Below are 60,948 nucleotides of genomic sequence, written 5' to 3'. Positions count from 1 at the left end.
GAAGAGGAGGAGGAGGAGGAGGAGGAGGAGGAGGAGGAGGAGGAAGAGGAGGAGGAGGAGGAGGAGGAGGAAGAGGAGGAGGAAGGAGGAAGAAGAAGAAGAAGAGGAGGAGGAGGAGGAGGAGGAGGAGGAGGAGGAGGAGGAGGAGGAGGAGGAGGAGGAGGAGGAGGAGGAGGAGGAGGAGGAGGAGGAGAAGAAGGAGAAGAAGAAGAAGAAGAAGAAGAAGAAGAAGAAGAAGAAGAAGAAGAAGAAGAAGAAGAAGAAGAAGAAGAAGAAGAAGAAGAAGAAGAAGAAGAAGAAGAAGAAGAGCCGTCGCCAGATGCTGGTGGGTTACACCTGTAATCCTAGCTACTCAGGATGTAGAGATCTGAGGATCGCAGTTCAATGCCAACCCAAGCAGGAAAGTCTGTGAGATTATTATCTCCAATAATACTCAGAAAAAGCTGGAAATGGCACTATGGCTCAAGTGATAGAGTGCTAGTCTTGAGCAGAAGAAGCTCAAGAACAGAGTCTAGGACCTAAGTTCAAGTTCAAGTCCCAGTTGGCCAAGATTCACACCAAACACCACTGCAAATTATAAATAGAATAATACTTACTGTAGATACTTGATAAAGTATCTATGCATTTTATTTATATTGAGTGTCTAGTTCCAAAAACCTCTTTTAATAAGTGATATAGATAATAATATTGGTTACCATTAATCGTGTACTTACTATGTTATGGGTATTTTTCTAATCCTCAGAGGGTGTTAACTCATCTAATGCTCAAAATAAGCCCATGAGGTCAGTAGCTTTGGTAATCTCACTTTACTCTGGCCAAAGTTCACCCACCCAGAACAGGTAAGGCTGGACTCAAATCTCTGATCTGACTGATTCCAACAGACTATTCCTGTTGTTAATGACCCTAAGAAAACAAATTCATACAGTCCATGGTGGTCCATACAACTGATGTGAAGAGCCTTTGATAACCAACTCTTTACATGTTTTTCTAATTGCCAAAACTTTGCCTGTCCTCAAGTGAATGAGTGTAGTCATGAGGATTAGTAGGTGAACAATAAATTGGAAATAGTAGATGCCAAACAGATTTGACTCAATCCAAGGGGGAAAAAACTAGAGTATATCTTGTAAATTGCCCTTGTTTTGGAAAATACTTTGGCAAATCTGCTGACACCTTCTTCAATTAGATTTTGTGTGTGTGTGTGTGCCAGTCCTGGGGGCTGGGCACTGTCCCTGAGTTTCTTTTGCTCAAGGCTAACACTCTACTACTTAAGCCACAGCACCATTTTCGGATTTTTCTGTGTATATGGTATTGGGTTATCGAACCCAGGGCCTCATGAATGCTAGGCAAGCACTCTATCACTAAACCACATTCCCAGCCCACCCCCCCCCCCACACACCTTTTTAAGTGCCAGTCCTAGGGCATGAATTATGGGTTTGGGCACTATCCATGAGATTTTTTTGCTCAAGGCTAGTGCTGAGCCACAGCTCAGTTTCTGGCTTTTTGGTAGTTAATTGGAGATAAGAGTCTCATGGACTTTCCTGCCCAGGCTGGCTTCAAACCACAATCCTCAGATCTCAGCCTCCCTGAGTAGCTAGGATTACAAGTGTGAGCCACCAGCACCTGGCTCCAGTTAGACTGTCTAAAAGTCACAGCTACTCTGTACCTGTGTTCCTATATTCCTTCCCAGAAGGCTTTCCTTCTAGAAAGGACAGATATTACCCTTTTCACAAAGGCAGGATCAACTACGTGAACTGGTAATGTTGGTAATTTGGTAATGTTGGCAAAATACCTCATGGAAAAAAATAATGTAAGTCAAGTCTTTTATTTATAGTTGAGAGGTCAAGTTGTGTTTTATCTAATCCTGTCATTCGGTCATTTCTCTTGTGACATTTTCTGAAGTTTCCTGAGTCATTTAACCTTAACTTTCTGAATATGATGTAACCCTTTAGACCTTGGTGACCTGAGACTAATCCAGATCATCTGAGATCAGGTGATGTGACCTGATGGCATAAATTCTGGGCTTCCATCCAGCAGCATTTGAATGGCATGCTCTTTCAAGTTAGCCTTTCCTCATCCAGAATCTACACTCTAAATCTTTAAATCTGTGACACGCCACATTCTCCAACAAAGGTTGGCATGCTTGATACCAACCCACAGATATTATGTCTACATTCCTTATGTCCAGCTGCTTCTATTGGCCAGAAAATTTGCCAAGAAAGTATGATATATATGATATGTCATATATATATATATATATATATATTTTTTCAAATCATCATCCTAGGGCTTGAACTCAGACCTGGGTTTTGTGCTCAAGGCTAGCAATCTACAACTTGAACTACAGCTCCTCTTCTGGCTTTTTTGGTAGGTCATTGGAGATAAAAATCTCATACTTTCCTGCCTGCACTGGCTTCAAATTGCAATCCTCAGATCTCAGCCTCTTGAGTAGTTAGGATTATAGGTATGAGCCACCAGTGCCCAACTGCTTCTGCTATATTTAAGTATGGTTTACCAACAGCACTAATGAGCAGATTTTCACCATTTAGGGTTATCTAACTTTCTTTCTTTTTTTTCTTTTTTCTTTTTGTCAGTGGTGGGGCTTGAACTCTGAGCCTGGGTACTGTCCCTAAGCTCTTCAGCTCAAGGCTAGTGCTCTGCCACTTGAGTCACAGGGCCTCTTCCAGTTTTCTGAGTGGTTTATTGGAGATAAGAGTCTCACGGCCTTTCCTGTCTGGGCTGGCTTTGAACTGTGACCTTCAGATCTCAGCCTCCTGAGTAGCTAGGATTACAGGCGTGAGCCACCAGTGCCCGGCTAGGGTTATCTTTCTATAGAAGAGCAATGCATCTTTCCCTTCTGAATATAGTCTCTTTCCCTCCGAACATATCCCCCTTACCTCATTCTCCTGAAAATACCTTCATGCATTTGAAACGGAGCCCGAACTAATTAGGCTAACATACTAATTCATTCTACTAATGTGTTAGAAGTGTAAAAGTGAAAAACACCAACCTAGATCCTAAGCAGGAAGAATAGGAGCAGCCTGAATCAGAGATTCCTAACACATGCAACAATCTCTCTCCTGAAGCAGTGGACACTGAAGAATGCTCAAGGTGACAATGGCCACAGGGTTCAGAAAAGAGCCAAGGTCTTAGGCCAGAATCACACCATTGACAGTGTAGTGATGCTATCAACTTCTGACCCGTAGGATCGGACCTCTGTGCAAATAAGGACACCGGGCACTTTGGATTTCAGTGTCTCCCTCAGCTCATTTTCTAATACAACCTAGTGAGAAGTCACTTTCCAGAACCAGGGCTGGCAAGGATTTTGGTGCTGGAAGCCTCTGAATAAGGTATCAGTAGAAGGATGGTGAATAAAGGAGAAATGGATAAAGGAGTGGCAGAAAGGGCCGAGTGCTTTCATGCTGTGAACAGGGTCAGGGACCTGCCAGATGAATGTTTCCTTGGAATCTTATTTCCTCTTTCTGGCCCAGTCTGATCTCGTCACTAGTTTGAGGTTATTTTCAATGCCAGAGTATTTCTGGCTGTCATGGGAAGGTAGCATTACCTGCAAACCACGCCCCCCCCAAACCATATGTCATATTATTAGGCCTGATTTATTCTATCATGTCACATGAGACAAGGAGGCTTGCCCAGTGCAAGACATAACAACCTATGAATTCTAAAGCCCACTCTTGTGGCCCCTTGCATGTGTCTAGCTTGGTCCAGCTGGAAAACTAGAGACCTCAGGGTTATCTGGTGAGTAAGCAGTTTCCTGAAGAAACAGGACAGGTCAGCCAAAAGCAACAAGCCAGGATTGCCACAGAAGATGTCCTAAGAGTTCTTCTGCCTACTGATGGTGGAATTACTGAAGGAGAAGCTAGGTTTGTTTTTCTTTTTTTCAAAAAGCACATGTAGGGCTGGGAAGGTGGCTCAGTGGTAGAGTGCTTGCCTTGCATGCATGAGGCCCTGGGTTCAATTCCTCAGAATGATATACACAGAAAAAGCTGGAAGTGGGGCTGTGGCTCAAGTGGTAGAGCGCTAGCCTTGAGCTGAAGAGCTGAGGGACAGTGCCCAGGCCCAGAGTTCAAGCCTCACAACTGACAAAAAAAAGCACATGTAGTCTTCCTCCCCCTCCTCTTCTCCTCCTCCTTCTCTTCTTCTTCCTCTTCCTCCTCTTCCTCTCCTTGACAATCTTGGATGAAACTACAACAGGGTACTTTTGATGTCATTCTCTGTATCTCCATCCCAATTCCAGGATTATTTTTATTTTTATTTGTAGGTCATGAGGCTTTAACTCAGAGCCTGGGCACTGTCCCTGAGCTCTTTAGTTCAAGGCTAGCACTCCACCACTTTGAGCCACAGTGCCACTTCTGGAATTCTGATGGTTAATTGGAGTTAAGAGTCTCACACACTTTCCTGCCTGGGCTGGCTTTGAACCATGATCCTCAGATCTTAGCCTCTTGAGTAGCTAGGATTACAGGCATGAGCCACCAGCGCCCGGCTTTGTGGATTTTATGTTGGTACTTTTCTTTTTCCTCTCCCAATATTTATCTAATAGTCCCTTCTACTTCCAGGCCTGATAATACATTGCCTCTGTAGTTTGGCAGGGAGTTAGAACTTGCTAGAATTATCGTCAAGAAGTCTTTGGTTTCACAGTAAATAGATGGAAGTCCTGTTCTGTTTTGGGGTCTTTGATAGTCCGCCTCTGTCATATATCAAGCTGAGCTACTTTGTGAAGCAGCGATGACTGCAATTCTTTCAGATTCTCTTACTGTGTTTCAGGTCTTTTTCAGTCTCCCAGATGTCAAGTTCACAGAGCAGAAGCCAAGGAGTTCTTCTTAACCTCATTTCTAGAGAGTAGGCAGGTACTCTGTTGTAAGAAACTGTCATGGGTTGGGAATGTGGCTTAGTGGTAGAGTGCATGCCTAGCATGCATGAAGCCCTGGGTTCCAGTCCTCAGTACCACATAAACAGAAAAAGCCAGAAGTGGTGCTGTGGCTCAAGTGGTAGAGTGCTAGCCTTGAATAAAAGAGCTAGGGAGAGTACCCGGGCTCTGAGTTCAAGCTCCAGGACTGGCAAACAACAACAACAATCTGTTATGTAAGCCAGGCACCAGTGGCTCATTCCTGTAATTCTATCTACTCAGGACGCTGAGGTCTGAAGATCATTCTTCCAACACAGAGTAAGTAGGAAAATCCTTGAAACTCTTATCTCCAATTAAGCACCAAATAAAGCAAGTAGAACTCTAGCTCTATTAGTAGAGTGCTAGCCTTGAACAACAACAAAAACAAAAGTACTTAGGGACAGTGCCCAGGCTGGAGTTTAAGCCCCAGGACCCACACCAACCAACAAACAAACAGAACAAAACCACCAACAACCAAAAAAAAAAAACAAACATGTAGATAGATATCTATGCATTTAGATGAATAGCAACTAGAAAACAAATCCCCCACATGTTAGAAAGGTAAGTTGTAGGTGATTTTCTATTAGTCTAATATTTTATTCTGTTTGTAGTGCTTTGTGTGTGTGTGTGTGTGTGTGTGTGTGTGTGTTATTCGGTTGTGGGAGCTTGAATTCTGGGCCTGGGCGCTGTCCCTCAGCTCTTCAGCTCAAGGCTAGTGCTCTACCTTGAGCCACAGTGCTACTTCCGGTATTTTCTGCTTACGTGGTGCTGAGGAACTCAAGGAGCAGGAACTTTTTTCGAGAGAAGTTATCACCACATAGTTTTTGCTGTGTAGTTGCTTCTGATCTTCCCTCAGAAGCTGGTAATCATGTCTTGTTCAGGCAAACCTTGGTGATATCTTAAAGTTAGTAAGAGTTATACAGGTGAAGCTTTTTTTTTTTTTTTTTTAAATAAATTCCTGGTTCCAAAAGTCAAAACTACTAATGTAGTTAAGTTTTTGCTGCTTCAGAATGGAAGTTCCAGGAAGAAGAGAGGCTTGAGGAGCTATGGATGAGTCACTGACTTGAAAACAAAAAAAATCTAGATAACTAATTTGTTTACAAAGGCTTTTTTTAAAATGCAGGTTTAACAGGAAAAAAAAAAAACCCAGTGAGTTGAAGGAGACTTTTCAAGTCAGATTCTATAGCATTTCTAAATAAAGAGAAAGTGTCAGAGATGGAATGTTTTCACTAGCATTAAAAAAAAAAAAAAATGACCTTAAAGGAAAGCTTAAGATTTGGAACGAAGACATCATTCATAATGAAGACATCCTAAGAAATCTTACAAGTTTCATTTCCTGTTTTTAACTGACCTGCCCTGGCCATAAAAAATGAATGTCATGACTAAGTTTATATCTGATTCTCAAAGTCCACTTACGCAATAAATTCATTCCTTCTTAGCTATTACCTAAGTTAGATTATTCACAGGACACTTTATTGAGACTGGTTTTCATTGTAGTGGATCTTACCATCCGCTGATGATTAAGTTATGATATCATCTCTTCTAATTTTATGTTATTCTCATGTATTTTATATTTTCATAGAAGTTAGGGAGTTTTCCCTAATTTGAATCCACCAACCTCTTCCATCTCTGGGTGAATCTAAGTCAGCTATAAAGGTAAAATCAGTCATTCATTCAACAAATATTGTTGAGTGACACTGTTTTCAAGGTAGACCATACTCTGAGAGAGGAAATCATTACATTATTAAATTAAATTATTACAATAACTAGACATAGCCCACAACAAATTTAAGGCAGGATGTGACACAAAAGATGAGGAATTGTAAGGAGAAATGCTTTTCATCCAGGAAATAGAGGAAGTAGTTTTCAACCTGGAAAGGGCATCCTAAGTAAAAATCACCCTGTGAGGAAAGATGCCAAAGAGATGCATGAAGCCATCACTGAAGTGGCTTTGTTTTGTTTTGTTGTTTTGGGAGTTCTGGGGTTTGAACTCAGGCAGGTGTTCTACCACTTGAGTCAGTAACAGTCTTGGCTATTTTCCAGCTAGAGTCTTGCTTTATATGCAGGCTGGCCTGGGTGGCGATCTTCCTATTTGTGCATCCTCAGTGTTGTTTGGGATAATAGGTGTCCATTGTACTTCCCCTGTAGCTGGGAGAACAGGTATTAGTTGAGATAGCATCTCACCAATTTTATTTTTCTTCTTTATGCCCAGACTGATGTTGAACTACAATCCCCTGATCTAGGATTACAGGTTGGAACCACCTCACCAGTCACCATCATTGAAGTTTTTAAAATGATTCAGATGCATGCTTAGAGACTCAACAATAAATGTATACTGGTTACATGCCAGGCAATAGAATACCCACAGCAGACAAAGCAAGCAAGCAAAAATCCCTGTCCTCATAGAGCTTACATTCACCTGGAAATTGATAGTCAGTAAACAACACAAACTGTATCACATTTGTCGCAGTAGTGAGTGTTAACAGAGGAAAGGCTGGAAAGGGACTACATACATATCCATCCGCTGTAGTAAAGAGCATCCTGCCAATAAGAGCAACAAGGCCAAGGTCACCTAGAAAGGAGTGTGCTTCCAATAGGAGATAGACAGGAGGCCAGAGTGGCAACAACCACTCAGAGTGAGAGAGAGAAGAGAAAGAAGTAAGGTCAGAGGTTCAGTTTGTTTAGTGTTCTATCACTTGAGTCACAGCTCCACTTCTGGCTTTTTTGGTTGGTTAATTGGAGATAAGAATTTCAAAGATGGGGGCTGGGAAGGTGGCTCAGTGGAAGAGCACTTGTCTTGCAAGCCTGAGGCCCTGGGTTTGATTCCTCAGCACCACATAAGCAAAAAGAAAAAAGCCAGATGTGGTGTTGTGGCTCAAGTGGTAGAGCGCTAGCCTTGAGCTGAAGAGCTGAGGGACAGAGCCCAGACCTAGAGTTCAGGCCACACAACCAGACCCCCCCCCAAAAAAAAAAAAAAAAAAGAATTTCAAAGACTTTCCTGCCCAGGCTAGCTTTCAACTGGGATCTCAGATCTCATTGTCCTGAGTAGCTAGGATTACAGGAGAGAATCACCAGCAGCCAGCTGTAAAGCTTATTTTAAGGACAATATTGTCCACAACTTTTAAGTAGCCAAGCCTAGTGGCTCAGGCCTGTATCCTGGCTACTTGGGAGGCTGCAACTAGAAGAACATAGTTTGAGGACAGCATAGGTCTCATATCTACCAATAAAAAGCTGGGCAGTGTGGTTCACATTTTTTATCCTGTTTTTTTGTGCCAGTACAGGGCTTGAATCCAAGGGCTTGCATTCTTGCTTAGCTTTTACCTTTCATGGCTGGCACTCTACCACGTGAGCCACACCTCCACTTCTGGCTTTTTGTTGGTTAATTGGATATTAGAGTCTCAAGGATGTTTTGCACAGGCTGGCTTTGAACTAAGATCTTTAGATCTTTAGATTTCAGTAGCGAGGATTACAGGTGTGATCCTCTCTTGAAACAGCTTTCCTACTTCTTTTTTTTTTTGGGGGGGGGTCCGGTCATGGGGCCTGAGCTCTGGGCCTGGGCGCTGTCCCTCAGCTCTTCAGCTCAAGGCTAGCGCTCTACCACTTGAGCCACAGCACCACTTCCGGCTTTTTTCTTTTTGCTTATGTGGTGCTAGGGAATCGAACCCAGGGCCTCAAGCATGCAAGGCAAGCGCTCTACCACTGAGCCACCTTCCCAGCCCCCTTCCTACTTCTTTTCACCATGGTTCCCAGCACATTAAATACTGATTACTAAATGAAATCATTTAAATGTATTTGTATCATCTGTAATATATATGATATATTATAATATTATAATTATAGTATATATAATATGTTTTATATATTTGTATATATTTTATTTATAATATATAATTATAATATATAATATGTATTACAGATGATATATATTACAGATGATACAAATACATGTGATATATATATATATATATCTTCGTTTTTGGCATAGATTTTCAGGGTTTTATTTCCTAATAGCTAGTGTTATGGTTTTTAGGATTACCAAGAAAAGCACAGTGACATTTTTGTTCCTATAATTCTTATAATTTCTATGATTCTGTTTTTCTTTTTTTTTGGTCGGTTGTGGGGCTTGAACTCTGGGCCTGGGCGCTGTCCCTCAGCTCTTCAGCTCAAGGCGAGCGCTCTACCACTTGAGCTACAGCGCCACTTCCTGATTCAGTTTTTCTGATTTACATAAATATCTCATACATGGAATGTTTTCAAAGGGAACAATTTTAGTCACAAAAGTCCCATCAGTGTGAAAGGTCCTTGGAAAGACCATATTCTCAGAAGAAAAAAACAAACCCTGGGGCTCATGTAGACTGCATTATGTTTTTTTTTTAAATCCAGACAGTCTGAAAACTTAAGAGTTTATATTCTTTTTTTTTTTTCTCAGTCACGGGGCTTGAACTCTGGGCCTGGGCCCTGTCCATCAGCTCTTCAACTAAGGTGAGTGCTCTACCACTTGAGATACAGCACCACTTCCGGTTTTCTGGTGGTTTATTGTAGATAAGAGTTTCACTGACTTTCGTGTCCAGACTGGCTTTGAACCGCGATCTTCAGATCTCAGCTTCCTGAGTAGCTAGGATTACAAGTGTGAGCCACCGGTACCCTGCTAGAGTTTATATTCTTTTTCAGTTGTGAAAGAAAGATGATCAACTGTTAGTTTACATAACCACACCATATAAATAGCTTTTTTTTTTTGGTCATGGGGCTGAACTCTGGGCCCAGGCACTTTTCCTCAGCTCTTCAGCTCAAGGATAGCACCATACCACTTGAGCCACAGCTCCACTTTTGGCTTTTTTTCTGCTTATGTGGTGCTGAGGAATCGAACCCAGGGCCTCATGCATGTAAGGCAAACACTCTACCACTGAGCCAACTTCCCAGCCCCCAATAGCTTGATTTTTTAAAAGCAATCCTAAATATATTCAGCATTCATTGTACCTTATAATATAATAGATACCCAAGATATAAGATTACATTAAGTGTACGTGTTTACAACATCCATAACTAGGTATGTAATTGAAACAGTGCATATATAGTGCACAGTGCATATATAGAACAAGCTACATAAGTGAGAAATAGCCATGTACAACCATTCATGGCTCTCCTTACAAAATTGTTTCTATAGCCAGCCTTGATATAATTCTTGCTGATACAATATAGCTTCTTTTAGTAGCAGCTGACATTATAGACCAGCCTCATCTTGGAGTCTTCTTGGAGTCTTATTTAAATAAAACCAGGTAAATAAAAATAATTAAACCCTACAAACATCTTGGAGGTGTGTGTTTTTCTTTTCTTTTTCTGCCAGTCATGAACTCAGGGCACTGTACGTGAGCTTCTTTGGTGCCAGATACTCTGCCAATTGAACCGCAGTGCCACTTCCGACCTTTTCTGTTTATATGGTACTGAGGAATCAAACCCAGGGCTTCATGAATGTAGGTAAGCACTCTACCACTGAACCACATTCCCAGCCTGATAGAAGCTTGTAAATGTTTTTTTGTTTTGTTTTTTCTGTTGATGGTTGTGGGGTTTGCACTCAGAGCGGTCTCTAAGCATTTTTTGCTCAAGGCTAGTGCTCTATCTCTTTGAGCCATAGCTCTACTTCCCTGCAGTCTTTAAATAAAACCAGTTTAAAAAACAAAACACAATGTAGGCTATCCCAAAGGGGAGATCCAGTCTTTGAAGCAAAACAAAGCAAATTTCTTAAAAATTGCTTTCACTCTTCCAGAACTGGATCTCATCACTGTCCCAAACAATAGCCATTTCCATGTTCTTTCTTCACCTCAGTATAACTTAGCTTATTTAGTTTAGATTTCTTTCTCACCCTAGAGTTGTCCATCAAAGCAAGAACTCTTTAGGGGAGGTTGTGTGTGTTGGAGGCTGTGCCTAATTTCCCAGAAAGACTTTTTGCCATGTTAACATTAGTGTCCAGTTTCAAAACATTCTATCTTCAAGGAGGTAAAGATGTGACAATTAGAAGGAATAATAAATAATCAGAGTGGATGAAATGGCATACTAGAGTATATAATTATATGTTGGGTAGTGTTAAACAGATTCTAGGTACAACTAGGGTTTTGTGATGGACTGGACATGGAACTTAGAGGTGGGCCTGGAAAATACATTAATCAATATGTATTTGTGGACCTTTCTTTTCTTTCTTTTTGCCAGTCCTGGGCTTGAATTTAGGGCCTGGGCACTGTCCCTGAACTTCTTTTGCTCAAGGCTAGCACTCTACCACCTGAGCCACAGCCCCACTTCTGGCTTTTTCCATGTATGTGGTACTGAGGAATTGAACCCAGGGCTTCATGCCTGCTAGACAAACACGCTAACCACTGAGCCACCTTCCCAGCCCCAAATTTGTGGGCCTCTCTAAGTGGACTTTTTTTTCTTTCTTTTGCTGATGCTTACTCTTTGTGTGCAATTTTATTTATGCATATTTGTTTTTCTGGGTCAAGATCCCATAGGTGACTTTCTTTAAAGTCAAGGCTCCCTACAGGGAGGTAACATGAGCAAGGACACACACACACACACACACACACACACACACACATAACATGAGCAAGGACACACACACACACACACACACACACACACACACACACGCGGCAGCTAAAAGCCCTCCTAATGGCAGTAAGAGGCGCCCTAGGATGCTGAAGAGGTTTCTAAGGTCCCTGAAGACCCGGGATGTGGTTGCAGGCCCGCTTTCCCCCCCCTCCCCCCCCACCCCAAGCCAGAACCTCTAGGACCTCAGCCTGCGCAGGCCACCCCTGGGTTCCCGCCGCCGGGCCATGTAGGTCGCTCCGCCCCCTGCCGCCGTTGCCCCGCCCCCTTGCCCTTCTGCGCGCGGCTCCATTTCCGGCTTCGCTTCCCCGCCCTTTCGAGCCTCGTCGGCTTCCGTCCCAGATGATCCCTCCCCAGGGCCGCTGCCGCCCCGCCGCCGCCGCCGCCGCCGCCGCCGCCGCCGCCTCCTTCCCCCCTCCCGGCTCCGGAACCGCCTCCTCAGGCAGTGGCGTCACCGGCTCGGTGTCGCGGCTTCTGCAGAGAGTGGCGGAGGTCTGTCCTGGAGCCCAACCCTGGAGGCGAGCGGGGGGCCATGGAGAAAGCGGCCCGAGGCGCCCCTCAGACCGACTAGAGCGGGCCCGTCGCGCCTGTGGCGCCATGGACCGACCCCCGGCGGACCAGGTACTCGGGGCCTGGCGGGCGTCGGTGGGGGGGGGCGCCCGGGTCCGGCCGGGGTGCGGGGTGGGAGCGGGTGGGGGGGTCACCGTGCTTTGCAGGCCCGGCCCGGGTCTCCGAGCGTGGGGTCCCCCCCCGCTTCCCCTCCTCTTCCTCCTCCTCCTCGGGGAAACCCGGCCGGCGGCACCCGGTTCCCCGGCATTGTTCCAGCCGCTGCCTCGGGCCGTCGCGAGGGCCGGGGCGGGGTGGGGGGGGAACCTTCCCAGACTTGTTTCCTCAAGATGGGGGTTCCCTGCGGGGGGGCCTCGGCTCCCCGAGAGAGGGACCCCCCCAAGACACCCAAGTTGTTCCGTGCCCTCCAGAGAACAGGGAGGCGTTGCAACTTCCAGGACTCCCCATCTCCCCCCCCCATTCCTTCCAGGACTCCCCATCTCCTCTCCCCCTCTCTACCGTTCCTCTCCCCCCCATTCCTTCCAGGACTCCCCATCTTCCCCCCCCCACTCTACAGTTCCTCTCCCCCCCATTCCTTCCAAGACTCCCCATCTCCCCCCTTCCTTCCAAGACTCCCCATCTTCCCCCTATTCCTTCCAAGACTTCCCATCTTCCCCCTATTCCTTCCAAGACTCCCCCCCATCTTCCCCCCTCTACAGTTCCTCTCCCCCCATTCCTTCCAGGACTCCCCATCTCCCCCAACTCTACCGTTCCTCTTCCCCCAATTCCTTTCAGGACTCCCCATCTTCCCCCCATTCCTTCCAAGACCGTCCATCTCCCCCCTCACTCTACAGTTCCTCTCCCCCCCATTCCTTCCAAGACTCCCCATCTTCCCCCCCATTCCTTCCAAGACTCCCCATCTTCCCCCCATTCCTTCCAAGACTCCCCATCTTCCCCCCCATTCCTTCCAAGACTCCCCCCATCTCCCTCCACACTCTACAGTTCCTCTCCCCCCCATTCCTTCCAAGACTCCCCATCTTCCCCCCCATTCCTTCCAGGACTCCCCCCCCATCTCCCATCTTCTCCCCCCACACTCTACAGTTCCTTCCCCCCCCCCCCCATTCCCTTCAGTTCTGGAAGGTCGATTTTTGTTTTTGTTTTTGTCGATATGGCAAAAGGCTTTCGAAGATGGGAGAGTCCCGGGTTGTCGCCGGTCTAGGGTTCAGTGGAGCAAAAGCAATGTCTTTGTGTTGTTGTTGTTGTTTGTTTGTTTTCTTTGGGCCCGGTCCCGGGGCTTGAACTCAGGGCCTGGGCGCTGTCCCTGAGCTTTTTTGCGCACTTGAGCCACAGCCCTCCCTCCTCCGGCTCTTTCGGGTGATTCACTGGAGGTAACCCACGTCTCCACGGACTTGCCGGGCTTGGAACCCTCAAGTCCTCGGGTCTCAGCCTCCCGAGTAGCTAGGATTACAGGCGAGAGCCACCGGCGCCTGACTTTGTTTATTGATTTGGTTTTGTTTTTTGAAATGCCTCAGGCATTTCTTTCTTAAAGAAAGGATCTTCCCGGTTTCCCCCTGGCCTGGCCTGTGTCTTCTAGATACTTTGCAGAAATTGTAATCAGCATTTTTTTTGTTGTTTTGTTTTGGGTTGCTGCTTTTTTTTTTTTTTTTTGATGGAGATTACATTTTTAAGGAGCTTGAGTTGGTTTCCAGCCGCATTAGTGTTCTGTTTGGTTTTGAATTGTGTTAAATTCTTGATTATCCATGGTGCGGGGAGGTAGGAATAATGGCAGTGGAAAAAATAATGTAGAATCATAGTCTGTACTTCCTCCCCCCCACCCCCCAAATGTTCTCCAGCGTTTAGGTCACTGGGAAACGAATTGATTTGATGAAATCTTAAATTGGGATTCCTCTCTATTCTCCATTCCCAAGGCCATCCTTGTCCCAAGAATGAGTTAGGCAAATAGGTGAAAAGAAGAAGAAAAAATACTTTCACTGTTAATTTTACAAATGGCTAATCAGCATCTGAATAAAGACACCAGATTTCCCAAATTCGCATTTCTGCATCTAGACGTTGGTAAAACCACTTTTGATTTGGAAATCAGACTCTTAGCCATCAAAGCACAGCTTCCTACTTGTGTATCTATTTTTTTACACAAGCCTTCCCCCCTCCCCTACTCTTCCCCCCTTCTCCTTCCCCTCCTCCCCTTCCTCCTCCCCTTTCTCCTCCTCCTCCTCCTCCTCTTCCTCCTTCTCCTTCCTTCAAAAAGCAAAACAGAACACCCAAACCCTTTATGTGAATATAGCTTTGAAAACACAAATGGGTTTTATTGAACAACACATGAATTACCAAAGCAAAAGTGATAATGAAGCCTCCTGGACTTTACCAGAGAATTCTATATACAGTCTCTATTCAGTTTAAGAATTTTTTTTTTTTTTTTTTTTTTTTTTTTGGGTCCAGTCGTGGGGCCTGAACTCTGGGCCTGAGTCCTGTCCCTCAGCTCTTCAGCTCAAGGCTAGCACTCTACCACTTGAGCCACAGCGCCACTTCCGGCTTTTTTCTTTTTGCTTATGTGGTGCTGGGGAATCGAACCCAGGGCCTCAGGCATGCAAGGCAAGCGCTCTACCACTGAGCCACCTTCCCAGCCCCTGGAGTATTTTTGACAAATATCTTCAAAATAAAAATTCTTAAACTGGGGCTGGGAAGGTGGCTCAGTGGTAGAGCGCTTGCCTTGCATGCCTAAGGCCCTGGGTTTGATTCCTCAGCACCACATATGCAAAAAAAGAAAAATAAAGTTGGAAGTGGCGCTTTGGCTCAAGTGCTAGAGTGCTAGCCTTGAGCTGACCAGGCTCAGAGTTCAGGCCCCACAATTGGACCCAAAAAACCTCCAGATTTCAAAGCTTGACAAACAAATAGGAAATTTACTTGAATTAGTTCCTTGTGTGTCACTAATGAAAGGGTTGGACATCCAACTGTAACCAATAATGCTACCATATGTATACTTAGGGTTACTTTCATCCTAGAGGAAACATAATTAATTAGATGGTGCCTTTTGGCATAGCAGTTTTTGTGTGATTATTTTAAGAGCAAGTTTCAGCAAATTATTTAGACAGTTTTTCTCTTTTATCCCACATCCCACATTTAAGAGCTAGAGAAAGTCCATGGAGAAAGACTTTATACTGGAAGGTTTTTGTTTTGTTTTGTTTTTCCTTCCAAGACCTTTTATTTCATCCCCAGACTGACTCTAAATGGGAGAATAATTTGGAACTTCCCTTCATTCCTGTGTTCTCAGAAAAACAGATCTAGAAAAATAGTGCGTCTGCCTCGTTATTGCATTAGGCAGCTAATTCAGGGATCTGTGGTTGGCCTGGAAAGAGTACACTGGAAAAAGTGTGCTACGTTTTATGTATGCAAGATGCCATTATTCTCATCTTTTTTTTTTCCTTTTTCTTTTTTGTGGGGTCAGGGTCTTAAATGAACTGTAGCTCTAGAGCTACACCCCTTGCCCTTTTTTTTGCTTTAGTTATTTTTGGGAGAGGATCTCACAGTTTTGGCCTGCCCCCCCCCCCCCCCCCCACTGGCCTAGGACATTAATTCTTCTACTGATTGCCTGGGATTACAGACATGCACTTACCTCTTGGCTGGGGTTCGTTCTTTCTTTCTTTCTTTCTTCCTTTCTTCCGTCTTTCCCTTGTTCTTTCTTTCCCTCGCTCTTTCTTTCCCTTCCTTCCTTCCTTCCTTCCTTCCTTCCTTCCTTCCTTCCTTCCTTCCTTCCTTCCTTCCTTTCTTTCTTTCTTTCTTTCTTTCTTTCTTTCTTTCTTTCTTTCCTATTTACCATGTTTATTTGGAATGACATTACAACTAGAAGTTGCTTCTGATACAGTGGTTTACCATCTTTTTTTTTTTTTTTTTAAAACAGCAGTATCCATTTTTTGTAGAAATCCAATAATGTAGGTAAAAGTATTTTTTTTTCTTTTTTTTTTGGGTCCGGTCATGGGGCCTGAATTCTGGGCCTGGGCGCTGTCCCTCAGCTCTTCAGCTCAAGGCCAGCACTCTACCACTTGAGCCACAGAGCCACTTCTGGCTTTTTTTCCCCCCTGCTTATGTGGTGCTGAGGAATTGAACCCAGGGCCTCAGGTATGCAAGGCAAGCGCTCTACAACTGAGCCACCTTCCCAGCCCCAGAAAAAGTATTTCTAAGGGAACTTTAGCATCAAGCAAGGAGAGAGGGGTGGCCTCAACTTGCTTTCATCCCTACCATGGCATGGCGTTCATCATTTCAAAAGGGCCAAGAACTACTAACAGTAGGATAAGGACCTAGGATCTCTCAGATTTGTGGGATTCTTGATTCTTTCCATTCTACTATATAGTAATGTGATGGCTTTTTAGGTTATTTGGAATATGCTTTTATATTTTTACTACTGAGATGAATTGATAGGTAAAGAGCATTAAAAAGTATATACAGTATGTTCTGAATTCCCATTTTTCCTCAATAAATTTTTTTCTCTTTAAACCTATGTTGGCTTATACTCAAAATTTCTGAACATGCTTACAGTGTTAAGTGCTATAGTGGTTCTCATAAGCTATTCACATGAGCTTGGTTATATATGTTGATCAATATCATAATCATAAAAAGTCACTGGGATGGGAATAAAATGGTGGATGAATAATGATAATTGCAGTTGTAACTATGCAAGATGCTAAGGGTAAAGGAGAATCTCAGAAGTATTCTCTTTCATCAAGACTTAAAACTGTTACCTTAATTTTAACTTTGAGCTAAATGTTCTGAAAACAGTTATATTTTCTTTTTCTTTAAAAAATGTTATAAAGGGGAAAAGAATGTAAAGAATAAATTGGGATTTATTTTATTTATAATGTTTTAGTGTTTCTATTTTTAGGTTATTTAAAAGTTTCATTATTTTAAAATAATGGGGTTATAACACTCAAGCTTCACAGGTATGTAGTATAATAATTCAAATATTGGCTTAATTTTTAGGACTTTAACATGAGTTTGTTTTTTTAGAGTTTATAAATTTCTTGTTTTTAACATCTTTAAAAACAAGTGCCAGCCGGGCGCTGGTGGCTCACGCCTGTAATCCTAGCTACTCAGGAGGCTGAGATCTGAGGATCGCGGTTCAAAGCCAGCCCGGGCAGGAAAGACCATGAGACTCCTATCTCCAATAAACCACCAGAAAACCGGAAGTGGCGCTATAGCTCAAGTGGTAGAGCGCTAGCCTTGAGCTGAAGAGCTGAGGGACAGCGCCCAGGCCCACAGTTCAAGCCCCCACGACCGACAAAAAAACAAAACAAAACAAAACAAGTGCCAGTCCTAGGCTTGAGCTCACAGCCTGGGTGCAGTCCTTGATTTGTTGTGCTCTACCATTTTGAGTTGCAGCTCTATTTTTGACTTTTTTTGGGGTAGTTAATTGGAGGTATAAGCTCACAGTCTTTTCTGCCAATTCTGGCTTTTAACTGTGATTCTCAGACCTCAGCCTCCTGAGTAGCAAGGATTTACAGGTGTGAGCCACCATTGCCTGGCTAATATCTTTAAATGTTAGCAAAACAAATGTGTATTGAATATATGTGATTTCATGTAAGATTGTTCACCAATAAGAAAGCAAAATTATTTGGCTTGTAACTTTTTCTTTTCAAGTAGTTTGTAAAGTTCAAATAATACTGGCACTGCAAACTAAATGCATAGTCTATTCTCCATATGCTCATGGAGAGAAAATAACATGTGGAAATTTAAAAAGACATTTTCAAGATTTTAGGTTAAAGAGGAAATAAGAAAAACAGAATGTGGGATATATAAAATATTTATAAGATATCGTAGAATATAAAATACCATATGAAAATCTACAAGATAAGGCTGAAGCTATACTCTTGAGGCAAATGCATGTCATAAATGCTTTAGTTATCAAACAGCTTAAAAGGAAACTAAAATGACACATCCAAGACAAGAAATGAGGTACCAGGGGGAAGGAGAAACTCCATCAAAGCAAGAAGAAAAAAAATAATCATTGTAAGAACTGATATTAATGAATTAGATCACCTCAAGACGAAGTCTAGAAAGCTGGTTTTTAGGAGAGTACCATCAGATTTTAACAGGATTAGATTTGGCATCGCAGAAAAAGTGCAGAACTATGGATAGGGAAGCAAGTGGGCAGACTGTGTGAAATGCCTTGATTTTTTTTTTTTTTCCTTTTTTTTTCTGGGTGTTTTCAGAAGTCTTGCAAAACTTGTAACCAGTACAGTTCTTTTTGGTATGTAAACCAGTAAGTACAGCCAGCAGGGATCTTCAGCAGTCATTGTGTGTTTTCTTTTTCAGAAGGCATTTGTTTTACCTGTGGCCAGGTGATGTAAAATATCTTGACATTTTTCCTTACCACAGACTATAGAGGGCCTTCAGGATTCTGTGTTCTCTGTGGGTGTATGGTACATACTCAGAAGTTGCACTGTGGGAGAATGTCTCATTATGTTCTGCTTCAGTTTTTATCTTAAGTGGGTGTCATTTTTCTGTTGCTTAATCTGGGACAATTATTTGCATTCTCCTGGAGGCTCTTTTTCCTACTTGAGTGCATTCTCTGCTGGTGTGTGCTTCCCAGGAATGGTTTGCCCATTTCCCGAAGCTGTTCTGGTAGAGGGCCTTTCCAGAACACTGCTCCATGGGCATTTGTGGAACTCTATAGAACCCCTGACCAGCATGCACTTGTGTAATAAACTCTTTAAGCAAGATTAAAAAAAAATCATGTTCTGATAACTGTTGTCTTTCTGGACTATTAAAAGACATTTTATCGATTGGCATTAGTATTTATTTATTTATTTGCCCAGTCCTGGGGCTTGAACTCAGGGCCTGGGCACTGTCCCTGAGCTTTCTTTTGGTCAAGACTAGCTCTCTACCACTTGAGCCACAGCACCACTTTTGGCTTTTTCTGTTTATGTGGTATTGACGATTCAAACCCAGGGCACATGCTAGGCAAGCACTCCACACTAATCCACATCCCAGCCTCTGGTATTTGCTTTTTTTTTTGGCCAGTCCTGGGGCTTGACCTTTTGGCCTGGGTACTGCCCCTGAACTTCCTTTTGGTCAAGGCTAGCACTCTACCACTTGAGCCACAGAGCAACTTCTGGCTTTTTCTGTTCATATGGTACTGAGGAATGGAACCCAGGGCTTCATGCATGCTAGGTAAGCACTCTACCACTGAACCACATTCCCAGCCCCTGGATATTTGCTTTAATATATACAAAATTAAAAATGAGTGAAAATACTTGAGTGCTTTTTTTTTTCCAAACAGATTTCTGCAATTGTTATGACTTTTCCTTAATTTGGGAAATTAGAAATAATTTCTGAAAGATAGTCACTATTACAGTGTAGATAGTTGGAGATTTTTTTGGAACAGGTAATAGTACAAGAATGAGTGGACTGTGTTTTGTGTGCTAAGTTTGGACATATTCCATGTTTCCATTCCTTAAGGAGACAACTCCCTGCCATAAAATTCCTGGTCTTTAAAAAAAAAATCAATAAAGTAGATCATGACAAAGAGTATAAAGTAAAACATGGAAATTCCTATGAGGAGTAATACTGTATAAATAATTCAATTTTTAAATTTTTATTTATATATACATATTTTTTTTTGTCAGTCGTGGGGCTTGAACTGTGGGCTTGGGTGCTGTCCCTCAGCTCTTCAGCTCAAGCTAGTGCTGTACCTCTTGAGCCACAGAGCCACTTCCGGTTTTCTGGTGGTTTATTGGAGATAAGAGTCTTATGGACTTTGCTGCCTGTGTTGGCTTTGAACCTCGATTCTTAGATCTCAGTCTCCTGAGTAGTTAGGATTACTACAGGTTTGAACCACCAGTGTCCAGCAATTAATTTAATTTTGAAAAAATATTTTATTATGCGAGCCATTTTCCTTTGATTTCTATGTTAATATTAAAATGGTTCTAGAAGCTATTGTTTACCTAATATCATAAGTTTTATTAGGTGGAACTTTAAGAAGTGTTTGGAGTCTTATCGATGTCTTTTGGACTGAGGGTAACCAGTATGTATATTTGCTATGTGGTAGATTCAGCAGGCCTCAATCACAATAAAGAACTTGAAGCCATACAGAACAGTAACTGTTGGAGAAAGTTTGTCAGTCTGTTCCTGCTAGTGACATCTTCTGTCTGTGCAGCTGTTGACTAATGTAGCTTCTCTTTATATGCTTAAAAACAAAGGCTCACTTTAGTGATTGGGAGTTTTATTGTGGAACTTTGCTCTTTAGAATTGCACTGAGAAAACTAATGCACACTTTTCAAGATCTGTGCTGCATATACATATCAACATGAATTGTAAATTACTTATGACATCTTTGAACAATAGGTTGCCTGAGTTCATCTAAATTTTTTTTATTAGTATGAGCGAAACTGGACATAAAAATTTGGTGCAGCTTTTTTATTTATCAGTCATGGAGCTTGAACTCAGGGCCTAGGCAGTGTAGTGTCCCTGAGCTCTTCTGCTCAAAGCCAGCACTCTACCACTTGAGCCACAATGCCACTTCCGATTTTCTGGTGGTTAATTGGAGATAAGAGTCTCACACACTTTCCTGCCTGGGCTGGCTTTGAACCAGGATCCTCAGATCTCAGCCTCCTAAGTGGCTAGGATTATAGGTGTGAGCTACCAGTACCCGCCTTCCCTGAGCTCTTTTTTGTTCAAGGCTAGGCCTAGCTTTACCACTTTGAGCCACAGGGCCACTTCCAGTTTTCTGGTGGTTTATTGGAGATAGATGTCCCAGCTTTTCCTGCCTGGACTGGCTTTGAACCAATATCCTCAGATCTCCATGTGGTAGTTAATTGGAGATCAGTATCACGGGCTTTCCTGCCTGGGCTGGCTTTGAACCATAATCCTTAGATTTCAGCATCCTGAGTAACTAGGATTATAGGCATGAGCCACTGACGTCTGACAGGACAGAAATTTATCAGACACTTCAGAAGCTACCCAGGTGCCTCTAAGAAATTCCTATTCTAGTGTTCATGCATCTTTTTTTTTTCTTTTTTTATTGTGAAAATACTGTACAGAGGAGTTACAATTACATAGGCAAGATAATGAGTACATTTCTTATCAAGCATTGTAGCCTCCTCCTTTGTTTCCCCTTCCCATCCTCCCCTGCCACCTCAATCCTCCCCCCCCCCCCCCCAGGAAAGTTGTAAAGTTCGTTTTCGACATAATGACTTGTACATCTCATTGTTGCAGTGGGTCCACCTGTATTACTATTTAAACGATTTGTGTGTTCATGGGTCTTATGTACTTACAGTTGTATCTGTCAATACTGTAGTCTTTTTGTCTGTTGAGTATGTATAGATTTATTGTTGTAAGAAGAGATTCAGAACCAGCCCCTCTTCCCCCCCAAAAAAAGAAAGAAAAAATACAAAGAAACCTAGAGTTCATTTTTGTGAGTTATTTTAGTTTGCTCAGGTGTCTGCTGGGCATCTGAAGTCCTCATTTTTTTCCTCCAGTTTTAACTGAACCAGAATTTTCTCCCCTTATGTTCAGTATACTTTGTTTCTTAGACTTTTCCTTCCTTCTAATTTAACAATGCTAATCTAATTTCCTGAAATTGACAAAAATGGACTATTTTTTAAACTATCTGAATAAATATAATTATTCAGAACTCTTTTTAATGATTTTTCCCATAACAGAATTAGTTAAAAGCATATTGTTTTGTGTGAAGAGTTGGCTTTCTTGCTACTGCTTTATTTTTAGTTGCTGAGGTATGACTTCCTTGTGCGCTTGATTGTTTTAACAGTTTTGATTATGTAAGGAAATATTTCATTGAAATGTCACCTTTAGTCCTTAGAAAGCTAAAGATTGACCTCCCTTACGACCCAGTCATACCACTTCTAGGCATCTACCCTGAACAACAGGAACCAATATACAAGGACACATGCACCTCCATGTTTATTGCAGCACTGTTCGCAATAGCTAGGATATGGAAACAACCTAGATGCCCCACCACAGATGAATGGATCCAAAAATTGTGGTATCTATACACAATGGAATATTATGCAGCCATTAGAAATGACAAAATAATGGCATTTGCAGGGAAATGGATGGAGCTAGAAGGAATCATGTTGAGCGAGGTAAGCCAAGAACGAAGAGACAAACAGTACATGGTCTCCCTGATAAGTGGATGATGAATCCAAAATGTTAGGTGATATGACAAAACTAACAGGACTTAAGAAACAAAGAACTCCCACTCATCTGGTTGAACCACTACTAAATATCCCCATGCTGCTGATCACATATATGGTATATAACATATGAGCACCGTTATATATTATAGACTTTGATAGACAATTTGCTCCAGGAAAGTTAGAATGAACTTGTGACTTTAAATGAGCATCATTATTCCACAATACTGTGAATTTCCGGAAATTAAGTAATCACTTAATCACGATCAAAAAAAAGAAAAAAAAAAAAGAACCTTGGGGAAGGGAGGGAGGGAGGGGATGGTAGGGGGAAAACAATGGAGGGGGTAACAATGTTCAAGAGGAAGTGGAAGTGTACTCATTACCTCACTCATGTAACTGTAACCCTCTGTATAGTATCTCTACAATAAAAAAAATTAAAAAAAAAAAAAAAAAAAAAAAAAAAAAAAAAAAAGAAATGTCACCTTTAACAAGTTTTCTTATTTTATTAATGGCTTTGTCTAAGTAACTTCATTGGTTTTCACTTGTTTTACTTTATTCATTTTATTTATTTTTTTGCTGGTCCTGGGCTTGAATTATGAGCCTGGGAGCGGCTAGCGCCCTTTTCACTTGAGCCACTTCCATTTTTTTTTTCCTCTCTGATTAATTGGAGATGAGAATCTCATGGAGTTTCCTGCCCAGGCTGGGTTTGAACCGTGATCCTCAGATCTCAGCCTCCTAAGTAGCTAGGATTATAGGCATGAGCCACTTGTGCCTAGCTTGCAGGAATGTTTTGAGGGCACATTGCTGCTCCTTTTGGAGGTTTTGTGAATACTGAGACCTAACTACTGTTTGTAAAGATGATTGTCTGTTGTTATGCCTTTGTTTTGTTTGCTAATTAAATACATTTCATTTTCCCTTTGAAGAATGTTAAGCTTTCGGCTGAAGTAGAGCCATTTATTCCCCAGAAGAAGAATCCTGATACGTTTGTGATTCCTATGGCTCTCCCAAATGAGAATGGAAGTGTTTCTGGTGTAGAACCAACTCCAATTCCCAGCTACCTGATAACTTGCTATCCATTTGTTCAGGAAAACCAATCAAATAGGTAATTTCTTCATTATTTTCTTCATTGTGTATGTGTGAGGTGGGGGCTATGTAGAACTTTGCAAAGCACGCTTATTTTCTTTTTTAACATTTATCATTTATCTTTTTATTTGTTAAGAAGGGAGAGTAAAACCAAATGATGTAGAAACTTGAAAATTTGTTAACCTGGATTATTTTCTTGGAGGAGATGTAGTTTTAAAGACATGCAACTTTATTAAATCATTAAATTTATTTGAAATAAATTAACCCAAAGGGAAAAGTGAAATGTTTAGGACCCCCCCCCCTATTTGAGATTTGGCATAAGACAGTTTTAACTGAAACTTCCATGGTAGTCAGCATGTATTCTAGTTTACTATTGTGTTGTAGTCACAGAGGAACTTAGCAAAGTGCCTGCAGTTCAGACAGGTATATGACGAAGTTGCCACAAGGTGGTAAATTGTGGTAATCATGTCGTGATACCTTACTGGCCCTTCTGTAGACTGAATGATTGGCATTCATTGGTATAGTTCATTTCATTGCTTTTATGGAAGTGCTTTCAGCCTTTACTAAGTTTTATCACTTACAGAAAAGAGTAGTCCTCTAGCATTGTGAAATCCAGTGGGCCAAGTGGATGAGGCAGCTGGTGGCTTGGTCTTGAAGAGTCAAGGCAGTTGATATTTCCAAATATCCATAAACCATTGTGGGATACCAGTGTACCAGCATGCAGAATTTGAGAAACTCTGAATGGATGCTTTATGAGGCCATTGAGCTACACTCTCACATATTGAATGCTAATAATCTGAGATTGTTAGGAATTTTCAAGGCTTTCAAATAGTAGAAATTATAGGAGATCCTTCTCAACTGAAGTTAGCATTGTATTAACAATCTGATAATTAAAAATTAATGTAGCTAGGCACTGGTTGGCTGGCTTACTCCTATAATTCTAGCTACTCAAGAGGTTGAGATCTGAGGCTCACAGTTCAAAGCCAGCCTGGGTAGAAAAGGCCCCGTGAGATTCTAATCTCCAATTAACCACTCAAAAATGGGAAGTGGTGCTGTGGCTCAAGTGGTAGAGTGCTAGCCTTGAGCACAAAGAGCCTCAAGGACAGCCTCTAGGGCCTGAGCTCAAGCTCCACAACTGACAAAAATAATAATGTGTTAGATGATTAATAGGCTAAGTTCAGTATTAGTTTTTCTGTTGGACAGAATGGTCAAGTGTACAGTGTGAAAAATTTGATTTCTTGCCTTATCAGATAGTCTTTGTGAATTCATGAGTAAGCCAGGTGTTAAATTTTTAAATATTTTTTAGATTTTTTTTTTTGGTGAATATTTGTCCATTTTTCTCTGTCATCCCAGAAGCAACTGAGGAAAACCTCTAAGCTTCAACCCCTCTACTCCCAGCGTCAACCTTTGATGAGAGGCTACAGGGATGGGAAGAACCGTTGGTGTGCTCTGTAGGAGCTACATTAGAAGGAAGTATAGTGCTGAGGACAGGAATCATTGGAGACACTTGCTTCTTATCTTCTCCCTTGACTTGATACCTGCACCTCCCTCTGTTGCCTAGGAGAGAAGCCAGGAAAAGTGCAGCCCTTGGCCAAGTAGATAGGGGAATATGGGAGAGGAAGCTTGGAGCCAAGCTAAAGAGTGAGGGGTGGAGCAAATCACCCTGTGTAATGATCACCTTACACACTGCTCATCTTACTTTGCTTTCTGCAGAGGCTGTCAGAGCTATTAGTATTGGATAGGAACTTTGGACTACCATGTTTGCAGACCCAGCCCCTTGGTGTTTTAACTTGTAGGCAGAAATATCTTGAAGAGGTTTGAAGACAGGGTTACAAAAAATGGTATGTGAGTTGACTTGCAGCTATGAGACTGGATGCTTTAATCCTGTCATTTAAATTATTATCACTGATACATCATGATCTCTAGTTGTAGCAAAGAAATTTATAGGATAATGATGTTTGTCCCCTTTTCTAGAATTATTATGAAGCCACTGTTCTGCAATATTTTTTAATTGAAAAAGAGATAATAGCTAAGAGATTTTTACTTTCGCATTATGTTTAGGCTTGTTAATATATTTGTTCTTTATTATTATTATTATTATTTGGTTTTTCAGACAATTTCCTTTATATAACAATGATCTACGGTGGCAACAACCCAACCCAAACCCTGCTGGACCATACCTTGCCTACCCCATCATATCTGCTCAGCCGCCTGTTTCTGCAGAGTATACTTATTACCAGCTGATGCCAGCACCCTGTGCCCAAGTTATGGGTTTCTATCATCCTTTTCCTACTCCATACTCCAGCACCTTTCAGGCTGCAAGTACTGTCAATGCAGTAGCCACTGAATGCACCGAGCGTCCCAATCAGCTTGGGCAGGTCTTCCCACTGTCCACTCATCGAACCAGAAACACTAACCGAGGACCAGTAGCACCAAAAGTAAGTGATTATCTTTGATATTTGATATTTCTTTTGTTGTTGTTGTTGTTGTTGTTGTTTGGTTTTTTTTTTTTTTGTTGTCAGTTGTGGGCCTGAACTCTGGGCCTGGGCACTGTCCCTCAGCTCTTCAGCTCAGGGTTAGCCCTCTACCACTTGAGCCACAGCGCCACTTCCAGCTTTCTCTGCTTATGTGGTGCTGAAGAATCGAACCAAGGGCCTCATGCATGCAAGGCAAGCACTCTACCACTGAGCCACCTTCCCAGCCCGATATTTGATATTTCTTAAGGCTAAGACTAATACAGTTTTCTGCTTGTATTGATGGGTCTTTACTTGCTGAATTTACTACATATTTTTCATTCACTGATTTAAAAAAAAAATCAAAGGCATATAGTTAAAACACTTCATTTTTCCTGTGATGACTTTTAGTGTTCTTCCCCCTTGATGTATGATATATGTTACAGTGTTTCCCTTACTTCAAGAGAATTTTACATCAACACAATGGATAATTATTTCCAAATTATTTTAATCTTGTGATAAAAGTTGCATAGTGATAGCAGTATTGATAAGTGGATCCAGTGCTAGTGGTGTTGAATGGCTAATGCACATCAAGAAATTCTAGTCCTCAGAAACCAGTGGAAGACATGGTAAAGAACATTTGTGATTCATTAGATCTACCCTTTAGAGGCACTATTCTAGTCTGTGAATTTCTAGTAGGAATAACACTGTCATTTAAGAAGTGCTTTATTGGGGAGGAGGGTTGGGTGGGAGGGGGTGGAGGAGAGGATGGGATGGGAAGGGGAAACAAAGGAGGAGGCTACAATGCTTGATAAGAAATGTACTCATCTTGTCCATGTAATTGTAACCCCTCTGTACAGTATTTTCACAAAAAAAGAAGTGCTTTATTATTCATACTAATTTTATTTGTATTATCATTGTTTATGGGAACAAATATTCTCCTAGGGCTGAAGAAACTGGAGAGACAAAATAAAAAAAAAACAAACAACTTTTACTCAGGACCAGCCACTTGACTAAGTTAGTGAGGGAGGAAAAGAGGGAGAGAGGAAAGGAGAAAGAGAGCGAAGAGGCTGAAATCACAAGAGCTATTCTAGGTTGGTTTTCCATTGACACTAATGAGTTATCTCTTGCTTTTTAAAAAATCTTCAGTCGGGCTGGGAAGGTGGCTCAGTGGTAGAGCGCTTCCCTTGTATGCCTGAGGCCCTGGGTTCGATTCCTCAGCACCACATAAGCAAAAAGAAAAAAGCCGGAAGTGGGGCTGTGGCTCAAGTGGTAGAATGCTAGCCTTGAGCTGAAGAGTTGAGGGATAGCGCCCAGGCCCAGAGTTCAGGCCCCAAGACCGGACCCCAAAAAAAAAATCTTCAGTCATGGGCTGGGAAGGTGGCTCAGTGGTAGAGCGCTTGTCTTGCATGCCTGAGGCACTGGGTTTGATTACCCAGCACCACATAAGCAAAAAGAAAAAAAGCCGGAAGTGGTGCTGTGGCTCAAGTGGTAGAGCGCTCGCCTTGAGCTGAAGAGCTGAGGGACAGCACCCAGGCCCAGAGTTCAGGCCCCATGACCGGACCCAAAAAAAAAAAAAAAAAAAATCTTCAGTCACAATTTTTATTTCTTGAGGTTACCTTTTGTTTCTTCAAAGTCAATTTGTCTTAAAAAATGGACACATTCCTCATACACATGCCTTTGAAGAAAAAAAAAATTCAGGGAAGGATTAGTTTAAGAGGCAGAAGGGGGGTGCTGGGAAGGTGGCTCAGTGGTAGAGCGCTTGCCTTGCATGCCTGAGGCCCTGGGTTTGCTTCGTTGGCACCACATAAGCAGAAAAAAGCCAGAAGTGGCACTGTAGCTTAAGTGGTAGAGCCTTGAGCTGAAGAGCTGAGGGACAGTGCCCAGGCCCAGAGTTCAGCCCCCACAACTGACCAAAAAAAAAAAAAAAAAGAGTCAGTAGGAATATGCATGTAGGTTTGTAGCCCATCATCTTATACACATAACAAAGTGGCATAACCTCAGATTTGCCTGAATGATGTTCAAATCCCACCCTAATGATACTGGTGAATGCCATGGCAGTCACAAAATGGAACCTATGTATTGGCTCTACTTTCTGCGGTGGTCAGCACACCTTTTCCTTGTCAGCCCTTCGAGCTGACAGAAGATATGTCTTATGACTGTCATTATCTTTCCCCAGATCCATTAGCCTAGCTTCTTCAGGGAAAAGTCTACCTCCTCCTAACAAAGTCAACCACAAGCAGCAGAGATTGATTTGAAAAGCTTTGTTTTGTTTATGGAAACACTTTGGATCAAGGGAACTCCTTTTGGGACCTCTAACAATGAAAAGAATTAAACATTGAAAATAAGATAGTATAATACAATTTCTTTTTTGGGGGGAGAGGGGGGGCCTGAACTCTGGGCCTGGGCACTGTCCCTCAGCTCAAGGCTAGTGCTCTACCACTGGAGCCACAGCGCCACTTCTGGCTTTTTCTGCTTATGTAGTGCTGAGGAATCGAACCCAGGGCCTCATGCATGCAAGGCAAGCACTCTACCACTGAGCCACCTTCCCAGGCCCCACCAGTGCTCATATTTTTAAATGAAAAGACAGATCAGCTCTTTAATATTTTCTTTTTGAACTGAAGAATTTTTTTGTCTGTATGTATTGTTATCATGCAGGTAAAATTTAGCATGAGATAGGGCCCCATGGTTAGTCTTACATTTCTATATATAAAATGTACAGCTTTTAATATGATTTGATTATACTCTTATTTTTAATAATTGAGAAAGTATTAAAATTAAAAATGAGTTTATATGTTAACAATTATAGTGTTAATGGTTACTTGAGAAAGCATGAGACTGTGTATAATATGTCTTACACGTAGGCAAAGATTTTATAATGTTTAGTGCTTGAATAGATTTCTTCTTCTTCTTTTTTGTTAACTTAAATCAGCAACAACTTTCACAACAGCATATAAAGAGCAAAAGGCCACTGGTGAAAAATGTAGCTACTCAGAAAGAAACGAATGCAGCAGGACCTGATACCAGATCGAAAATTGTGCTTCTGGTTGATGCTTCACAGCAGACTGGTAAGGGAAGGATTCTATGTACTCATCACAGGCTTAGATCTGTGCTGCTCATGCATGGATTCATGGCTGTGATCTGGACTTTTCAGGGTTCTATGCTTCATTCTGCCACTTGGTCAAATGCCATCAGAAGCCTCACACAGTTCATGTTTTTGTTTTCTCTCAACTTGCTGACTTATTATGTATACATTTGAACAAGGTTTAAGCTTTTCTTTTCCCCTGTAGGCATAGGTGGGATTTTGCATTTACTGTAGAAAATTGAGTGGTTGTTTCTGGTAGAAATATTGTTTTGTGTGCTGATCTTGGAGCTTGAACTCAGGGCCTGAGTGCTATCTCTTGAGCTTTTGTGCTCAAGGCTAGTGCTCTACCTTTTGAGTCATAGCTCCACTTCAGGCTTTTTGGTGTTTAATTCAGAGTTTTTCTGCTCTTGCTGACTTCAAACTCCAATCCTCATAGCTCAGCCTCCTGTGTAGCTCGGATTACATGATTACACCAGTGCTCAGCTTAGAAATCAAAATGTTCTTTATAACAATATTAAACGCTTTGCAAATCATCTTTAGAAGGAACTTAGCCTATTTTCTGTACCATATTTAAGCATAGATCTAGACCAAATTTATCAGCAATGATTACCTACATTGAAAAAAAGCAAATAAACTGGGAGCCAGAGGGTCTCACCTATAATCCTAACTGCTTAGGAGGCTGAGATCAGAGGATCATGATTTAAGGCCCTCCCAGGCATACACCCAATAACGGGCTGGTAGTATGCTCCTGTCATCCTAACTGTGAGAGACTGAGATCATGAGCATTGTAATTCTAGGCCAGTGGGCAGAAAAGTCTGCAGGACTATCAGTGGAAGAAGCTGGGCAAAGTGGTGCATGCCTGTTATTGTAGTTAGGACTGTAAGCCTGAAATAGGAGGCATTAGCTGCCTGTACCATGAGGTACAGGCATGTGCTAGGGCAGTAAATGTCACCATATGTCAGAATTAATCAGTGCAACCAAAAGGCTATGGGCATGGCACAGCAGTAGAGTGCTACTTAACAAGCGTAAGGCCCTTTGTTCAAACCCATGTCAGCCAAGAAAAAAAAGTAAATGTTTAAAACAAGGGCTATGACAACATTAAATAAGAAAAAAATTACCCTGACAATAGATAAGAGCCTTGTAGCTATTTATTAGTTTCTATTATGAAATGCCATCTCTGTTTATTCTCTGTTTATCGCTCATCTCTGTTTATTCTCTATGGAGTAGATATTGATCTCCTCCTTGCTGTTGTCATTCATCCTGGTAAGCAATTCCAGGGTCAAGTGTTAGATCTTGTCTGGGCAAAATTGCTTTTTATTTCTCTTCAGCTTCTATTCAAATAAGGTCAAGGTTGAGGCCAGGTGTGGTATGACACATGCCTGTATTCTGGCATTGTTGGAATCCGGGGACACATAGCAAGACATTGTCAAAAAAAATCACACACATGGAAGCTCTTCCAAATTGAAATGAATAAAATGGCTGATGCTTTCTTTCCCTTGGGCTCTACCGCTTCTATTTTATATTCAGTCACGTAGCCTTTTACCATTTCTTAGGTCCTTTAGGAGCAGAGAGAAAGGATGCTGTTGATAGTACCTGCTGCCCTGTGTGATTTGTAGAGCACACATTGATAATTCCCAAGTTTTGATTTTGATTGCTTTTCATTGTTTTTCGTCACTGTGACCAATTCCATATCTCTTCAGCCCTGAAATGGCTTTAAAAAATTAACCTTCTGGGGCTGGGAAGATGGTTCAGCAGTAGAGTGCTTGCCTCGTATGCACGAGGCCCAGGGTTCGATCCCTCAGCACCACATAAACAGAAAAGGCTAGAAGTTGCGTTGTGGCTCAAATGGTAGAGTGCTAGTCTTGAGCTGAGGAGCTCAGGAACAGCACCCAGGCCCAGAGTTCAAGACCCATAACTGAAAAAAAAAATTAACCTTCTGTAGTGAAGTTATCATAAAGATGCCTTCTGAAGTATAAGGATTGCAAGCAGAGTGAGGAAAGGTAGAGTGTGAGGACAACTGTATGTTATCAGTATTCTCCAGTTTGTTTTTGACTTCTGAGGATTGATTGCTGTCATTAAGAGACAGAGTTAAATAAAGACATAGAAAGAGAGTTTGTTTCTTTTGAACACAAGCCTATATTATCTAATGCTATGACCAAATATAAGATAAAATACAAAATACGACATATAAGATGACCAAATATAAAGTAATATACCAAAGTTAATTCTAGTTCAGTATGCCACCAACAAACAAAATTTAAGCAAGATATGATTTATAATAGCAACAGAAGCATAGAGTTTCTAGGAATTAGTCTTAGGGATATGAGACATAAGCAGAAAACCATAAGACCTTATTACAGGGCCTTAACCACATCCTGTGTGCATGTCCCATCCTGCCATGCAAGATTATGTGATACTTCAGATGTCACTTCCCTAAAGCTGCTCTGCAGACTCAGCACTACTCTCCTAACAATTCCAGTAGGAAGTTTCGAGGAACTTGACAAACAAATTCTAAAATTAGGAGCATAAGTCTGACATTCTTCTTAGACCAATGTCTTTCCCAAGACAGCCTTGGGAAAGAACATTTCCCCTGTATTTTAAGACTTACAAAATCACCTTAATTACTGTAGATTCATATTATTAGTACAATATGCAAGAATCTTCAAAGCATAGAAGCAGACTCCTCTGTATGTGTACAAACACATACATAGAAAATGACAGGGAAACATTACAGGTCTGATTTATACCTTCTCAAATCTGTTTCATTTGGATTAAGGGCTTCATGAAAAAATCCAATGGTAGAAGAAAATAGAGGTAGGTATCTTTGTGACTGCCGCTCACTAGAGAACTATTTCAAAAAATAGCCATTTAATTTAAAAGGGTCCAGGTTTTGTGCCTCAGCCTGTAATAACTAGCTATGCAGGAAGGAGAGATCAGAAGGACTGAGGTTCAAGGCCAGCCCAGGCAAGAAGTGATATTCTCCATCTCAGTTAATGAACTGGCATGGTGGCACATGTCTCTAAATTGTTTGGAAAGCCCTTAAATAAGAGGATCACAGTTTAAGGCTGGCTCTTTAAGACTAGGCAAAACACGATGCTATACCCAAAAAATAAAGCACAAAGGGCTGGATCCATGGCTCAAGTAGTCGAACATCTTCTTAGTAAATATGAAGTCCTTAGTTCAAACCCCAGTACTAAGAAGAAGAAGGTGGAGGAGGAGGGGGAGGAGTGTAGAAGAGCAGGAGGGAAGAGAAGAGGAGGAGGAAGAAGAAAAAATAAGAAAGGAGGAGGAAGAGGAAGAATAGCTAGCAACATGTATAAAGTTGTCTGCTTTTGTGTGAGCTATATAAGAATTCATACGGAGCCGGGCGCTGGTGGCTCACGCCTGTAATCCTAGCTACTCAGGAGGCTGAGATCTGAGGATCGCGGTTCAAAGCCAGCCCAGGCAGGAGAGACCGTGAGACTCCTATCTCCAATAAACCACCAGAAAACCGGAAGTGGCGCTGTAGCTCAAGTGGTAGAGCGCTCGCCTTGAGCTGAAGAGCTGAGGGACAGCGCTCAGGCCCAGAGTTCAAGCCCCACGACCGACAAAAAAAAAAAAAAAGAATTCATACGGAAATAATTGTGTACCGTCCTTGGAGCCCATAGGACATAATGCCAGAGGGTACTATCTGTGCCTACAGGCCACCATTTGATAGGACTGTGAAACTCTTTCATTTGACTCATTTATCCAACCTTATGGATATGTTTAAGTGCAGTTTCTTGTTTGCAAGAGATAGGGCTGTTGATGAAAACCTTACATTGTCACAGTGCAGCTTACACAGTGAAACCCAGTGTCCACAACAACTACCAAGTCATGGAAGGCGCAGAACATGTGGGGCACCAGTGGCTCACGCCTGCAATCCTCGCCACTCAGGAGGCTGAGATCTGAGGATTGTGGTTCAAAGCCAGCCCAGGCAGGAAAGTCTGTGAGACTCTTATCTCCAATAAACCACCAGAAAACCGGAAATAGCGCTGTGGCTCAAGTGGTAGAGCACTTGCTTTGAGCTAAAGAGCTCAGCTACAGTTCCCAGAGTTCAAGCCCTACTACTGACAAACAAAAATACATGAATGTGAGCTCGGTGCTGGTGTCTCATGCCTATAATCTTAATGCACTCAGGAGGCTGAGACCTAAAAGTTTGTTATTTGAAGCCAGCTTAGAAAGAAAAGTGTTTGAGGCTCCATCTCAGAATAACCAGCAAAAAGCCAGGTTGTAGGTCAGTGGCTGAGCAAGCTTGAAGTCCACAGTTCAAACTCTGGTATTGCCAACAATAAAATAATAATGAGTAGATTCAGAAAAAAAGAAAATTTGTAATTTATTAGAAGGAAATTTATTGATATATAGTTATAACTTGTGAAATAAAAAAAACGCTTAAACAGGACAGCTCAGAAAATGACAGGTTAAATTATACAAAAGTAAAATTTGTGAAAAAGCAGTAAAGTGGCTAAACGCATCAGGAAAGATGCTCAGTCTCGTTATTGAGAACCCCCATACTGAACTACCTTTTTATACATAACAGAGTGGCAAGAATTATAGTCTAGGAAATGTGTCAAGTATGTGTGAATGTGTGGATCAGTGGGAATGTTTATGTCCTGTTGGAGTATAAATTGTAGCCATCTCTGAAAATGATGTGGCATTTTCTAGTTAAGTTGAATCGGTGCACCCCCTGAGACCTCATCCCCATAGAAACTTTCACATGTATACCAGGTGCCTTTTTTTTTTTTCCATAGTTTATTTTCAAGACAGGGTTTTACTTTATACTTGGGGTCAGCTTGGACAGTGTTGCTATTGTGCTCTGTCACTGTGCTCTCTCTCTGGCTGGGGTAATAGGCATGTACCATTGCATCTAGCCTGATTGAGATGAAGTCTCAAACTTCTGTGTGTGGGCTGGTCTCCAACTGTGATCTCCTGATCTGCATCTCCCAAGTAGGAAGGATTATAAGCTTGTGCCACTATGCCTGCCTTACTTATTTGAGTATCTTAATGATACAATAATTTATTTTCATAATAGAAACATGTTATATTAGCTTACCAGGAGTATCTTTTAGTCTTTTCAAAAGGTCACATAGTTCTCTGTACACAGTTTGTCACAATCTAATAATAATTTATTTAACAAGAATTTACTGCTCCGGTCATCACCAACACTTTCCTTGTCTTGTAGATTTCCCATCAGATATCGCTAACAAGTCTCTGTCAGAGAGCACTGCCACGATGCTGTGGAAGTCCAAAGGCAGGAGGAGAAGAGCGTCCCACCCCACTGCCGAGTCCTCCAGTGAGCAGGGGGCCAGTGAAGCTGACATTGACAGTGATAGCGGCTACTGCAGTCCCAAACACAACAATAACCAGCCTGCTGCCGGAGCTTTGCGTCACCCCGATGCTGGGACCATGAATGTGTGTAGTATGCCTTGTTTCCTTATTAATGGCTGCATCCATTTGTTTCTCATGTCCTCTGCTAAATCATAATATCTTAGTGAACAGTTCTTATAGTAATTAGATGGTCAAAATGATGTTTATATATTTGGAATGAAAAGTATTACGAAGCAATATTCTGTCATTATAAGAAGCATGTCTGGGGCTGGGAAGGTGGCTCAGTGGTAGAGTGCTCGCCTTGCATTCATGATGCCCTGGGTTTGATTCCTCAGTACCACCCAAGCAGAAAAAGCCGGAAGTGGCGCTGTGGCTCAAGTGATAGAGCACTAGCCTTGAGCTATGGAGCTCAGGGACAGCGCACAGGCCCAGAGTTCCAGCCCCACGACCAACCAAGAAACAAACAAACAAACAACATGTCTGCTAGGTGCCAGTGGTTAATGTCTGTAATTCTAGCTACTCAGGAGGCTGAGATCTGAGGATCACAGTTCAAAGCTTGACCAGGCAGTAAAAGTCCCAGGGAGACTCTTATCTTCAATTAACCATTCAAAAACTGAAAGTGGCACTGTGGCTCAAAGTGGTAGAGCATTATTAGCCTTGAGGGACAGTGCCCAGGCTCTGAATTCAAACCCCACAGCCAACAACAACAAGAACAAAAAGCACGCAAAATGCTAGATTAAATGATGAAATATTTGTCAAGTATACGTCTTGAGTGGAAAGTAATTGTCTTTTTTTCTTTTTTCCTTTAGCATGTGGAATCATCTGTGTGTACAGGTACTTATTTTCTGCATTGGTTTTGCTATAATCTCTATCTTTTTAAGCATATAACTCACTAGGGCTACAAAACCTAAAAAAATAAAGAAGATCCCACAGACATAAATCTTTGAGTAATTATACTTAATTGAAAAGTACAGTTTTAGCAAGGAAGTTGGGTGACTAACAACTGTCACTGAAAAGGTATAGAAAAAAATCTCAGTATTATATTTAACTGACTAAATTTTAGTATATAAAGCTAAGGAGCAATTAGATCTTGGCTTCTTTTCTAAGTAAAGGAATCTTTAAATATGTGTTATAGGTGGTGTAAATTGGACCAATGTAACTTGCCAGGCAACCCAGAAAAAACCTTGGATGGAAAAAAACCAGACATTTTCTAGAGGTGGAAGGCAAGCTGAACAAAGAAACAATTCCCAGGTAAATTGACTTAGGTTGGAGAAATTTGATTAGATGTGAAATGAATTATTTTTGGTTTGTGATAATGATTGTGAAAAGACAGAATCTTTAATTTTTGCGTATGTATATTATTATTTAGAAGTGAACTATTAAGTGGCACAGTGGCTCATGTCTGTAATCTTAAAGAGGCTGAAATGAGGAAGGTGGAGGCAAGCTCGGCATAAATTTCCTGAGACCCTTTGTCAACCAATAAAAAATTGGAAACATTGGTACATGCTTGTCTTCCTAGTAAAGGAGCATTGAGATTTGAGGCTGGCCCAGGCGAAAACACAGAACCTTACTTGAAAAATAATGAAAGCAAAACTAATTGGACTCATGGCTCAAGTAGTAGAGTATTGCCTAATAAGTGCAAGGCCCTGAATTCTCAAACTCCAGTACTGTCAAAATAAAACAAAACACTGATATCCATAGCTTTAAAATGGCTTAATCCATAAAACTTACTTAAATAATAAAAAAAAAGGTGAAATGTTAAATGAAGGTGGTAAGTGTATGGTGCATGTTGTACTAATTTCCTACTTTTCTGTATGTTTATTTTTATTTTGTTTTTTTGGCCAGTCATAGGGCCTGAACTCTGGGCCTGGGCACTGTCCCTCACCTCTTCAGCTCAAGGCTAGTGTTCTACCACTCGAGCCATAGCGCCACTTCTGGCCTTTTCTGCTTATGTGGTGCTGAAGAATCGAACCCAGGGCCTCTGCATGCAAGGCAAGCACTCTACCACTGAGCCACCTTCCCAGCCCTTTTCTGTATTTTTAAATATTTCATTATTTTGAAGAAGGATGCCCTCAAATACTGCTGCCTCTTCCATGTCTTTTTCCAATTAATACATAAAAAAGTAAGTGCACACTGTGCCTTACATACTGATTTTAGCTACGCGTCTGTGCCTTATTTGACATATTCACCTCTTTGTGAATATGTCAAAGGGAAGGGGTGCCTCAGCCAAATATAGAGGCTGGGCAGCCTCCTCAAGGTCTTAGGATGGAGGTCATGAGGAGTGGGCAGGACATTCCCATGAGCCTCCAGCAACCTGTTACCTTGGGAACAAGATTACTTTTGGTAGTGCTGGGAGTTGAACTCAGGCCTCACCCTTGCTCGCTGTACCACCTGAGCCACAAAGCCCCATTCCTTTTTGGCTTTAGTTATTTTTTGTATTGCCTTAATGTGAGCCAGATATCCTTGGAAGTGAGTATTGCATTTTTTTTTTTTTTTTTTTTTATCCAGGGCCAGCCTTGGATTGTAATCCTCCTACTTATGCCTTTCATATAGTTGGATTATCATGTCCAGCTTTGTTTGTGGACATGAGTATCTTGTTAACTTCTTGCTAATAAAACAGTCCATGAACAGTGCTCCTCATTATTTATTTTTATTTTTATTTTTTTGGCTGGTTGTGGGGCTTGAACTCTGGGCCTGAGCACTGTTCTTGAGCTCTTCAGCTCAAAGCTAGTGCTCTACCACCTTGAGCCACAGCGCCACTTCAGGTTTTCTGGTGGTTAATTAGAGATAAGAGTCTCCTGGGGACTTTGCTGCCTGGGCTGGCTTTGAACTACAATTCTCAGATTTCAGCCTCCCGAGTAGCTAGGATTACAGACATGAATCACCAGTGCCTGGTTGTGATCCTCTTTATGTCTCCTACCCCAGTATCTGGGATTACAGGTATGCCCCACCATACCATGTCCAGCTGAAGAAGGATTTTTATTATTTGATACTTTTTCCTAAGGGGGGGGTTGTAGGGGGGGAGCACACGCAGTAATAAAATTTATTTGGAAAATAAACTTCCAGTAGACTGAAAGTGGGTCATCTCTAGGTTGAGCGTGACCCTTAAGACTTTTTTAAAAATATCAGACTTAAAATAGTTACATAAAAATGTATTGTGCTATTTTCTTTGATGGCAACATCTTGCAGAACTAAAGTACAATATTCTTATCCTAAACAGGATATTTAAAATTGAAAAAGTCAAGAAAGAGAATAGAGCTGGTGCCATGGGGACCCAGTGTTACCCTGGAGATCCTGCCGTCTTTCACTCTCCTTCCTCACCAGTCACTCCTATCCTCCAAACACCCTCTCTGCACTCACTTTCCTGGTCTCTGGTGGGGCAGGCTGGGTGTCAGTTTTGTTGCCACTTCATATATTTATCTGGCTGACTGTCCTGCTGGCATATAGAAATGCCAGTTAGTGGGGCTGGGAAGGTGGCTCAGTGGTAGAGCGCTTGCCTTGCATGCATGAGGCCCTGGGTTCGATTCTTCAGCACCACATAAGCAAAAAAGAAAAAAAAACAGAAGTGGTGCTGTGGCTCAAGTGGTAGAGCGCTAGCCTTGAGCTGAAGAGCTGAGGGACAGCGCCCAGGCCCCAGAGTTGAGGCCCCACGACCCAAAAAGAAAAAAACAAAACAAAAAGAAGTGCCAGTTACTGTGACCACCCCACACCCAGGACATCCATTTGATATTCAGATCAGGGCTCTTACGAATATATCTGGTATAGATATTCATGGAGAGGGAAAGAAGGCGAGGCTTATTAATGATAACATTTTTAGCCAGGTGCCAGTGGCTCACACCTGTAATCCTACCTACTTAGAAGCCTGAGATCTGAGATCACTGTTCGAAGCCAGCCCAGGCAGAAAAGTCCTCATGAGACTCAAAATGGTAGAGCACTAGCCTTGAGCAAAAAGAGCTCAGGGACTGCGCTCCGGCCCTGAATTCAAGCCCATGGCTGACCCCCTCCACTCCTACCCCCCCAAAAAATCACATTTTTTATATTTTCCTTAGAATCACCTACTTGTCAGAGATTTTGGCCTCTTAAAATAAATGATGCATTTGGTGAAAATTCATTGAGTTTTTTGTACTTTTCTGAAAATGTGTTTTACTTCACCACACTAGTTGCTTAAACGTAATAAAATTTTCTTTTCCCCTGTGGGGTTACTCAGGCTGGATTCCGATGCCGAGGACATAGTACTTCTTCAGAAAGAAGACAGAATTTGCAAAAGAGACAAGATAACAAGCATTTAAACCCTAGTCAGTCCCACAGAAGTGACCCAAATTCGGAGTCTTTATATTTTGAGGTATTTTTTTTTTCAAACTCTTCGTAAAGTGTTACAGGAAAATGCTCTCACTAAGAAATTAATTTAATAAATTACAAATACTACAGTATTAGATTATAAGTTACTCAGAAGTATTGCCTGATTTTTATTTGCCTTGGTTACATATATTTTTAATGTTCATTAACTTCATTGGTGTTAGGTTTACAAGTTATGGCTCATTGGAGCACATACTGTAGATTTAGATACAGAGCTTCACTTCATGTGGACCTCATCCACTGTCAGACTTTTTCTCTTGATTTTTGTTGTTCAGTCCATTTGAGAGGTTTTTCAGAGTTGAATAGCTCAATCTAGATAATTTCTGCTACCATGACTATTTTCCTTAGTCTAGTAGGCAACTTATATCCTAACTGTACTGTTAAGTCATCTATGCAGCTCTTACCGACAGCCTTTTCTGCATTGATAAGGTGTCATAAGTAACATGTTAAGGTGAATAGTCAGACTTTGCTTAGGGACATTGCTGTAAGTAGGGAGTAGATATGTACAGACCTAATGCTTTATTGACTCTAGAATAGACACAGATCACTTTGAACATATAGCAGAGTGGGTAAAACATTTGGAATGGATTTTTTTTAAAATTTTTTATTGTAAAGATACTATACAGAAGGTTACAGTTACATGAGCAAGGTAATGAGTACACTTTGGAATGGATTTTAAAGAAAAAACAGAATTTGGATGTGTCAGACTTCTCTGGTAATTCATTTGTGTAACTCATTTTGGATAGATCATAAATTCTATAAAATAGATTGATAGAGATTAGAGGATGGAGATGTATAATGTGTTAGGTAAGTTTAGTAGCTGACCCAAAGGAGTTGAGAGTACATTTCAGTTACTCTATCCAAAGTAGTTGTGTGTGTGTGTATGTATGTGTGTGTTTGCGTGCACGCGCGTTTGTGCATGTGTGTGCTTGTGTGCTTGCGTACTTGCGCACGTGCACATCCTGGCTTTAATGCTTCAACTCAGGGCCTGGATGCTGGCTCTGAACTTACTTGCTCAGGGATAGCACTCTCCCACTTGAGCCACAACTTCACTTCTGTTTTTTGTGGTTAATTGGAGATAAGAGTCTCACAGACTTTGCCCAGGCTGGCTTCAAATTGTGCTCCTAACATCTTAGCCTCCTAAGTAGGTAGGATTATAGGCATGAGCCATCAGCGCCTGGCACAGAATAGTTTTAATATATCTGTGATTGATAGGATTGTGCTTCCATACTTATATCTGAAGATGTCATGGCTAGGCCTGGTGGTTCACACTTGTAATCCCAATTACCTGGGAGGCAGAAATTGGGAGGATCAAGGTTCCAGAACAGCCTGGGTAAAAGTTATGCAGACTATCTCAGTAGGTCAGGTACATTGGAGCATGCCCACAGGCAGCTAGTGGGATTGAAGGGAGGATGATTGCAATTGGAGGCCTTTTGTCAGTCTGTGCAAAAAGCAAAAGGTTCTATCTGTAAAATAAAGCAGAAAGGTCTGGGATGTGTGGCTCAAGTGATCCTATGTACTATATGGCTTCAGTGATATAAGGCCCTGAGTTCAAACCCCGTAATACAAGGGGGAAAAAAGTTAGTTTGAATAGAATTTTAAAAAAAATTTTCAATCTTTAATCTTACAGTTGTGTTTGGTAATGTGGAACAGTGAATATATTAACAGAATTAATATTCAACTGTTTAAAATCTTCAACATTGGGCTGGGAAGGTGGCTCAGTGGAAGAGCGCTTGCCTTGCATGCATGAGGCCCTGGGTTCGATTCCTCAGCACCACATAAGCAAAAAGAAAAAAGCCGGAAGTGGTACTGTGGCTCAAGTGGTAGAGTGCTAGCCTTGAGCTGAAGAGCTGAGGGACAGAGCCCAGGCCCAGAGTTCAGGCCCCACGACCGGACACACAAAAAAAATAAAAATAAAATAAAATCTTCAGCATTATCTGAATGTGATGAAATCCAGTTTGGATCAAAATACACACACACACACAAAATACATGCACACACACGCACAACACACACACCCAAAATACACACACACCCACACCACACACACACACACCTCCCCAGCGTGGGATAGCAGCAGGCAAGGTTTTGCATAGAAGAAGAGAGGTTTCCTTCTCAACACTGAGTTTTCTTGGCTGGGAATGAAAACTTTCTTCAGAGTTTGCTCTGACCTATTTTTACTTAAAATGTATAACTATTTCAGGATGAAGATGGGCTTCAAGAGCTAACTGAGAATGGAAATGCTAAGGATGAGAATATTCAGCAGAAACTTTCTTCAAAAGTAGTAAGTGACTCTTCAGAACTGTAAGTGAATCATGCAAGCTATGACCTGTGGCTGTGTGTGAAGAGCTATTAAAGAGAATTAGACCCAAGGGTGTGCATGATCTACACACAATGTGCACAAAAATCTCCTCAGTTACTACGACATTTTATTTTGGAGGGTTGGTTTTCAGTCCAGGATCTGGATAAGCATCAACTTTGGCTGTTTGCCCCCTTTCTTATCCCTTTATCTAAAATAGTCCCATCTTTTCCCTTTCCCTTTCCCTTTCCCTTTCCCTTTCCCTTTCCCTTTCTCTTTCTCTTTCCCTTTCCCTTCCCTTCCCTTTCTCTTTCCTTTCTCTCTCCTTCCTTCCTTCCTTTCTCTCTCTCTCTTTCTCTCTTTCTTTCTCTCTTTCTTTCTTTCTTCTGTAATGGGGCTTGAACTCCTCAGGGCCTGGGTGCTGTTACGGAGCTCTTATGCTCAAGGCTAATGCTCTACCACTTGAGCCATAGTGCCCCTTCCAGTTCCCTGGTGGTTAGAAATAAGAATCCCACAGATTTTCCTGTCTGGGCTAGCTTTAAACTGAGATCCTGAGATCTCAGCCTCCTGTGTAACTAGTATTACAGGTGTGAGCTACCAGCATCTGGCTTGGTCCCATCTTCTTTATGACATTGGATCCTTGAAGAGTTCAGTCCAGTTATACTACTGGCTGCCCTTCGCTCAGGCTTGTCTTTCTTTAGGATTAGACTTGTAGGAGATTGCTGACAAATGTTTTTCTCTGGTTCTTACAGTTGGATGACCTACCCGAAAACTCACCCATCAATATAGTTCAGACTCCAATTCCCATTACCACCTCTGTTCCTAAACGTGCAAAAAGCCAGAAGAAGAAAGCTTTAGCAGCAGCCCTTGCCACAGCTCAGGAATATTCAGAAATAAGTATGGAGCAAAAAAAATTACAGGTAGAGTCATTTTTAGGAACAAAGGTCATAATATTTTTTGCTACTGCCAAGCACCATCATGACTCATCTCACTGTAACAAAAAAATAAATGTTTTCTTATCCATCTTGCAGGAAGCTTTATCAAAAGCAGCTGGCAAAAAGAATAAAACCCCTGTGCAGCTGGATTTAGGGGACATGCTAGCTGCCCTGGAAAAGCAACAGCAAGCCATGAAAGCACGGCAGATCACAAACACTCGACCTCTGTCATACACAGGTAACAGCCTCTGTCCAGGCAGTGTGTTGTTTGACCTTGGAATGTACATTACATATATGGCATCATTGCCTTTGTAGTGAGTGCACACACACACTTTTTAGTTATCTGTGTTCCTTCTCTTTCCACATCAAGTCCTGTAGCACATCTATTCTTCCTTCAGAGCAGATCCATAATCTACTCACAGTTCTTTCCTCTCTCCCAAAAGTGCCTATTGCATACACGCCAGTGAGAGGCCTCTTCCCTACTACCTGCCTTTCCTATCCCTAGCCCCCAACTTTCCTTAAACCCATTGATCTTTGCAGATAAGCCAGGTAGTGTCACCCCACAGCCCAAGCCCTCCAGGAGCTCTCTATCTCACTTGGAATAAAGCCAGAGTCCCAAGGCCACATCTTGACTAACCTTACTGTTCCACTTTGCCTTCATCACCATTCTGTCCTGGAACTGTGGGCCCCATGTACCCTCATGTTCCTAGCTTGGCATCTTTTACTGTATCTTCAGTTTATGATCGCCAGGTAGTTTGGTTCTGTTGACTGTTATGATGTCCAGTTTAAATTAAATGATAAACAGAAGTTTCAATCAGTTTCATGTATGTGTATGAGAAAATGAATGTGACTTTCTACAGAAGCCATAATTTCTTTTTTTTTTTTTTTTTTTTTTGTCGGTCATGGGGCTTGAACTCTGGGCCTGGGCACTGTCCCTCAGCTCTTCAGCTCAAGGCGAGCGCTCTACCACTTGAGCTACAGCGCCACTTCCGGTTTTCTGGTGGTTTATTGGAGATAGGAGTCTCACGGTCTCTCCTGCCCGGGCTGGCTTTGAACCGCGATCCTCAGATCTCAGCCTCCTGAGTAGCTAGGATTACAGGCGTGAACCACCAGCGCCCGGCTTAGAGAAGCCATAATTTCTATGTTAACAAATACACTAACTCTGAGAAGCAGGGTTGAGTTTTCTTATGACAGGTGAGAGGGCTATTGCTTAGTAGACGAAAAGAAAAGCAACAGTGTGTAACTATAGCCCTGGGTGCAGAATGCTTAAGCCTATAGCTAATTGCCATCCAGGCTAAACCTTGCTGTGAGTAACTATTAGGAAAAATAACAGTGAATTTTATTAAGCTTCCAATGAAGTTAGTCTTGTGAGAAGAGGAAAGGGACAGGAATGTGTCCCCATAGCACACTGTAGGGAATATAACTAAGAGCAGTGTTTTAGGAGGAGTTCAGCCTAATAACAGCTAAAAGCAGGGGCTCAGAAGCCAAGCTGGTGGAATAAGACCAATATAAATCACTAATTGAAAGTACCACCTTAGGAAATCTACTTGCCAAATTGTATGGATCTGCAGCCTAGAGTGATTTATGTCCACAGAGGATATGGGAAAGATGTTATAAAGGACTGCATAGAAGAAAGGGGGTAGTAGGGTTCTTGAAATATAGAATTGAGATTAACCTCTATCATCGATGTTTAAATGTAAAGGATTGATTATGAAGAAATCTATTGGGAAGTTCAACAAATGAGACAGAACTGTAAGGAGTTGATAGGTTTCTAACAGTAAGATGTGAAAACAGGTCAGATGTAACTCTAGCTCGGGTTTGGAGTGGGTTAAAAGGGCCTTGGTGACACTACGCAAGATAAGATCATGGATGGAGAGTTGTGTTGACAAGAGCAAACTTGTACTTGAGATGCCAGCAGTGAGAGCCTGGTATGTTCTTTCTGATGTGTGGTTTAGATGAGAAGTCATCAAATAGGATTGTTGAAGCTATGAAATAAGATTGCTGGAGGAAGGAAAATTTAGGGGAAAAGGTGCTCAAGGACAAGACCTGTGAAAATGCTCAGATTTCAAAAGGAAGAGGAACCAAAGAAGTAAACTTGAAAACGAATATTAAAAAAAAAAAAAACAAAAAACTCGGAGAATATAATGTCACACAAGACAAGGGAAGGATCTTGAGGAAAAGTAGTCCTTGTGCCAGATGCTGAACGAAGCTAAGAGGTTCTCCTGCCTCAGTCAGGGATTATATTTGTCAGTGGTAAAATCATTTTCAAAAGGTAGGTGGATAGCAGTGATTTGGGAAGTGATGACAGTACAACTTGAGATATTTAGCAGGGAAGGAAAGAGGTGTTGTAGTGCCTTAGCCTGAAGGGAAGACAGTCAAAGGAAGATCTTTGTTGGTGTACACCCCATCCCCTTCCTTCTTTAACTTGTTGCAAGGGGTCAGGAAAGAGGCTAGGGAGGAAGTTGGAAAATGTGGAAAGCAGTAAGGAACTGAGTGGGGAGAGAGGGCAGAGGTGGTTGGTGAGCCTTGGCCAAGAGTGAGGATGTCTGCCATTCCTCTCAGGTGCTTTGAAGGCTCATACTAGGTATCATCTTCCCAGGGAAGTGGCAGGCAAGCTCTGCTGTAGTGAGACAATCAGAAGTTAAAGCGCTATAGAAGCAACTCGGGAAGAGCAAATAGCAAACCCAGAAGGAGTGCGGAATGCTTCGAGGTTGAATTGTTTTTACTGAATACCAGTTGGAATGAACATTTGTGCTTGGGGGTTGCTGCAATCAGAGTAGACCTAGAAATTTACTTAGAACTTCTAAATTGGCTAGTGTTATCAACATTGTCTTCTTTGTGCTATGGGTGCTGAAAAGCTGGGTAGGAGCTGCCTCTGAGGATCCCTGAATCGCCACGTATTGCTACTTATGCTGCTCCATGGAACGAAGATGTTTTTGTTTTTGTAGATGTCTCACTGCAGGTTCTGAAAGCATGTGGAATTGGTCACAATAATAAAACTAATGTTTTTTTGTTTTGTTTTTTTTTCCAGTGGTCACTGCAGGTTCTTTTCATACTAAAGACTCTACTAATAGAAAACCCTTAATGAAAAGTCAACCCTGCTTGACATCCTTTAATTCTTTGGACATTGCTTCCTCTAAAGCAAAAAAAGGGAAAGAGAAGGAGATTGCAAAACTGAAACGACCCACAGCACTTAAAAAGGTGAGCTAAAGGGTTGGGGTTTTAGCTCAGTGGAATAGCACTTGCCTGGCCAGTACAGAGCCCTGAGTTTGTTCCTCAGCTTTGGCCGGGGAGGGGGCCCTCTGAACTCTTAATCCCTGGATCTCAGTATTGATTTGTGTTGTGTATAATTGTAGGCAGACTTCTTTTTTTACTTTCATCTTCATCTATAAATTAAAGAAAATGTCTGCTTTTGTCAGCTTATAGTTTTTATTGAGAGTCAGAAGGAGATAATTTGTGCCTAAATAATTGAAAACTGAAATGCAGTCAAATAACTTGTATTTTACCTGTATATTGTATATTTTACCTTAGTCATTGTTTTGGAAACTCTTATTTGTTACTGAGGATTTAGAGAATGAAACAGTGAGTTTGTTTAGCTGTATGTTCTCAAGCATCATTGCCTTTATTTTGTATACAGTATTTCCTTCAACTTATATTTACCATTCAAATACATTGATCATTTTGCTGGTCAGTTGGTATGCAGCCAGGTAACACCTGGCCAGGTAAAATCCTCCTAGTCCTGTTTATGTAAACTACTTCATTGATATTTGGTGTACATTATAATCATTCAGTCTCTAGTGGAAGAGTGATCAGTAATTAAAGACTGTTGTAATGACTTTTAGGTTATTTTGAAAGAAAGAGAGGAAAAGAAGGGACGCTTAGCTGTGGACCACAGCATTTTGGGATCTGAGGAACCAACAGAAGTAAATTTAGATTTTATTGATGATTTGCCACAGGAGATTGTTTCCCAGGAAGGTAAGGGGTTGTGGGGTTCCCTTTTTCATCTTCTCAAGGAATATGCTGGGGTATTTCACTGCTAGCTAAGCTATAACTAGTTATATTCCTAAATGGAGATTGTATTCCATATTTTATATAAATTTATTTTTAAGAGAGATTTCTTTTGAAGGCAGATGGCTAAGGGGGTGGGCAACTGGTTACATAATAAGTCTGAGACATGTTTGAGGCTCAACTCCACAGTTTATAGTAACTCTTCAAAAGTAAGATTTCACCAGTGCATGAGACTGCTTTTGAAATTTGTCTTCAGTATCATTCCTCATGAGGCTATTTTCATTGTGTGATTTTCTTTTTCACCATGAGTATAGAAATACAATGCAGAGCCCACTTGGTCAGTAATTGTCAGGTCCACACAGTAACCAGCATGTGAAATCCCAGCCAATGAGATTCAGTCCATGGAGTTAGTAACCAGCACATGTGATTTTGCAACAAATTTAAATTTTTTTTTTTTTGGTCCGGTCGTGGGGCTTGAACTCTGGGCCTGGGCACTGTCCCTCAGCTCTTCAGCTCAAGGCTAGCGCTCTACCACTTGAGCCACAGCGCCACTTCCGGCTTTTTTCTTTTTGCTTATGTGGTGCTGAGGAATCGAACCCAGGGCCTCGAGCATGCAAGGCAAGCACTCTACCACTGAGCCACCTTCCCAGCCCAACAAATTTAAATTTTGATTTACATACACAGTAAGCTGCAATGTTTCATTACTTGTGGAAAACAAAATTTATTTCTAAGGATGTAATGGTTAGGATCCTCCTTTGTCTTCAATTTATATGATTGTATTTATGTGCAAATGTATTTCAGCAAATGTTTGTTGAACATCTCTGACAGGTATTTTAGTAATTAAGGAGAATTGGGAGGCTAGAGGTTGGAGCATTGAATGGGCAAGTGCATTTATCCAAGAGGGAGACAAAATAGATATATAACTTCGCTAATTTGAGGACTGAATATACAAATATAAGCTCATTCCCTGAGATTAGCTGTTTAGGAACTGAATGGAGGATGAGATAGATTCCCCAAATGGCATGTAAAAATGTGGCTTCCTGAGTACAGGAGCAAAGGCCAAGTAAGAGACAAACTGGTGTAGTGCATGGAGAATTACAAGGTTGTGGAGAGAACTGAGCAGGATAAAATGTATTCTTGCCAGCAACCATGTAAGAAGCAGGTGTAAAAGTAGAGATGAAGGGATAGGAGGCAGGATATGGAAAGAGGTGTAGCTCTTTGTTCTTTAAATCCCCTGGGACCAGATGGGTTAGATAGCATGACCTTTTCCTACCTCCTCGGTGGAGATTTCTAGGCAGTGCTTGATTTTTAGAGTATGTATTAGTAGGTAACAAGAAGACTTCATTTTTCATGTATATGAGAAACACTAATTTGTGAGAGAAAAGTGATTCAGAAGTCAGTGGTTATTCTAAATTGTATGACTCATTATAGGGCCTTTTAGCTGAGAAGTTTCTTAATTCACCATCATCTCACATCTCCACAGATACTGGACTGAGTATGCCCAGTGATACATCGCTCTCTCCAGCAAGTCAGAACTCTCCGTACTGCATGACTCCCGTGTCACAAGGCTCTCCTGCTAGTTCTGGGATAGGCAGTCCAATGGCATCATCAACAATAACCAAAATCCACAGCAAAAGATTTAGAGAGTAAGTTGGTTTTTTGTTTTGTTTTGTTTTTTTTCTTCTCTCATTAGTATGATTAGATAGTTTAAAGATCTTGATTGCAATGTTACCATTGTTACTTAGTGAGTTGAGTAGGTGAAATACCAAAGATCTTTAAGTTCTTTGTGGGTTTGTTAAACAGCTGGTTTTACTATATTTAAAGCATTCCCTTCTGTCAGTGTTTGTGGAGAGTAGTTTGACAATAAATATATTTTATATACTATACAATGTCTCTGCCCTAGAATCCTGGCCTTTTAAACCTTGTGTAAACACACAGTGTCATACTATTGAGTTTTTGCCCTTCCAAATGCCTTTGTTTTTTTGTGTCATTGACCTCTCAGCTCTCTAACAAATAACATGTAATAGACTTCTACTTGTATCTGAAGCCCTATTACATGAAATAAACATATCACATGAAAGTATTACTGCTTTTATTATTTATTTACTTCTCTATCTTTTTATGAGCTGAGGGCTTCATGACATGCAAGTACTCTTATTACCCTGCTATACATCTAGCTCAAACTATTTCTAAGGAACTGTTTCTGTGTTTTAGGATTCAGACAACTGGGGGGGAATGTAGTACCCCATCTGTGAATGAACAACCTTAAAGTAATAGTTACTTCTGAGAAGCATTTTATTGTAGATAAATTTGTGTGTAGATAACATTTGTGTAGATAAATTTTACCTTTGAAAACAACACATGGACACGTTCTAGGGTAAAAGTATAGCCAGTTACAGCCCAAACTAGATTGATTTGCTTTGTTCCTTCTCCTTTTCTATTGTTTTTGAACAAATACTTCTTGCTAAGCTATGAGAAGTTAATTAAATGCCAAATAACAGATGTGGAGTGAGGCAATACTTGGCGAATGAGAAACATTACATGTGCATGAAATAAACAGCTTGAAAGAAAAGAGAAGGAAGAAAATTGTATTTTTGATGTTCTGTTCTCTAATCTTGAGTACTTAGGACAGTTCATCTTCCTTTAGTCTGTCCATTTGTGTCCTTTTTTCTGTAGTGTCATAGTGGCACTTTATTAAAACATTTTTCACATAAAACAAGATTTCCAACACTATGTTTTTGTTTTTGTTTTATGAGGGAGGGTGGGGAGTTGTTTGCCTGTAACAAAGGGCAGGCCACAAGTAGACATGTGCTTAGCTAGTACTAGATTGCACGTTCTATCAGTTCTGCTTGTTAAATGCTGCTGTGGTTGAGCTGAGAGCCTAGAACTAGCACAGAGGGAAAGAGTTAACAGGAAGTGTGCTTAGAGGTCTTTCCCCAGAATTGAAGTATTGTTGTGACCCCATACTTCCATTCTGTTTTTTCATTGTAGCCATACGTAATCTCTGATGTAAACCATGTGACTTTTTACCACAAGGCCTTTTTGGTTTTGACTTAAGTTTCACTATTGAGTGTGTCTTCCATAGTTATAGATTATCAGAGCTGCCATCTTACCTGATACCTTATCTTTATGATTGAAACTTACCTAGGCTGACAGAGAAAGTATTAATATTAGGACATTCAGGTGCAAGTTATATTTCTTACTAGAACCACATTTCTCATTTGTTGGAAAGAAACAATCTTTTATGGAAAGCTATTATATTTTCCATACTTTTTGTGGTTTACTTCTTATATTATCTTTAAGTAGTTATACAAAGGTGTTTCAATTCAACATACCAGGTTATAAGTACCTTGCTTCACTCCTTACATTGTTGCCCCCCAAACTGTCCCAACCCCCCTCATTCCCTCAAGTTACCTGGTTCCATTTTCACATAAGGACATTGAATATTATGACGTTATTTGCTCATCTTTCCTCTCTCTATTCATCTGTGACCTCCCTGACAAAACATGTTTCAGCTTCCTGGTATGCATTTTTTTCAGCTGTACGTTACTTGCTCAGAGAAGTTATACTGTTGGATCCTCTACTGAATATACCGTATTTTGTTAATTTGTGTGTGTGTGTGTGTGTGTGTATATATATATTTATATATATATATATACACACATATGGCCCTGTATAAATGGAAAAAAAATATATTTTTGCCTTATAAAAAGCTAACATTTGGTTCATATCATTAGGAATTTCATAATGGGAGTTTAGATAATATTTCCCTGAAGTTAACCTATCCTTTACTAAAAACCATCTTGGTGAAAATGAAAAAAAAAAAAAAAAAAAAAAGGCAAGCTGGGCGCCAGTGGCTCACGCCTGTAATCCTAGCTACTCAGGAGTCTGAGATCTGAGGATCATGGTTCAAAGCTAGCACAGGTAGAAAAGTCCATGAGACTCTTATCTCCAATAAACCACTAGAAAACTGGAAGTGGCACTGTGGCTCAAGTGGTAGAGCACTCGCCTTGAGCTGAAGAGTTGAGGGACAGCGCACAAGCCCAGAGTTCAAGTCCCACTACCGACAAAACAAAAAAGGGCAATGTATAACACTTTTCTGTCTTTCTAATTGACTAAATTATTTGGAGGCTTTAAAATCTTTATTGCTTATATTTTCTCTCAAAGAGTCTTTCCTAATGTAATTTTGTAATTATCAGAAAATAAGTTAGGATAGCATTACTTATTGTTTGCTTCCTTTACAGGTATTGTAACCAAGTTCTTTGTAAAGAAATTGATGAATGTGTGACTCTTCTTCTCCAAGAGCTAGTCAGTTTTCAGGAACGCATCTACCAAAAGGATCCTGTAAGAGCAAAAGCAAGAAGACGGCTGGTGATGGGTCTAAGGGAGGTTACCAAACACATGAAGTTGAACAAGATCAAGTGTGTTATAATTTCTCCAAACTGTGAAAAAATCCAGTCCAAAGGTATTTATTTGGTGTAATTGTAGGATGTTCTGGGGGTGTTTTTGTTGTTGGTTTTTGTTTTTTGTTTTTTTGTCAGTCACGGGGTTTGAACTCTTAGCCTAGACGCTGTCCCTGAGCTCTTCAGCTCAAGGCCAGTGCTCTGCCACTTGAGCCACAGCACCACTTCCAGTTTTCTGGTGGTTAATTGGAGATGAATCTCACAGACTTTCTTGCCTGGGCTGGCTTTCAACAGTGATCCTCAGATCTCAGCCTCCTGAGTAGCTAGGATTGCAGGTGTGAGCCAACGGCACCTGGCTGGATCTTCTGTTTTAAAGTGAGAGCCACCGGGCGCCGGTGGCTCACGCCTGTAATCCTAGCTATTCAGGAGGCTGAGATCTGAGGATCGCTGTTCAAAGCCAGCCCGGGCAGGAAAGTCTGAGACTCTTATCTCCAATGAACCACTAGAAAACCAGAAGTGGCTCTTTGACTCAAGCTGTAGAGCGCTCGCCTTGAGCTGAAGAGCTGAGGGACAGCACCTAGGCCCAGAGTTCTGCCCCACCACCGACAAAAATAAATAAATAAAAATAAAGTGAGAGCCATTTGTGTTTCTCTGTAGAATGTAGTGATAAAATAAGTACCTGAAGTTGAGTTAGGGTAATTGAGGTTAACTTGTAAAGGAAGTCATGTGTGGATCCTGGATAAAAATTTCAGTCAGATCCCTAACTGCCCCTTCTGTAGTGATAAGAGAGGGCACTTGTCAGTGTGCATTTCTTTACTTCTGGTACCTCTCCTCTTGAAAGAAACTAGAAAAAATATAAAGTTCTCTGCTCCTGCCTGTGATGGAAATTTGTCGCTCAGGAACCCAGACTCTCTTTAGAGAGGCTCTTGGGGAATCAGTATATGCAAATACTTGGACCATGTGGGTGCGCCCGATTTTTCCTTTGAGGTGGAGGAGCAACTGGTAGGTGATTAGACACTGATCAGAGGCCAGGGACAGGTAATGTGCATCCAGGAGGAGACCAATAAAACCATCCAATCAGTTTCTCATTCCATGGTGACAGTTCACTACTTGGCTGAAAGTTTGCGCCAAGAGTAACAATTGTAAATAATTTCTTTATAACAAACGTTTGCTAAATTCAGATTCGATTGCTGTTTGGCTAATCCCTAAGAACAAACAAAAATAACTATGTTTGAAGGAACTTGAGACTTAGTTGATGAGAAGGAAAGTTACATATACAAATATGTAAATGCCTGTGCAATACAAATTCAAAGTGGAGAATGTATCCAACATAAGTGCTGGACACGTTCAAAGAATATTTTCTGGCAGCACGAACATGTTTTTAGCTAGATTAGCTCCTTTTAGGAAATAATGAAATGAAACCTCCACGTGTGTTGGTCTTTCTTAGGTGGTCTGGATGAGGCTCTCTATAATGTTATAGCTATGGCCCGGGAGCAAGAAATCCCTTTTGTGTTTGCCCTGGGAAGGAAAGCTCTGGGGCGCTGTGTGAACAAGCTGGTTCCTGTCAGCGTAGTAGGAATCTTCAACTACTCTGGCGCTGAGGTAAGAATTGAGGGACATGCTGTCATTCTCCGGGCAGGAGTGGCACAACCTCTGTTGACAATGCCAGAACCTTTAAAGGAATGAGCTGACAAAGAATGAGAGGAAGTTCTGGAGTGTTAAATTGCTTTTTTAGTGGTGAATATGTTTACCAGGGGTTAATCCTGAAGCAAAATTTTTTTTTAGGAACTAAAAAGATGTTTAGCCGGGCGCTGGTGGCTCACGCCTGTAATCCTAGCTACTCAGGAGGCTGAGATCTGAGGATCGCGGTTCAAAGCCAGCCCGGGCAAGAAAGACCGTGAGACTCCTATCTCCAATAAACCACCAGAAAACCGGAAGTGGCGCTGTAGCTCAAGTGGTAGAGCACTCGCCTTGAGCTAAAGAGCTGAGGGACAACGCCCAGGCCCAGAGTTCAAGCCCCACGGCCGACAAAAAAAAAAAAATAAAATAAAAATAAAAAGATGTTTAGTTTCCATTTCTGAAAAAGCAGTTTTCTCTTCTGGACTATGTAGTACTTGATGATTTATTTAAAATGGCTGGCTGATAACATGAAATAATTTTTTTCAGTGTCTGTCAAGAGAGAAAAGATTCCTTTAATTGAAGAAAATGTCCTCTTCTTAGCTGGGTGCTGACAAAATGAAATAGCAGTGACTCACATCTATAATCCTGGGTTCTCAAGAGACTGAGATCTGAGGATCCCAGTTCAAAGCCAGCCCGGGCAAGAAAGTTTTTGAAACTCTTAGCTCTAATTAAACACCAAAAATGCTGGAAGTGGATTCAAGTGGAAGAGTGTTAGCCTTGAGTGGAAAAGCTAAGGGATAGCACTAACTCCCTGAGTTGAAGTAATTAGGATTATAGGCATGAACCACTAGCACCTCGCTAAAATTCTTTATATTATATAAATAACCCCTAGAAGTTGTTATTGTCTTGTTCATCCTTCTGTAACACTGTATAAATACTGCCATTTTATTGAACATTAAATATGCTTTATTCACCCGTCATTTTGCTGTAATTTTTATCCCATTCAAATTTAGTTTCATCAATGGAGGAAGTCTGGTTATTTAGCTCCAGGCTCTATTTCCAGGTTCTGGGTTCTGATTTTATCATTTGCCTTTGACCCTATAACCATGCTTGCCTATTTTGTGTCTTCATTGGCTTCGAGGCCCTAGTAGATATTTATACAACATCACTGATTTCCTTTTGGCCTATTCCTTTTTTTTGGGGGGGGGGGGGGTCTGGTCGTGGGGCCTGAACTCTGGGCCTGGGCGCTGTCTCTCAGCTCTTCAGCTCAAGGCTAGCACTTTACCACTTGAGCCACAGTGCCACTTCCGGCTTTTTTCTTTTTGCTTATGTGGTTCTGAGGAATCAAACCCAGGGCCTCATGCATGCAAGGCAAGTGCTCTACCACTGAGCCACCTTCCCAGCCTCTGGCCTATTCAATTCTTCCAACAGGCAGACACTACAGGCCTCTAAATAATAAGCCTTTTACTTTTCTGTACAAATAGGGCGAAGCATGCCCTATTTCACCCCTCAAATTATACATTTTTCAAATCCCATACCAATGCCATTCTTCCTTCATGAATTCTTCAGTGATGCCCAGAAATTAAAGCCATAACACTTTCACTTCTCAAAGCACTTAAAGTGCTATGCTTAGAACTACAGTGCCCTCTTGTCTTCCCTTCAGTTGTATAAAAGATTCCACAAGCCGGGCGCCTATGACTCATGCCTGTAATCCTAGCTACTCAAGGAGGCTGAGATCTGAGGATCATGTTTTGAAGCCAGCCCAGGAAGGAAACTATGAGACTCTTACCTCCTATAAACTCAGAAAAGCCAGAAGTGATGCTGTGGCTCAACTGGTAGAACACTTACCTTGAGCAAAAGTAGCTCAGGGACAACATCCAGGCCCAGAGTTCAAGCCTCAGGATTGGAAAAAAAAAAAAAAAGGATTCCACAGGAGCAGGTGTGGGGGTCCATCTTGCACCAGACTACAGGAGAGTGCAGTTGTTGAATTGACAGGCTGTATCACATTCAGTGTTAGAATCAAGAAGTGTCCCCAAATCATATAAGTTACAGTGTATTTTGTAATTTAGATAACATTCAGGTTTTGTCCTGATTGGAAAGTGTATCTGACCTAAAACAGAAGACTTTATCGCTAAAAATAGGAATAATAACAGACTGATGGAATCTCCGTGTTTCTAGAGCCTGTTTAACAAGTTAGTAGAGCTCACGGAGGAAGCCCGGAGAGCATATAAAGACATGGTTGCAGCCATGGAGCAGGAGCAGGCAGAGGAGGCCCTGAAGAATGTGAAGAAGGCGCCACACCACATGGGACACTCCCGCAACCCGTCTGCGGCCAGCGCCATTTCCTTCTGCAGTGTGATCTCAGAGCCCATCTCAGAAGTGAATGAGAAGGAATATGGTAAGTGGTTGCAAGTCATTATATATGATGTTAAAGTCCTTAAATTTACTTGGTAAGTAGCTTTCCACCCTAACTTGTTACCTTTTTTTACTTTTTTATTAGCATATATTGATTGATTTTTTTCATTTTTCAGGTTTTGCCCAAAAATTTGACATGAATTTGCTTTAAATATGTCGCTTAAAAATTAAAATTCTAGCTACTCAGGAGTCTTAGATCTAAGGATCGTGATTCAAAACTGGCCAGGGCAGGCAAGTCAAATAGAAGTGGAGCTGTGGCTTAAGTGGTAGTGCACTAGCTTTGAGCAAAAAAAGCTCAGGGGCAGTACCCAGACCCTGAGTTCAAGCCCCAGGACCAGCACAAAAATAAATAATTTAAAAATAAATTATTTGTGACAGAGAGTTTCTATGAGAAATTTCTGTGGAATTATCTTTCCAATGTTTCTTCCTTGTTAAGTCTGTGAATTATAATGTTATAAATAGAGCAAATATGGATGGAGGAGACCTTGTGTTCATGAGGGAAGGAAGTGCATCTAGGAAGAGCCTGTTCTATTCCAAAGTATCTGTAGGAAAGAAAGGATTCTTTTCTGTATAAACCATGTGACCTGATTCAAAGTTTCCCAGATATGCTCTGTATCAATGTATAATCCATGAGTGGTAACCAAGTTGAATACACTCATGTGATTATTCACTACAACTTGATAAGAATGTACCTGGTCATGCACTGGTGGTGATGCCTGTAATCTTAGCTACTCAGGAGGCTGAAATCTGAGGATCAAGGTTTAAAACCAGCCGTGGCAGGAATGTCTGTAAGACTCTTACCTGCAGTTAACTACCCAAAGGCCAGAAGCATGCTGTGTCTCAAGTGGTAGAGTGCTAACCCTGAGCCCTAATGCTCAGGAACAGCACCCAGGCCCTGAGTTCAAGCCCCAGGAGAGAGAGAGAGAGGGAGAGAGAGAAGGAGAGAGAGAGAGAGACACACACACACACACACACACACACACACACGTTACACCTATAAAATGCAAATAGTTGTAATTAAATGATACTTTCATTTTAAAAAATTAACACAAAAAAAGAGGCAGAACTGAACTATTTCTACTGATTCCTGGCATATTGGTGCTTGTCTAGTAGTTTGGTTCTAAACTGATTTCCTAGCATAAAAAAGTATTTCAAACTGTCACCAGGGTATTATGTATTATAACCTGTTTTTGTGCCCTGTAAAATTACTGAGTAAGTCTTATCCCTGCAGGAGAACACAGTCTGTACTTAAAGAGAACCATCAGACACAGGGACAACCAAGCTCCCCTGCAGCCTCTCCATTCCATTTCCCTTGAGGAGACATGGCTAAACAGATGCACCCATGCACCTGTAAAATCTCACTTGCTCACATTTCTGATTTCATTGACAAAGCAATACCAAGAAGCAGTTAATTCAAAACTAAAACAAAAGGATGATGGGGAAAAGAAAAAAAAAGTTAACCTTGTAAGCCAAGTTATATATATTATAAAACAAATTTCCAGAGATGTTAGAAATTCATAGATGGATTCATTGCTTATACATAAAGGAAAACATCTGACCCAAAATTTAGGTGACATGCTCACTGAATGTGGTACAGACTCATGAAATCAGCACTATTTTGTTGGTTATTTGGCTCTGCCGTGTGTGAGTGGTGTGCATGTTTAAGCTCAGTATAGTTCAGTGTGCCTGCCTGATACTGCGCCCCCCCTCCCCCACGTCAGTACCAGGGCTTGAACTCAAGACCTCATTCTCTGTCTTGGCTTTTCTGCTCATGGCTGGCACTCTACCACTTGAGCAATACCTCCATTTCAACCTTTTTTGATAGTTAATTGGAAATGGGACTCTCGGACTCTTCTGCCCAGGCTGGCTTCAAAGTATAGTTCCCAGATCTCAGTTGCTTGAGTAGCCAGGATCACAGATGTGAGCCACCACCAGGCAAAGGCAAAGGCAAATGCATCCATTTTCATCAGTATATAGATGTTATGCATTCGTTTTTGTTGTCTTATTTCTTCACTTGGAGTGCACATTCTTTGAAAATTGATTTTTTCTTTACAACATTAAACCAGTACTAGAATAAACGAAATCTGAAAATTTTTCCAGTCAGTTACTGAGCCAAAATATTTCTGCAGTTTGGCGGCTTTTTAAGTTCCATGATTTGGAAACCGTATCCTGGTTGTTAAAAATCTGCTTGCTATTTATAGAGACCAATTGGAGACATATGGTGGAAACTTCAGATGGACTGGAAACATCAGAAACAGAGAGAGAGGTCTCCTGTGAGCATAGCTCTTCTGAAAAACCCAGTAAGCCCTTAGGTGACACAGCTTCTGCTGGCAAGCAGCCACCATTGGTGGCTACAGGCAGCCCTACCTCAGCCACGAACCTGGGGAAGTCTGCCACAGGTGACCGAGAAGAGGGGAGGCCGGACGACCTGGAGTGGGCCTCCCAGCAGAGCACCGAGACTGGGTCTTTGGATGGCAGTTGCCGAGATCTTTTGAATTCCTCCATCACCAGCACCACCAGCACTCTTGTACCCGGCATGCTTGAGGAAGAGGAAGATGAAGAGGAGGAGGAAGAGGAAGATTATACTCACGAACCCATATCAGTAGAAGTCCAACTCAACAGTAGAATTGAGTCATGGGTCTCTGAGACCCAGAGGACGATGGAGACCCTCCAGCTTGGGAAAACCCTTACTGGTTCTGAGGAAGACCACGTAGAACAGAATGGAGAAGAGGAAGCAGAAGGGCCTGAGGTTTCAGAAGCAGGGATGGATGGTGACACATGGACTCCTGACCTGCAGGCCAGTCCTGAGCAGCCAAAGCCTAGCAGCGGCAGCTCCGTGAACAAAGAGCACTCTGATTCCACACCTTCACCCCAAAACATGTGACTCAGGAAATGGGACCACCATGCTCTGTCTCCAGCTGGGTGAGGGTGGCAGCTATAACCCTCGATGCTTCATCTCACCATTTTGCTCTGCCCTACAGTTACTCTATGTGTTTAATGCCCAACATTTTGTTTTTAGCTTTTACCTGTTATAATCTGTAGCTTAGATTTTAATTAGCATCTAAATGTCTAAGAATTGTGTGGGAAGTTCAGATTTGTTTCAGTTTACTTTGTTGTGAAAAATGATTAAAGAAAGAAGATCACATTCTAATGGAATTAGTTCTTAAGTAATGATTTAAGGTCATTTTTTAAACTAAAGATCAAGGATCTAAGGATAAAGCAGCTATACCAATGTTTCCTTTGAAACCTGTAACTCCTTCACTCTAATTTGTTGAATCAAGAAATAGTTTAGGCTTAAAAAAAAAAAAAAAGAGCTAGAGGTAGGGCCAGAAGTCCACGAAGTATATATTATGTTAAAAAAAATTCATGCAGCTTTTATTTGGTGATCATTGTACTCTGTTAAGGTTGGGATGGGCTAAAACAGAACTTAGGCAAGTGATGGAGCCACCATGCCAGAGTGGAGCTGCTGGCCTCATTTGTGGGAAGCAGTGGAGGTTATCTCTAATAGCGAGCAGTTACCATGATGGAACCCACCGGGTTCTGTCTTGTATTTGCTTCTTACTTACCTCAGGAATGCTCTTGTACATAGTCTTATTTCCATAAAACTAGGCAGGTTTTTGACAGGTGAATAACTATAACTGATTATATGCACTTACATGTAAAACTATCCCGAAACAGTTATTCGGGTATGGTTGGTCTTCCTTGCTTCCAGTTCAGTACCCTCTTGATTTGAGATAGGGATTTGTTTGGATATCCAAACTTACCCTGAGTGTAAACCATTTCATCTTAAAAAACAAAACAAACAAAAAAAAAAAAAACACCAAACATTTCGTACCTGTCCCTGAGCAATTTCCACCCACCGTAGTTGCTGACAGGAAGTCAGGGAAAGGCATTTTGCACAACTTGTAACACATTCTGCCGAGGCTTAGAGGAGAAAGTTTTTAGAAAAAAAGAGAAAGTTGTAGTAATTGAGCTGAACCTATTAGATGATACAGAGTATATAGATATATGCAGGAATTAATTTTTTATTCACTGTTACTTATCTCTGCCCTTCTCTAGGAATGTGTGTACTTGCTTGGGAGAAGTTAAACATAATGAGCTAAAGTGTTATATTTGCCAGTCAGGCTCCAGTGGGGGAATTGCAAATTACCCATTCTTCCCTCTTCCTTCCACCTCTTCTATCTCCACTGGCCAGTGTTCTCATTCACCAGCCTCTTCCCACTGAGAAGCTCCCCTAAGCAGACACAGACAGAGGAGGGAAGAGGTAGATCCCTGCCCTCCTAGCTATATGTGGCAGGGCTTTGCCTCACAGAGGCAGAAGAGAAGAGTTGGGAATATCCTTTACTGAATTCACAAGGACTCTGTGCTAGTTTGAGTTTTTTTTACAGTGCTGGCACTTAACTACTGGAGAGATTAGACTTTTGGTTGATGATGGATGTGAATTGTGAAAGTATAGGAGCATCACTGTATAGAAAATGTCAAACCTGTCAACTGTCTTAGTGTGCAAAAAGGGGACATGATTGTATTGTCCTGTCTAAATGATTCTCCAATATAGACTTAAAGTCACTAATTACTGACACCTAAAACATAGCAGGTAAGGAATGAAGCCTTCAATATCGTAATCATGCATTGATCCCTGGCCGATCTTACTGTCTCTAAACTTGTTTAAGGAAATGATAGAGGTTTTGAACTACTGACAATCCTACGAGTGATTTGGAAAACTTTTCATACTTTTTAAGGTATTCATTTCCTTTCCTCAGTGTCGGTGATTCACACAACTCTTGATCTTGAGTTAATAGGTTTTCAAAGGTTTCTTATATTTTATATATCTTCTAAACATGAATTGTCATTTTAGATTTTTGACATTTGTATCAAAAGAGAAGCTGAGGAGATCTTAGAACATCAGGAACTTAGTTTTGCTATCAACTTCTGATGTGTTTGATTATGTTTGATAAATGCTCTTCATGTCTAGTACCTCCTCTGGCAGCAGATTCAAGGGACCAGATTCATTCGCCTTTGTTATATGAAATGGTCACTTCTAGAGGACAACCCAAGACTTCTTAAAGGAAATGCTCCTATTACACTGAGAGTATCCTTAAGTATATATGGATATGTTTACCATTTGTTTTAGTAAATTTTGGAACTTGCGTATTTTGAACTGCAGGCTGTATGAGAAGTGGGACAGGCTTGGTTAGGTTTGTCTTAGGTCTCTTTTGGTTTGGAAGTGCTTGTGGTTCACTCCTTGGAGACTTAAGAGTAAGGATTCATCAGTGCAGAAAATGAAACCAGTGATGTCTTTCTTAGCATAGAGAAGCTATTTCAATACAGACGAGTATGACCTACAGTGTGGGTTCCATTCCTCCTCAAGTTAGACGTCTGCTTCAGGAGGGCAGTTTGCTATGAGAATGACTTCTCAGAATTAACTTCAGGTTTGACTGGTTGTAAATGATGTAATCTAATTTCTTTTGACTAAACATGGAGAAAAATAACGTGTTACACATAGAAAAGTTTTTACAGGCTTTGACTGGAGGTCATTTTTTGCAGAGATGGTATTTTATATGCTTCCAGTATTTGGAAAAGAGCTAGTCAAGAGGAATTCACATAGTTTCAATATTGATAATTTAATATCTAAATAATGTAGTTGTCTGATTTCTTAATAAGCTGGGGGAGGTGGGAGGGTGGGAATTATAATGTGCAAATGAATAGCAATCTCTACATTCATTTCCAACTTAACATAAAACCGCTAATCGTAACACATTGTTACTTTAATATATGTATAAAGAAGTATTACCGTTTGTAAAGCTGTTTGCTTAAACAAATCTTATCATGTAAGTATTTTCTGTACATTGTGCCAACAGATGAGGACACGAATCTGCTAAAAACAAAAACAACTTATCTTCTTTTTGATTTTAAATTTTTTTCTCTGAAATAATTTATTTACAGACATCTCCCTGTCCTTACAACCAGTAATCTCACAGGAATCAGCCAGGCTGTCCACCTGTGAAATCTGAATTCTTAATCAGTGATAAAAGATTGAAACTCTGTTGGCACATCACACCTTAAAAGTATTTGTATTATTTTGTAATTTAATTTCTAAATATACCACACAAATTTATAACTTAATGTTTTAATTGTAATGCTCTAATAAAAACTAGCGAAATTAATACGAGTTACAAACATGAGTGTTTCATCTTATTCTTTTGCTGAATGAAGGATGATTGTTATATCACGTTTGGTTTGTAACCGTCTTTTGCATTATGTAAATACTAGTGGGGATTCTTCTATACTAATGAAATTATTGGAACATAGTCTATCTTTTCAGAATAGATGTTGGAATTGCCCACCATGTAAGACAGAGGGAAAAAGAAAGGCTTAGCTCATGGGACCCCACAGTGCTCATATAGGTTAGCCAAAGGAAGGAGTTGTTCAGAGGAATCTCCATCTAGGGATGGTGGTGTGTTCTCTAGCATAGTCTTGCACATCTTACCAGACCATCCTGGATTGGAAGGCTCTGTAGAGTACTCTTTTCTACCGCATGCTGTGTACTCTGTACTTGATAGTTGTTTCTAGCCACTCAGTCCTCACAACAGCCCCTAAAGGCAGATGCCATTGCTACTTCTCACTTTACAGGTGAGAAAACTTGTGGACACGTCACCTAGCTTGTTCAAGAACCCACAGCTGGTAAGTGGCAGACCTGGGATTCATACTTAGTCCCATTACACACCCATGCTTTTAACCA

At 41.3% G+C, this 60,948-nt stretch overlaps 1 protein-coding gene across 2 annotated transcripts; it reads left to right on the top strand.

Annotated features, from left to right (window-relative positions):
- The first annotated feature begins 11,875 nt into the window (after positions 1-11,875).
- On the top strand, positions 11,876-60,386 carry LOC138815875 (selenocysteine insertion sequence-binding protein 2-like). Of its 2 annotated transcripts, XM_070005254.1 has the most exons (18): positions 11,876-12,118; positions 23,130-23,308; positions 25,403-25,727; positions 28,675-28,810; positions 34,028-34,257; positions 34,983-35,007; positions 35,309-35,424; positions 38,381-38,515; positions 40,733-40,813; positions 41,581-41,748; positions 41,860-42,001; positions 44,795-44,964; positions 45,606-45,738; positions 47,255-47,417; positions 50,016-50,236; positions 51,622-51,776; positions 53,973-54,192; positions 56,411-60,386. In XM_070005254.1, the coding sequence occupies exons 1-18, from the start codon at positions 12,095-12,097 to the stop codon at positions 57,091-57,093; spliced, it is 3,306 nt and encodes a 1,101-aa protein (XP_069861355.1). In that variant the 5' UTR covers positions 11,876-12,094; the 3' UTR covers positions 57,094-60,386. The 2 variants fall into 2 exon arrangements, with proteins under 2 accessions (XP_069861355.1, XP_069861356.1); XM_070005255.1 differs by lacking the exon at positions 38,381-38,515.
- Positions 60,387-60,948: the final 562 nt, after the last annotated feature.

Source organism: Dipodomys merriami, unplaced genomic scaffold (assembly GCF_024711535.1).
Source record: "Dipodomys merriami isolate MVZ:Mamm:240054 unplaced genomic scaffold, mDipMer1.0.p SCAF_679, whole genome shotgun sequence".
NCBI lineage: Eukaryota > Metazoa > Chordata > Mammalia > Rodentia > Heteromyidae > Dipodomys > Dipodomys merriami.
This window is presented reverse-complemented; position numbering and strand designations above follow the sequence as displayed.

Coding starts and splice junctions, on each gene's coding strand:
- LOC138815875 (XM_070005254.1), top strand. CDS start 12,095: ATGGACCGACCCCCGGCGGACCAG. Junction 45,739..47,254: donor GGAGATTGTTTCCCAGGAAG/GTAAGGGGTTGT, acceptor ACATCTCCACAG/ATACTGGACTGAGTATGCCC. Junction 50,237..51,621: donor TGAAAAAATCCAGTCCAAAG/GTATTTATTTGG, acceptor GGTCTTTCTTAG/GTGGTCTGGATGAGGCTCTC.